Below are 68,678 nucleotides of genomic sequence, written 5' to 3' on the forward strand. Positions count from 1 at the left end.
CTCCCCTTCTAAGCAAACCTTGTAGCCATGTAATGGTCAAGGTGGTTTTTGAAGATCCCGCGAAACAGTAACACTTCATTTAAAGGCCTATATAACCCGTGTTAATATACTTTAAGTAAGTAATATTCACAGACTACACATTAATGTTTTCCTGTATTTAGAGTGGCTTAAGTGTTTCTAAATGAATTGAAATAGGTGTCTCTTGAGTGATGCAAGTTCTATCACGCTACAATATAGCTTATTTTTTATTTTTTATCATTTTCATTTTTCCTTTGCAAGTATAAAAGTTTCCACTGACACCTCTTTCTATTCTGCCTCTTAATGACCATGTGACCCCTACAGTGAACACATGCATTGTTGTCCTATTGCCTGCTTATATTTTCACTTACAGAAATAGTTTAAAATTAAAATTTATGCAATTTTCCACTTACCTCAAATGCAGTTGAACAGCCAAGAGATGTTTGGTGTTTGAAGTTTGCTTCCTTGGTTTGGCCCTGAAGCAATAAGACTGTTGTGGCTAACAAGTGATGGAATTTAATGTATACTAATAAGCATCATGCATTTTAAAAATTTAATTCAGTATTTGCTATGTTTTATCTGGACGCTGTATTCTGTACTTTACACAAACATTTTGCACTTTTTTTGCATGCATGCATGTTAGAACACGTCTGTGATCACATGAAGGGTAAACTGCTACTGTTACAAATTGTGAGCTTGCTATGCAACCAAAGACAAATTCCTTGTTTGTGCAAATTTACCTGGCCAGTAAATCCTGATCCTGATTCTTAATTATCACACACGCTTAGAAAACCTTGTTTAAAAAAATGGACGAATTGTATGCTTTAAGGTTGCATGAAAAGACAACAAGAGAGCCTGCTGGACGTTTATGCTGCTCTTTTTCCTTATTTTCATAGTAAGTACATTTTATTTCTATAGCACTTTTATAGATAACAATATGTCATACAGTGTCTAAACCACAGAAGCAAGTCTTGAAGCAAGTCTGTTTGATTAAGGCCTGCAGTTTGCATTATGCTAATTGGTGGGATATGAGCTTCCATTACTTGTCAGCTACACTAGCCTTACCATTCCAGCGCAAAACACTTTGATCACCAAACATGTCTAGACTGACTATATTTGAGGTAACGTGAGATATGCATATTTCATTTTTTTGCCATACTATTCATAGTAATATGAAAAATAATATAATGTAATGTAAAATAAATATAATGTGAAATACTTGTACTATCCATTATGGATTGTCTAATATTTATGCTTTGAACTCTCTGAACCCACATTTTATTCACCCTAATGACCAATAACTGCATTCACAAAGCTTCTTAGAGTAGGAGTGCTAATTTAGGATCAGATTCATATCTTATTTAGGATGACCTTACTAACAGGAACAGGAACAAGCCCAGGTTAGATATCCCCTTTGGTTGTAATATAACCTATAATCTCCAGAATCATAAATTCTCTAGAGCAAACTAGCAAAGGAGGATAATTTCCCCTTTTTCCTTAATCACATATTTGTCTTATTCTGTCTCGGACCATTTTCCCCACCGCTGTCACCTTTGCCTTGCTTGTTGGAAGATTGATTTAGACCTGGACTTCTCTTAGCTGCTTAGTTACAGCATATATTAAGAAAAACATCAGTAAAATGGAAATCAAATGGAATTTAGGTGATTGTGCCACTTATTCACTGGTGAAGACAGCTGGTGAATAGTTTTCTGTTCAGTGGTGAATGCTGAAGGAGACGCCTTCTACACTTGTTCCATGCTTCATGTTCCCACATTCTTGAAACCAGGTGTCACTTTCAGTCTGTTGGGGCAAGAAAAACATATAAAAGAATTCGAAATTACCTTATCAAGCCCTATATTTCTTGCATACGGTTTAAATGTAATATCTATTATGGTTTCTGGTTCTGTCCCATAAACATACATGAATATGTGACATAAAAACCTGATCTTGGCAGAAAGATGTGCAGAGAGCAGCTTGGCTGTTGCAGAACTAAAGAAGTCCAAGTGTAATCATAGGTAATTGAACTCTGCTACCAAGAAAAGCCTTTTTTTGTGGAAAAAAAGATTTTCTGTGGTCTGCTCACTGAGACAAGTAAATGAATAAAATGTGTCATTTAACACCCTCTGTGTTACCCCATTGACCACTGGCACTTGACCCTCTCAGCACTTGGACAAACTCTGATATGGCACCTGCACTGGATTTCTTCTATGCTACAAACCAGCTTTAAGTGAATGATATGTCACTTGAGAAAGAGACCAGGTTTGGTCGACCAAACCACCCAGCATGCCATCTTGCTGTGAAATTATTAAGACTGATGTCCCCAGCAAGGCCAATATTTTTTGTTCTACCGCTGAACGTCGGCAATTTATCATCCAAACATCCCACGGGTTTGTGTTGTGTAGGTACTTTTGGACCTCAGTTCGGTGGGTTTGATTCTGTGCCAGAGACAACATGGCCACCTCGCCAACAGACCGTTTAGAGCCCAAGCTGTGAATGCTTGTCTGAGAGTTACAGTAAATCCTTCTGCTAGCAACACTAAGAAGTTTGGAAACCTACAAGGCTGCTTCCCCCACCCTCCCCAAACCTCCCACCAGTTTTCTGCTGCTTGTGCCTGGCTTCTATGGGGCATCTATTTTTCACTTCACTGTGGACGCAAACATTACCAGTTAGCATTAACTGATGCCACCTTCTCCTTGTTCTCAGTTGTCTGTGGGTTTGCCAAATTCTTCTGCATGAAACCCAGTGAGTTAATTTTGTTTCTTGCTAGAAGTGATGCAGAATTGAGAAAGAAAGTAACTCTACGGCACATGAAATGTCACTCATTGAGATCCTTGTTCCTCCATAACTGGAGCATTAATGTGTTATAAACGCATAAACCCATAAACGCAATCACAAAAGTTTAATTACATGTATAGTTAATTTCCTAAGTGAAAGTTAATACATCCTCTACAGAGAACACATTTCTGCTCATTTTCATTCACAATTACTGTTGATTTGCTGAATTTAACATGTTTAACAACAATAAAATGTTCAATATGTTAAATTCAGCCAATAAATAAAGTGTGCATCTAAAATGAGAAGAAAATGCCCTATTTAAGTTTTTCCTTGTAAAGAATGTAAACTTATTTTCACTTAAAATAAACAAAATGTAATTTGACTGGGGGTGTTCAAACTTTTGCATATGACTGTATTTTACAGTCAGGACACAACCTTATATCTCTGTTTTTGTTGTTTACTTTTGTTATTATTTTCCATATATACATATTTTACATATTGTACATATTTTGAAAATGCCAGCTGCCCTTTGAATTTTGTGAAATTTCATTTACATTAACTTCCATTAAAATAAAAAAAAAATCCTTCTCTTTTTTTGAATGCTGACCATTATATAGTACAGTACTCCAACTATTACTTCTATAGTGGTTATTCTGCCTTTTACAGATTTCTCTAGGCCAGGTATCAAAATATGGCAAATATATAATGGTATCGCATTCGGCAAAAACTAGATTTTTACCACTTGTTTCAGAGATGAAGAGCAGGTGGCATCCTATGAGGTCTGTCAACGTTTCAGTGGTGAGCAAGCCGCATGCACAAACATGTCTTGATTTTATCTAATCGTCTGGAGGGAAAGTCCTTCCAGTAAACGGTCGGTTTGTTTAGCAACCCACCATCCAACCATACATAAACTACACAAATATTTACCGCATAATGGAGGTGGATAGAGTTATTTTCTAATGCCCCATCTATACTAAATCATTCTTCACAGCAGAGCAAGATACACCACAGCTAAGTGGATGAAGAAGCACTTTGTTAGCCGACCTACAATGGGATCTAAACTTCAGGGGTGAAAGGCAAGGGAGTTCAGCTAGGGTTTGGGGGCTCATACATCATGGGTGTTGCTGGCCCTCGACCCCAGTCCTCTGGTGCTGAGAGGGAGGCCTGAGGAGAAGTCTGGGAGACGGCACACCAGAGCTGTGTGCTGCCACACAGTAAGGCCTTTTGCTGGCTGCCATGGCGTTGGCGACCGCAGAATTGCAGTGTTTACTTTAAAGCTGGTGCATAAGAGAACAGCAGACCACCGGCAGCCGCCACCCGCTGGGCCCTGGGCAAGGCCTACGGCTCATCTTTGTTGAAAATGGCTCAGGAACCTGCCGCCTGCACAGGGCCAAGCTAAATTTAGCAACAAACTGAAAAACTTGCCTCATTCTTAAAAAGCTGTTTAAGTTTCCATTGAGTGAGGGGTTCAGCAAAGGATAGTAATAGTTTTTTTGTTTGTTTGTTTTCTGGTATCAGTATGTCTTGGAAGAGGTGAACAGTTCTGAGTATAATGATCAGTATTTACTTATATCTTTTGTTCCATAAGGCTTTTTGTTCCATTCAATAAAGCATCTAACAAAAGGCCAAATAAGCAATTTCTGTAGTTCCCCAGTCAGCTCTTTCTTTTCTTATATGTGCATATACCAGTCAGCCAACTTCTTTGTTTCTACACTCATTGTCCATTTTATCAGCTCCACTTACCATATAGGTGCACTTTGTAGTTCTTCAATACAGACTGTAGACCATCTGTTTCTCTGCATACTTTGTTTGCTCCCTTTTACACTGTTCTTTACAGTTCAGGACCACCACAGAGCAGGTATTATTTGGGTGGTGGATCATTTGCAGCACTGCAGTGAAACTGACATGGTGGTGGTGTTTTAGCATATGTTGCACTGGTACAAGAGGATCGGGCACAGCAGTGCTGCTGGAGTTTTTTAACACTCACTGTCCACTCTATTAGACACTCCTACCTTGTTGGTTCACCTTTTAGATGTAAAGTCAGAGACAGTAGCTCATCTGTTGCTACAAAGTTTGTGCTAGTCGCCCTCTAGTCCTTCATCAGTGGTCACAGGACGCTGCCCACAGGACCCTGTTGGCTGGATATTTTTGGTTGGTGGACTATTCTCAGTCCAGCAGTGACACTGAGGTGTTTAAAAACTCCAGCAGCACTGCTGTGTCTGATCCACTCAGAGCAGCGCAACACACACGAACACACCACCACCACGTCAGTGTTACTGCAGTGCTGAGAATGATCCACCACCCAAATAAAACCTGCTCTGTGGTGGTCCTGTGAGGGTTTTGACCACTGAAAAACAGGGTAAAAGTGGGCTATCAAAGTATGCAGAGAAACAGATGGACTACAGTCTGTAATTGTAGAACTATTTATAATATTATGGTTGATCAGTGTAGTATCAGAGAGTTCCAAAATCAAATTATAATAAAATTATAATACATTTCAAATGAATCTGATTCTGAAATGGTGTTGGTTTATTATGATGAAAAGATTTTCAACACTTCACTTGAACTCTACATAACATTGACATAACCAAAAACATGCTATGGCAGATGTGCTGTCATGAGTTGTCAGATGCCACAATGTTTGATGTCATGACATTTTAGTTAGCCATCATGATATCAAATATTATGTCATCTGTCATTATAATTAATAGTAATAGTAACATGATACTGTTATATTACAGAACAAAATCTGTCCTGATGACTCATGACAGTATATGACATATGCCATGACATGTTTATGGATGGTTATGTCGATGTTATTTAGCGGATTCAAATTAAGTATTACTGAAAAGTCTTAAATTTACTCTTACCATTATATTACATCAGCTGTGTGATAAGATAAAAGAAAAGATAAGAAAAAGTTAACTGATTGACTAAGTTAATGTTGAATAAATCTGTTAAATAGTATGTTTGATTATGGTGTTATTCATATAATGCGACTGCAAATTACCATGTCAGTCTCTCATAAACAGTTCAACTGCACTTAGATTAAATGTAGGCTAACAAATATTTTATTTATAGATACTACCACTCCACTATTAAGTCAGCAGCAGGAGCAAGAGAATATTGTGAACATTGCTACAGGTTAAAACGACACATGGTCTATGTAGGACGGTTCCCATAATCACGGCATGCTGAAGCAATCAGCCAAGCTCACTTTTTCAGAGTAACCTGTGTGGGCCAGACCTGTGCTTTGGGACAGTAGGCCTGTTCAGGTAATTGTACTTGGCATCATGAATGAACACTTTGTGCCAAGCTCTGCACATTAGATCCCCAATGTGGAATTCCTGCGATAACATGCGGAAGTCGCAAAAAAAAATGAATGTGGCCATAAGACATGACTAACTGAATGGATAAGGTCACTTGAAAATGGTAAGCCAACACAGTAGGTGGGCATAGGCGTGGGCTTGCACCTATTCAAGGTCTCCTAAAAACATCTGACAAAGTTCACGTTGCCTTTGAATGTGACCCAACATTGACATGAGTTGACCTTCATCAATATCTGCCAAACAAAATAGTGCAATGGCTCAAATAATAATTGGACAAATAAATGGAGAAGTTGCTTGGCATACGGATTCGTGAGGAAGGTGGGCTGCCAGGGTTCGGGAAGGGGCGTCTCACTTTCCCTGCAGTGAGAGATGTTGACATCAAGGTGTGTGTCCTATAAGTGCAGTTTGGACTGTCAACATGGGAAATATACTGTGCAAGGGCTACAGGATAGGTTTTTCCATGCCAGGACAAACCTATTCAACTCCTGTGAAAAGCTACCGTCTCAATCTGGCATGACACCAACAGCCTGATCTTAATTAGTTATGAATAACATCCTTTGAGGAGTTTGTTGCTGTAGGTTTGTCAAGGATAATGTCCTCACCTCTCATTTTGCACCGTAGTGGAGTACTCCTTAAGAGAATATTGAGTATCGCTGCCACCCTAGCTCCCGGGATCCAACTTGACCAACCTCAAAACAAGGAGGAGTTTCATGTCAAATCAGTAGCCATGAAATGATACACAGTCCAGGACTCTGTATATATTTCACAATTGAGTTCTATAAATAATCATTTAAGAATAACAAGCTATAGTTCAATGACAGCTCTTATTTCCTGAGAATGTTTCAGTATCATGTGGAGTGATTTTACTGCATATAAAATGAAACATTAGTCATACGACAGGACATGGTTACAGTGACATTTGGTAGCCTACAGTTCAGTTAACTACAGTCTAATCATCTGTGTGTGATTAACATGGTAATTTGCACAATATTGACAAAGTCCTTACTGGGGTTATGAGTTATACCCTTAAAAAATAAAGGTGCCAAATGCAACCAAAGTGATTCTTTCTTGGACTGATGCCAAGAAAGAATCACTTTTGGTTTCCCAAAAGAACCTTTCAATGGATGGTTATTTAAAGACTAATGTGCGAGTTTGAAAAACCTTTTAAATTTTAAAGAACTACAACATAATGTAAAGGTTCTATAGCAATGAAATGAATTTTTTTCTGTACTACTAAGCCAAGAACCATTTAGCAAGGAGGGGTTTTAAAGAGTGTGTTTGAGTGGCATCATAGTCATCAGTCTCCCCCTTCTTAAAACAGCTCCAAAGAATTTTGAACAAAAGCAAAGCTTATTATTTAACGTATTTGTATAAGAGTAGCTAAATAAATCATTCAGCTTGTTCTTATAACAGAGACTATGTAATATAACAGGGAGTTAAAGTATAGTTAATTTAATTGTTAAATCATCCAGAGTGGTCTGATGTGAGTGGTTTTCTAGACAAAAATTGCACAATCAGAATTTCACAGCGGTGGTGATAGGAATCAGACATCTGAGGAGTTTAATGCACCTTTAAAAAACCACCTCACAAATAGCTATTGGATGAAATGGATGTGGATATGCAGCCTGATGCCTAAAATATTTTTTTGGCTCAAAACATATTTTTCAAATCCAATCATATACCAGAGAGGTATATGCAGAATGCTCTAAGGCAAAATAGTACTGAAAGAATACTCATACTTTTCATATTTACCTCTATTTTACCAATATCAACATTACATAAGAACACTTAGGAGACACATGCAGTGTCAGTGGTTGTTTTGGATAGTAAATAATATATATATCTGTGTTGTAGACATCATGACACCTGGCTCCTATCATTACAGTTGCATAGAAATCTGACTTGGTAAGCTTCTGTGAATCTGTGAAATTCCCCTTTTTTTGGAGTACTTTTTATACTGTTACATTTATTGAAAATGCAGAAATGCAAAAAATGTACACTTTCACATTTCATCAAGTCTGTATAATTTACACCGCATTCCTTTTTTCAAAACCACACAAATGTTGATCATTATTTAGTGTTTCTCATATCCTTTTCCTGAGGGCACCACTGTTATGCTTTAGGAGACACTTTTTGTGATTTTTGGCCTATTGAGTGTTTTCTGTACAAATGAAATACAATGAAGGCTGAGGAGGTGATTCTTAAGAGTTCGACATTTTTAAAGCTTCACTCTCACCACTTTATTGGCAGACTCTTCTTTAAGAACCAAGTAAAGATTAAGCACTAAATCTTGTGTGGCTAGAGTAGAGTGTGGGCATCACTGCCATAAGCTTAGCTATATCCTAGAAATACAAATCAGGTCAGAGGGACGTGCCACCTCAAACCGCTCTCGCGATGGAAATGCCGAGCCGCTAACCACAGTGAACTGGAATGTAAAAAAGACCAGACAGTGGTCAGAACCAACACCCACACATACACACATACTCAGGACTCAAGTTCATTAAGCATGTGTATGCTGTGAAACTGAGCTGTAAGGAACCGGGCCCAGATAAGTGTAGTATTTGGTCAGAGGACAGCCAGTGGAGGAAAAAAAACCTGAACATGATCCAGTGACAACTCTACTCAGACCAACATTTACTCTTTCAATGTCATGTTTAAACAATATCATTATTTTTGTTAATTAGGCTGGATTTGTACAGCTGAATATTTCAAATACATCCACTGCTGGTTGGAACAGTTCACTCATTAACTCATTCACTATTCTGTACATGTGCTAAATAATGAACTGACTGGAGAACAAGCATAGAACAAGTTACTACGAGTATTTTTTACCCAATTACATCCCAATTACTCCTCAATTTAAGTAGCAGACCTATTATCAAAAATAATTTATGCAGCAGGGTGGAGGACTATAGGACTATATTGTAGTAACATGGACAATGCACATGCATGTTTTCTGTACTACATTTATTTTTGAATGAGGGGGTGCATTACATTACACTGTCAGTACAATTCCACCCGCTAGCAAGGTCTCCCCCAATAGCATGTGCTTCCTCTGACATACATAAAGCTAGCTACCGCATCTTTTTTTAACTGCTGCTAGAACAACATCATTGGACAGCTCAATATACTTGGAGGAGAATGTTAACTGCCAATTCTGTTACATTAGCTAACAGATCGTTGCGATGGCGAGTGAGTCCAATTATGCTCTCTTGCATTCCTGGCCAAAGATGGCTGTGGCAACAATGGGGATTGAACGTGATTACTGTTGAGTATTCTAAGAGCACTACCACACAGCTCAGACATTATATCGTGCGCTACTTTTCTAATAGGGAGTGATGCTGAATGCAGCTTATTACATCGCTTCATGGCTCATCAGCTCTTTTCAAATCTGACTACTAGAACGTTTCTGACAGCAATTTTTAAATCGTCTTGTTAGAATTTAAATTTTATGTTATTAAATTTAGTGTGCCACTCTGAATCCCTAATTAGTTCTCTTTAGTAATCTTTTATGAGACAGCTTAGTAATGCACTCCCTTATTAAAAAATGAATGCATTACAGAAAATATGCATATGCACTGTCCATGTTGTAACAATGTAGTCAACTACACCCTGCTGCATAAATTATTTTTGATAATAGGTCTTTTACTTAGATGGAAATATGTTATAGACAAATATAACTGTTACATTTGTCTATAACAGTTCTAAAATTCAGCCATTTTAACGCTGTTAATCACACATTTTGAAACCTACTGCACAACAGTTTTGATAGAACAGTGATGGAACTAGTGCCACAGTGGTGCTAGACATCTCTCCTCATTCAGTGAGGTATAGATATGAGGTGACATGCATGTCAGAGAATGCACAAATGAAATTAGACAAAACGTTGCTGGCCTTCATAAATTGGGCAGAGGCAAATTTAAAAAAAAAAAATAGCTTAAAAGTAACCATCTCCACTGTTAGAGCAGAAAGTAAGTTTCAAACAGCTGGAGCTGTAGTGAGACTTTAACTGAGATTTGAAAGATGCAATGGGACAGCAATCATGGGGAGAGACTGAGGGAGAGCATTCCAAAGATTGGGGCTATAGCGCTAAATGACTTCCATCCATGGAGGAAAGCCTATGTGGTACTGTTAACAGCACACTGCCAGAGGATATAAGAGTGCAAGGAGGGATGTAAAGTTCAGGCAAGACCATGAAGGACTTTAAATGTGAGAAATACAATTTTGTATTCATCACCATACACAGTGAGACGGATAAGAACAAAGAACAAAAGCCTCCTCTATCATCAGACAAGTACCTGGAGTTCACTGAGCAGCACTGGAACTTTAGAATTGGGTTGTATGATCAGGTAATACAAAAACAGAGCTTTGGTTTGCATTGAAAGGAATCAAGATCATGCAGAACTGAGCCTATGACTTTTGACTTTGACTAAACCTTACTGTGAAGTGTGCCGTGACACGGCGTGGTTGGTTTTCTAAATGCCTTGAGAATTGTTCTAGCTTGCATCATTCATGTCTCAAATATGAGATTTTACTTCAAAATCTCCAAAAAAAAACTTTTTCCAAAGAAATCCCTATTATACGCATATTATACAAAAAAGACTTAGAGAAGATTTTCTAGGAAGGGCAGGGTACACAAAGTATCAAATTTAGGGGTGCTAAAAATTCTGACACATTCTGTGTTTTTGAATCAAGTTGCCTCACAGAATTATCTGATATTGTAAGATTGTTGTAAGATAAAGAACAAATCCTTTTCACAGCCTAATTCCAACTAATTGTGCTTTAATCAAACTTGGCTTGAAAGTAAAACAGGGAGGCAGAGGCCCAAATCAAGCATGAGCCCACAATCGGCAGCACCAGCAGCCTGTATGGGGCTAGTGTGGTGGTTAAACACGGATAATGCCGCCATCTTGAGGAATCTTCGGTTTTCTTCAGACAGGCAGACCAACCCGAGACTGCGTCCTCATTAATGCAGACAAACAAATACACAAGTAAACAAATAGATAAAATAGTTATGTAAATAAATAAATAAATTGGCGCGGAGGAGGTCCAACTGACTGAACGTATATTTCTCTAATGGACACGAATTTAATACACGAAACGACCTGATTATCACCGTCCTGTAGTTTGTATTTGTCACATTTTTCCGTTTCTGCACTCGTGTCTTTTACGGTTACTATGGTGATATCAGGCTCTGAGTGTGTGAAATGCTGTGTGTTGCAGTCGGAGAGAGGGGTTCAAATTCAGACAGTGGCAGGTTTTTCTTGTAGCTCTTCTTCTTCTTCTCCCTGCTCCCTCCATCGCGCTCTTTGTTGTGGCGGAGGGCTGTCATTTGTCACCCACCAACGCACGAGCATCTTGTTAACGCGGGGCGACCAATAGCATGCGGTCTTACTGAACGGCGGCCGTGAGGGGCGCGCGCAGGCAAGCAGAGTAGCGGAGATCGAGCGAGCGGGACGTTTGTTCCCTGTTCTGAGTTAAAAAGTGAGGCGAAGTGCGCGTCCAAGACTCGTTTTTCGTAAAAGAGTGGATGCTCGGCGTCGGTGAGGAGCCGTATCTGGGAATAAACGCGAGCTGTTTTCGTCGCGTGAAGCGCGCGAGCACACATTCAAACGTGCCCGCCGGTTTGACGTCTGTCAACAACAACGGAGCAGCAGCGGAGCTGAGCCGAGCCGTGGAGAGGAGAGGAGAGTTAGGTTAACCGCCAGAGAAGAAGAGCCCGGTGCGGTGCTTTGCTTTCTCTCAAACCGAGCCGCCTTTCTGTCGGATATCAGCGCGCCGGTCTGCCTCGGCCTGCTCCTCAGCTAACTTAACTAGCTCACTGGCTAACACAGCATGGCGGAGTTCCTTGAAGACCCGTCGGTGCTCACCAAGGAGAAGCTGAAGAGTCAGCTGCTCGCCAACGATGTGCCTCTTCCCAGCGGAGAGCACAAGAAAGACGTCTACGTCCAGCTGTACCTGAAGAACCTGACCGTACTGAACAAGAGGAGGAACCCTCCAGCTGACACCTTCTCCAGCGATGAGGAGATAACGCCGGTGCTCTCCAACAGGAGTCGGTCAGGAAAGGTAACTTCTGTGAACACATTACTGTCCGTATCCGAATATTTTACATTTCCTTTTTTTCCAGATGTTCGCTCATCGTAAATCTGAAGCTCTTTCCCCGAATCATCTGCCTAAAAAGTGGGGTTTATCATTTAGCTAATTTAGCATTGACTCCTTTGGTCTATTATTTTGCTAGCTAAAAAGCAGTAGTCTCTACTTCATTTTAGTTAGCAAAATAATAGAGGATCTTAATTTCATTGCTAATAAAGGAATGGAAAGCAAATAACAAAAAAAAAATTAAATGTGCTTAGGTGTTCATCCAAGATGTAGCTATATGGAGTTTCATCACATTAAACCAGCCAGAACAAGTTCTGTGGTGTATTTTTCCTTATCATGCCAAAGTTCATTGTTGGACCTGAGTATGATTCGACTGTATGTGCAAAGCAATTGTTATAATGAATTTGCTCAGCTCAAAAACAATGAAACAAATCCCTAATGTCTGTGCTCAATCCACAGAAAGCTACAAGGAAGACAGATAAAGTTCAAAAAGAGGAGTTGGACGTTTCCAGTTTGACTGATGAAGGCTTGAAGGTTCAGCTCTTAAAGTATGGAATCAATCCAGGTCCCATCGTTGGTGAGTTTTCTGTTTCAGACTGATGGTGAAAAAATGTTAAAAAGTTGTGTGGTGAGATGTTGGACCTGTTCTCATTAAATGGAAACTGTATTGTCAGTTTCACTTTACCTAAGAAACAGCGACATGCTGGAATGCTTTCAGCGCAAGACAAGCACAGTCTGTCTCATTTGTATGTCTATAAATGTTACTTTATTAATGATGTATTTAAAGCGCTCACTTACGGCAAGACATATAGTGTTTGCAAAATGTCACAGCACAAGTGTTTTTTTGTGATTTTGCTGTTCCATGTATGATAGTTTCGACTCGTAAACTGTATGAGAAGAGACTTCAAAAGTTGTTAGATCAGCCTCCGTCGGAGACCAGGCCACCAGAACCCGAGACTGCCGTTCCAGAGACGGTTACCTTGAAGGCTGATGGAAATCAGAATGGCAACACGCACTCAGTGGAGGATCAGTACAGTGACAAAGAAGAAGGTAAGAATATTCTGAATGTGTTTACATTTTTATGTAATAACAACTAATTGCCTGTATAGGACCTCTGGCATTTAATAAAGCTGCTGTTAAATCACAAAAGGAATATCAATCGAGAGTGGCTGGTCCATGTTAATGGGATACAGTTCTTTTCTTGAAAAATAACAAAAAAGAGGAACTGTGATGGTGTTGTAATTAAACAGGAAGTGCCAACTTAGGTATTGTTTTTAACCTATATTTATAGAACAAGAACAAATGCTATTAAAATCTCTTTATGCACTAGCTTTAGTAATAGAATCTAAACAAGTATAGATGGATTCTTAACATTTTCAGAGCTGGTTGAAATTCTTGATTTATGGCTGTTATTTTTTGCCGTTTCTGTTTTTTTGCTTTGTAGATGTTGTTGAAGCAGATCCAGAACCAGAGCCAGTTCCCATAGCGAGCAAGCCAGTAAGAAGCAGAGGGAAAACTCCTGTTACCTCCAGGACAAGCAGCAGACAGCGCAGCAAGGTAAAGCCTAATGCAGCATTAATAGGTTAATAAGAACATTTGTTTCATTGACCAATGAGGCATACCTCTTCTGTCTGTTCTGAATGGTTAGAAAAGAGAGGTGTTGATATTGATTCTGTTAGCAGACACTTTTATCCAGAGTTTTTATTTTGATCTTGTCAGGATGATATAAGACTGAATGCAATGCAACTTGAGTTACTTAATTCTGATTCTGGTCTGTTCTGTCATACTGCAGTGTGATTTCCTTGGTACTTTAAATAAACAGAACCATTGCTTTACTTAACTACTTGTATCTTGTTAGCAGGTGGAGGACACAACGGCAGCTAATAAGCAAGCAGATTCTGTGGACGGTCATGATATTTTAAGAGACTTGTTCCCTAATGAGCCTGCTACACCAACAGGCATTACGTGAGTATATCTAAATCATCTAATTTTAACACAGCCACATCTGCAATTTAGTTTGCAAATAGGGGCCTTATCCAAAATTAATGAAATTATCCAGCGTTATGGCTGTTATGCTAATGATGCACAGATTTATATCAGTAGTCGCTGTGCTACAGTACATTCATTCATTACAGTACATTCAAAATTCTGCAGCTAGAGTGCTCACACACACCAAACTGAAATGTCTGTATCATCCTAATCTTCTATGACTTAGCCTGGTTACCAGTTACTGCACATATACAATACAAAATACTTATTTCAGTGTAGTGCCACCTAAAGTCTAGTGCAAAGTCCCATAGAGTTTTCATAGCATCTCCTCCATCTCAGCCTTCAGAAAGACTTTTTTTTTTTTCCCCCTCTGTCCTATCCGTCTCTTTCTGATGTTATCTAGCCAAATCATGTATATTGCTGTCTTCCCCTATTGTGTTCTGTTTTGTTTCATCATAGATTTGTTCTAATTTTATTGTCTGTTGTGTCTGCATTGTATTGTCCTTTTATCTCACCCTACATGTATTATTCTTGTTTTGTAAGACACTTGTGATCTTGTGAAAGGCACACGATATTATTATTATTATTATTATTATTATTATTATTGCATTATTAGCATTAGTATGTGGCAGTGTATATGCATCATTTTGTTAAGTGGCACAGCAATATCACCACCATGATTATTATCAGCACAAAACTTTATGTTCTATTAACCAGCATTTATACATACACATAATTACCTGTTATCTGCCTGTACAGTGCTACTTGTCGGAGGCCGATCCGTGGGGCAGCTGGCCGTCCGGTGAGGCCGCTGGATCTCTGGCCAGAGGAGTCCCTCTTGCAGCAGAGTGTGTACACAACCACCAAATCGTCCTTCACGGACAGTCGCAGTGTTCTGTCATCTAGCCCTCCTCCAGCTCGTCGCTCCTTCTCCATCTGGCTAAAACTGCTGGTGTTCCTCACGCTGGTCGGCTCTCTTTTCTACATCTTTCAGAACATGACCCCCGAGCAGATCGACCCCTACAAGCTCTTTGTACAGAACACTGTGGTCAATCCACTCCTCAGTGCTATTGGTGGTGTTGGTCAGGAAGAGAGTGGTGGTGATAAATAAGAGCCCCTCTGTCAGTGTGGGTCTACAGTGTGTGCATGAGATGTCTCTACAATGAGATTTTATTCTCAGCCCCATCTGTTTGGTTGGAGGGTCAACATGTTGACCGAGATTTTGTTGGTTGCAGTCCAACTTCGCAATCATGTCGGGAAAAACTTGTTTTACGTAGTCTTCAAACTGTGTGAATTGTGTTTTCATCTTGCTTTTTTATTTTTGCTGTTTTGTAGCAGATAATGTGACCGAATGAGAAATAGTATTTGTATAGCCTTGTATCATGGTGGAACAGTTGCCAGTATGTCTGTAGCACTTCAAGGACTACCACCCCCATTTGCTTTAAATATCAACAAACTGGTTTCCAAAAAGGTTAGTAAGTGTTAAACACAGGGGTAGTATCAGCCTAATGTGAGTTTAACATACTGGTGCATGCTGAAAAGTGATATTTTGTTTCTTTTGCATTGGATTTTTGTGAAAATTACTGTATGTACAAAAAAATGATACCTTTGCTGTTTTTGTTTATTTTAATCTGACATTATCAGGACAGGAGAAGTATGTCTTGTTTGGAAATACTGTCTCTACTTAAGCAGTTAGCTTCCATCTAAGTGTATTGTAGCATTGAAATGTGCCCAGACTACTAGAATACCAGGTCAGTTATGCAGTTTGCTTTTAGTGCCACATGTACTGGTCTTTAACAGAGCTTTGCCCACAGCTCTGCACTCTCAGGCAATAGATGGCATTGCAATGCCAGTGAAGTTTAACTGGTTTATTTTGTGGTAGATGACGACTCATTTAGTGTGTATGTAATCTAGTTGTCATGTGATGTGAAAGTATAGCTGTTGAAATGCTCAACTCTGTCATGACACTTTTGCAAAATCAAAACCACCCTGTTTTTGTTTCATTTTTCTCCCCTTGTCGAACACTGAGTATCTGGCCAAAATATAAATTGAGTTAATTTTCTGTAATTTAAAATTTTTTAAGATGGATGTATTTGCCAATCATGAAATGGCTAATTCCCTTTTATTAAGAGGAATACATATGTAATGATCTTTTATTCTGAAGTCTGCTGTTATTTTATTTTATTTTTTTTTTGTATTTTACTATTTGGAATTGAAATGTTTTTGCTTTTTTAACTGCAATATTTTTCTAATATTTTCTCTTCTAAAATTAACTTTTTAATGACAAATAAAGAGCATTCATTTAAGAAGTGCACATCAAAGTGCTGCAGTCAACATTTGTTTCTACCTGCTTTGTAAAAGGCAAAAAATGGTTTTGAAAATGGTAACAAACTTTGCACTTTGTCGGAGGGCAGCTAACAGTGAATTGATATAAGAAAAATTGGAACTTTTCTTTCTTAATGAATTTTGAGTGTTTTATCATTGGTGAAATAAAAAGATGAAAGTTGGCTCAACCATTTTGTTCTCTTTTAGTGAATCTATGTAAAGTAAATAAATATTTTGCGTCAGACAGTAATATGGCCCATATTAGTGAAACATCAAATATTCAGTTCCCTTCCATCACTTAAGATGAAAAAGAAAAAAAAAACCTTTTATAAATATGGGTCTTTATTTTCATTTATTCAAACTGTAGTTACACCTTTGACCTTCACCTGCAGTAAAGTGCAGCGACAAACGACCAGACTTAAATCTCATCTTATAAATAAATGAATATGATCTGGGCGAGTTTTACAACCGAATTATCTCAGCTAGGTAAATAATTTAAGCTGAAGTGAAATCAATAAAGCCTGTTTGAGAGAAGGTCATGGTTCTTTCTTCTAGGCAATCTTCACTCTTGGGTTTAGTTCTCCATCTTTACTGACAGATCCCTGCTTTGTGAAATACACCCCTGATTCGTGATGTTGGTGTTGCATGTTTTCAACTCGTACCTTGGTTTGGAAGTTACTCGATTACTCGTTTATTGACAGTAAGAAGGACGTTTGCTGCATTGGACTTTTACGTTATCGCAGTGTTAAGAAGCTCCGCCCACACTCTAACCTGATTGGTCGGCTGACCCGGTGACGCGGCGGCCTCCTCTCTCCGACATTAGTGAGCGCAGCGCTGATCTCGGTCTCTACGAACGGCCACCGGCAGCGGAGCAGCAGAGGCGCCATTTTGAGACTTCTTTCACATGTAAGGACTTTTTCTCCACATCACCTTCTCTCTCTTATCTTCCTTTGTAAATCACATTCCCGTGTTTGCATGCTAAACAGCCCGTCGCGCTGTCTGTGGAGAGCCAGGTTTCTTCGTTTGTCCTTGAACCGCGTTTTTTTGTCCTGCGGCTAACCGGGCCTTCATTTTCCCTCACTTCAGAGTGACCTGATAGCGTTAGCCAACCGCCGGTTAAGCTAAGCTAAATGGAGAGTATTTGTGATTGTGCACGCAAAGTAACGTTAACTTAGTCGCTGGTTGTCGCTACATTTTATTTTCTGTCATAGCGAAGGTGACTGCCGTGTAATACAGACTGTCGAAGTTCTTCCATATGGGCCAGTTTGTTTTACTGTACTAACGTTAATTCGAGACGTTATCTTCGCTCCTAGTTGCCACCAGGATGTACCCTACCACGCTAACGCAGCTGGCCCGGGCGAACCCCTTCAGCGCTCCTCTCTTCACCCTGCAGAAAGTAGAGGAGCCCTCACACACAGCCGGTGCTCAAGGACACCGCCGCAGACTCGCAGCCGCCTCTGTGGCCGGTAAGTTCACAGTAACTGATCTCGCGATCAGACACAGCTCTTATAAAATCGTGATGTTATTGGTCTTAAAGATTAAGCAACTTACTACGAGCATAACCATGTTAGAGATGTAGCGCCAGCTAACGCTAGTGATTCAAGTGAGTCTGGTAAAATGAATGAATGTTCATTGTTTTGTTTCTTACTTCTTTGACTACGTTCTGTCAAATCATTGCATTGTTGCTTGAATGGATGTGCAGGACACCGGAGGACTAACCCTGTTCGCAATAAAAAGGTCAGGAACATTAGCTAGCAAGCTAGCTAGGTTAGTTTCTGACCGGCTTGCTAGATCTGCCCCAGCTAGTGTAGCTAATTAGCTAGCTAACGTTAGCTAGGTGGTCTAGTTAGAACCGGAGCGCTCTTGTTGTTTCCCTTCATAAGCTAGTCTGCTGAGGAGTTATTTATGCGTGAGATTGCTTTGTTTTCCCTTCATGTCTAGGAAATCTGTCGTTTTTCACTTGCCAATAAGATCTTGGGCCTTGTTGCGGTTCCATGGAGGGCAGTGAAGGACGAAGTTGGGTCAACGGAGCGCGCAGTAAAGACTTGCGGGGGGAAGGTTCATTACGAACTTGCCCTCGTTGACCCGTAATATACTACTTAATATGCGAGTAAAATGTACTAAACGGTATTAAGAGAGGTGATGGACATGGTGTTCTTTTTAAAGCGTCCTAGGCACATGACCGTTATGTATACCGAGCATATTAACAACGCAGTATGCCATTGGCTCCTGTCTTGTCTCTGTATACATATCCAATATCATGTGTCCTGTAGTTGCCAACCTTCTGTAGCGTTAATAATTTTTGTGTATCCCAGGCTGTTATGTAGCAGCATTTCTTGCACATGCTACATTAATTAATTTTATTTTTATGATTTTTGTAGAAGGTTGCCATCTGGCGTGCCTTATTCCTGTCTAACGTTTCTTTTACTCAAAGAATGTTTATTGGAATCTGTTTTGCAACTTTGTTTGCTTGGTGCTTTTACACGTTTTATAGCAAAGCTATTTAAGGCTGTCCCTGTGTTCTGTTCATGTTACGCACATTTATGAAGTGTCTTGCCAGTGCTGTTAAATCATGCATATCAGACTGGGCTACTTGCTTTTTGTAGCGCTAAATGGAAAGTTTTAGATTGTTCTAGTTCAGTTTACTAGCACCCTTGATAACGTTTGACATTCAGCCCTAAAGGTCATCCTAATGACCTGCTGTTTTTAAACTCAGGAGTGTCCAATCTGATCTCCTAAAGGGCTAGTGTGGTTGCAGGTTTTTAATTCCAGTAAAGCATCATGTCTTGAGTTTGCAGCCGATTGATTAGGCAAGTAGTATCGGGAGAGCTTCTGCTTTGGAGTAAAAACCTGCCACCACACAGACCCTTTGGAGATAAGATTGGACACTCTTGCTCAAGCTTCTTTTAAAACATTCAGACAGGGGAAGTGTTGAATGAATACCATGCCTTGTTTCTCTTCAGAGGGAGACAGCTGTGAGTTTGGCTCACAGAAGTATTTCATCCTGTGTGGCTTCGGTGGAATTCTGAGCTGTGGTACCACACACACAGCGGTGGTGCCTCTTGATTTGGTCAAATGCAGGTTGCAGGTCTGTGTGTGTGTCTGCTGGAGTCCTGAGTGTATGACCCCAGCACCCCAAGCATGTTTGATATTGTCTTGTGATGCATGAGCATGTGTGTGTTGTGTTCCTCATGTAACAGACTCAGGTGATAGCTGTGAGTTTGGTTCTGGGAAATACTATGCCCTCTGTGGCTTTGGGGGCATCCTGAGCTGCGGTATCACACACACAGCTGTAGTGCCCCTGGACTTGGTCAAGTGTCGGCTCCAGGTCTGTACCCATACCCCGCTCATCAACAAATGTTACAGCCAGTTGCAGATAAATACTCACTTTTTAAGGGGGCATGATGAGGAACACTTAATTGTCCTAACACTAACACAGGCATATCATTTGTTTTGGAAAACCTTTGTGTGTTAATTGCTTTTATTGCGCTGTGTTAAATATTTCTCTTTAACTTGAAGCAGTATTTGAACTTTGACCCTTTTGGGGACTCTTTCCTGAGGTAGTGAGCAGCTGTTACTTGACCTTTGGGCAGGTGGTATTTTTAAAATGCACATAAGCAAAAATCAGTTGTCATAACAATAATGAAATTGATTATGTGACTAGCACTTGATCAGTGATGGTAAGTGAAATTAAATGTATTTTTCTCATGCCTTCTTAAATTGTGACTTACTTGTTCATTCATTTATTTTTTCTGCTTCTGGCAATATCCAGAAGAATAAATTGCTAACTATTAATGTTTGGTTTCTTTGCAACCCAGCATGTTAATACCATTTGTGAAGTAATAACATGAGTGTATTCACCATTACCAGCCAGTTCACAGAATTTCAGTGATATCACCGTGTTTTTAAGTACGTGTTCAATCAGCTGCTCTCTAACCAAATACTCTGTTTAGGTTGACCCAGCTAAGTACAAGAGCATCTTTACTGGATTCTCAGTCACAATCAGGGAGGATGGTGTGCGGGGTCTCGCTAAAGGTTGGGCACCCACCTTCATCGGCTACTCCATGCAGGGTCTCTGCAAGTTTGGCTTCTATGAGGTGTTCAAGATACTGTACAGTGACCTGCTTGGAGAGGTACGTTTGCATACATGGTAATAAGAAAACTAGTTCTCTGTTCTTAAACAATGTGTGCATCTTTTGTTGGTTGATAACTGCTTCAGTGGCACATTCTAAAAGTGACAGTACATAATGGTGTTCGTTTATCTTGAGAAATGGTTTATTTATTCTGTTAAACACCACTTCCCAAACGGAATCCCTGTGTGTGCTGAGGTGAGACCCTCAGAAGGTAGATTATGCTTGCAGACCAGATTATTAGTGCATTGTGGTTTTGTTAATGCTTAAGTTGGAAATGGCACTGTGAACATTTTCAGCTTGCTTGCAAGCAACAGGCTATCTGTAACATACCCAATCTTGGTAAGTCACAAGTTCCCAACTGTTTTCTTGGAATATCCCCTGTTTAGTGTTTTCCTGCTTGTCATTGAGCTGATTAGCTGTATCATAAGTGTTAGAAGCAGTTAAAACCCTAAAATATGCAGGGCAAGGAGTGCTCCAGCACAAGGTTGGGGAACTACAGTGTTAAGGCAAATGTAACATGCTGTATGAAAATGGCAGTATTGGATTGTTCAGATGTCTACTAATGGCCCTGAAACTGCTCCTATAGGAAAATGCCTACTTGTGGAGAACCTCTCTATACCTGGCAGCATCTGCAAGTGCTGAGTTCTTTGCTGATATAGCTCTGGCCCCTATGGAGGCGTGTAAAGTGCGCATCCAGACCCAGCCTGGTTATGCCAACACCCTGAGGGAGTGTGCCCCAAAGATGTATGCTGAGGAGGGTCTCTGGGCGTGAGTATCCTTTCCCTTCTTACCTCCCACCCCTACACGTTCCTTAGATCCACCTCTGGGGAGTCTTCCAACTCTGGTGCTGCTGCATCAGTCTGGTTGATCCCAGCAGCTTTTCTGGCTGTACAGTTGGAGGTGCTTGAGTCATTGGCGTGTAAGAGCAGTCTACCTGCTTCTCCAGCTCAATCACTGCCCTGGCACCCATGCTGGATTTCACCAGGGTAGACAAGCTGGAGTGCGGACAAGATAGCAAAACTCTGAGCAGATAAAATTGTCACTTTTTAGACAGTAATCCAAACATCGGGCTTTTTGAATAATAGCTGCAGAGATTAGTTTTTTTATTATTATTATTTTTAATTTTAAGTGCACTGATTATGATTCTTACTTACCTGACAACTGTGAAACAAATGCCTGTGCTTGTTTAATATTTTCTTGGCAGGTTCTACAAGGGTGTGGTTCCTCTGTGGATGAGGCAAATCCCCTACACTATGATGAAATTTGCCTGTTTCGAGCGCACAGTTGAAATGCTATACAAGTTTGTGGTGCCCAAACCCCGCAGCGAGTGCAGCAAATCTGAGCAGCTGTTGGTTACTTTTGTGGCTGGTTATATTGGTAAGTCTGACAAATCACAGTAGTGTTTGAGAGATGTTCACATCCCTTTTTTCTGTTCTGCTGGGGGGGGGGCACGAGACACACAGCTATTATCCTGCATCATTGTGTTGATGGACGGGAGACATGGAGTGTTGACTGCTTTGGTTTTACTCTTTCTGTGTAGCTGGTGTGTTCTGTGCCATTGTATCCCACCCTGCTGACTCTGTGGTGTCTGTGCTGAACAAAGAGAAGGGAAGCACAGCTGTTGAAGTACTGAAGAGGCTCGGACCCATGGGTGAGTATCTCCCTCACTTGTGCCAGCGTTAACATGGAGGAGTTAGTAAAAAGTGAATATACACATCAGAATGTCTGCCTTGGACAAGATGGGATGAGAGCCAGTTTTTTACTCTACACATTTCATGCACTAAATCTTCTCAACTTTGACCCTCATACCGGGGTGATAACATCATGGATAACACGTTCCTTAGATCCACCTCTGGGGGGTCTTCCAGCTCTGGTACTGTGCACTCTGTCTGGGTGCTGCAGTTTCAGTCTGGAGGCTCCCAGCAGCTTTTCTGGCTGTACAGTTGGGGGTGCTTGAGTCATTGGCGTGTGAGAGCAGTCTACCTGCTTCTCCAGCTCTATCACTGCCCTGGCACCCTCTTTGGACTTTACTAGGGCAGTCAAGCTGGAGGGCGGACAAGAACATTGTAGTTGACATGAAGACTAGACATTTTTCTGTGTCCCCTGGTTTATTTTGTAACTTGTTTTTCCAGGTGTGTGGAAGGGTCTGTTTGCCCGTATCATCATGATTGGTACGCTGACTGCCCTGCAGTGGTTCATCTATGACTCTGTCAAGGTCTACTTCCGCCTTCCCCGTCCCCCTCCCCCTGAGATGCCAGAGTCTCTGAAGAAGAAGCTGGGTCTCACCGAGTAGAGAGCGGCTTTTCCCTCCCATCCCTTAGTGTCCATCTTCCCTCCTGTTTTTTATATTTAAACACTCAACGGCTGCCCTGTTCCCTCCCAGGCTGCTGCTAGTCTCTTCCATCTGCGTGTTGAGGGAGAAACTTCCAGAGGAAGATTTCATTTAAACTATGACGTGAATGAATGCCATCTGGTTTTAAAGTATGTTTGTCAATAGTATGATTAAAAGAGTATCTGGAAATAATACATGTGAAGCTGTCTTTTTTTTCCTGTATAGATGTCTTTTTGCACATTCTCTCCTGACCTAAAAATGTATTTACTGGTGAGTGCCAGTGAAACTAATGGTCAGTGTAATAGTGTCAGTAGTATTATGCATTCGCACTCCACTCAGAGCACAATAGTGCATTGTCTAAATACCTGTTAATTTTAAAAGGGATGAAATAAAGAATTTAAAATTGTGCCGTCTTGAACTTTTATTTATGACTGTTATAGGGTGTGAAGGGGAAAAGAGTGGCTGTGATTTATGCGCAGTAGATGGCAGTGTTGTGTAATGACTTCTTTTTAGGTGTGGTTAATGGTGTTTAATTTTAAAGCCTAGATGCCACTGCCATCACTAACGAGGAAAAAACTAGGGAAACCTGTCCTCGCAGTTTATAATCTGTGCCACGTAAACTTGGTTATCAAAACTGTACCAACGGAAAAGCTTGTTAACGACAGGCTCAGAAATTGGTCTAGACCTGCTCTTACACTCTTCTTCAGACCAGCTGGGCTGCAGATCGAGAATTATTATAAAGTTGTGTTGTAATGTATTCATTTTCTTTTGCTTATGGTTTGAAGGTTGGCTCAAGGCTAGCATATTTTGCAGTTGGCTCATGATTTAGTTTGTGGTTAGCATGTTAGCTTGTGGCTGCAATTTAATGACGTCTGCTCCTCTGCACACATGCTCTGTCGGTCAGTGCAGGTAGTGGTACTAGAGGTGTTCTTGTAAAGGAGATTAAATTTGTTAAAATGTGTTAAGTCAGTCAGAAAATGCGTGTTTAGGCTCTAATAGGCACAAGACCCCGTCAATCACTACAACAACCCAAGTTTGCTGTAATAATGAAGGGTAAAAATAATCACTCAAGTTTGGTGAAATTGTCACAATGTCCTCCTGGTGCGAATGAGACTTGGGTCTTTATGTTTCAATCATCAGCCAATGAGCTGCTCCGCTCGCCAATCAATCATCACTCTAGCAGTAATGCCCGCCTTCTGCTGCTCAAAACTCGTTTGCTGTACAAAAAAGGAAATATATAGGTAAGATTTCTTTGTTTTTTTTTTTAGTGAAATACATCCGTCTACTTTCTAAAATACCACCAGAGACGGTTATTGAGGAGCCTGGCCACTTCCTATCCCCCCGTTATATCAAAAACAGGACTGCTAAACAGCAGAGGGCGCCCGCGAGTGAGTCTTCAATGAATGGGAATTAATGGCGCTCAACGGCTAAAAACGAAAAGTTAAAATAGTTTATCATCACTCGCCCAGAACGTTTCTTTAATTTTAGAAAGTAGAAGAAAGTAGCCCCATACATGAATCTATAGGTAGAATACTTTGTTAGCATGAATTTTCTTGTAAAAAAAATAATTACAACTATGAGGCTGAGATCAGCTTCCTATTCGCTAGCTTCTTGTTTGAATTTTCCCGTTCCACCTTAAATGGTGCAGCAGTTATTATTATAACACCTCAGGCACCAGACTGTATCTGCCACACCATTTAAGGTGGGACGGTATATTCAAACAAGAAGCTGCATAGTGAATGTCCTTATCAGAAAAATATGACCAGCTTTAAAGAAATAGTAGGATATTTTGATAGCCTCAATCAGCTTATCAGGGGGTAAGCAGTAATATTAAGCTGAATCTGTGCTGAATTAGCCTGAGTGCGGGTAAACTTGTATAGCTTGTCAAATGAAGCTATGAACAAAAGCTCTGTCATGTTTCAGTGAATATCAGATGAAAAACATATCAGCTTTGGAGCATTTAAGATCAACACAGGATGCGACAGAGACGATTTTCGAAAGCTTCATTCATTTTTCTCATAGAGAAACTCCTTTCACACCTGGAGTTCCTTATATGGGCATAAGAGCATGGTGCCGATTACAAAATGATGGCACGACTTCAGTGGTCTATGGCAGAGGTGCATATGCATGTGCCAGACTTTTTGTGAACTTAAATATATTCATAAACAAAGCCAACAAAGCTAGCACACAACTAAATTAAATCAGTGAAGTTTTACAGTTTTATGTGCAAGTGCGGGGGTGGAGAGTTGTTCCATCGTCCTCTTGAAGGCGCAAACACCCACCCCACAGCGAGGTGGAAGCCAATGACCCAGCAGAAATTCTGAAGTGACATCTGGGGTGCCCCATCAGACCTTGGTCACACTGGCCACCCCTTTAGAACCACACATGTAAGATGCAATGCTGACATATAAACAGTGGGGGCAGTATATCACAATGTGATGTGATGTGAGCGGCCAACCAAACAAACCGTGGCAACAGTTGCTCTTGCTGTCCGACAGACCGTTGCCTTATGGCGCTGCCCTTGTGCTGGACCTTGGTGACGTCCATTGTGCCATTGTATGCAGAATTTTTAACACACATGAATGTTTCTCAATACTAGAATATTTAATGGTGTGTTTTTAGTTGAATTTTGGGTTTGTTTAATATGTTGAATTGTTACGAGCCGAACAACGTCCATGTTTCTCTCAAAAACATTCTGTGGAACGACTATAAAATGCAGCATAATGCTTACATGTTGCCGTTAAAAAAATATGGAGTTAGTTTTGTGCCAAAATGTTTGAGAGAAGATCCTGATGTTTGAGAGAGGAATGTTCCGGTTTGAGAGGACAGCGGTGCTCTGAGCGCAGATAATGAACTTCAGCGCACTCTCAGAACTCCTATGTGCAAAACACTCCGGTTTTCACTGAAAACTGGAAAACCTGCTCAATCATGTTCTTCACCTTCAAAACTCACACGTGCGCCCAAATCATTTCTGCTCTCAGCTCCGCAGCGCGCGCTCAACTTTCACATCTGCTCGCTGTAAAATGTCTTAATGTTTGTGCCAAAACTCCAGCCGAGGGGCGGTTCCTGTCAGCGCACCAATCATGGCGTCTTTTCTTAAGCAGCTTTATGCCAATTGGTCAAGGCACGTTCGTGGCTGTGGTATTGAGTCGGCTGGTGTGCTTGTAGCCTCGACATTAGCTAGGTGGTTTCTATCTTTCTCGTAGCAAATGAATAGAAACGATTTGTCAGTAATACTCTGTCATAAATAATAACGTATTAATCTAACTAACATTGGTAGCTCGGCCATTTGTTTCCTACCAGAGGCTTAACTGTAGCTAACTTCAAATAGCTTAACATTAATCAACTAAGCTGACGTCAGCAAGGTTTCTTTGACTGTAGCTAACAGTGTCTAACAGTGTTCTACTGAAAAGTCTTAACTCTCCTATAGTGCTTGTCTTCATAGGCTCATCTTGTTAATCCTGTATATTTATCTTCTATAGTGGCGTCATCAAAAAACAATACTGATGCCGTGCAGCTTTATATCGCTGTCCTCTCAAACTGGAACATTCCTCTCTCAAACATCAGGATCTTCTCTCAAACATTTTGGCACAAAACCAACTCCATAAAAAGGTCCTCATTGCAGTCTAATATGTTGCCATGCTGGCAGGAGTACGGTTTCAGTAGTGCTGTTCTACCCACGTGTGGATGAAGGTCTTAACCACTATGCCATCCTATGATTTGTTTTGAACATGAAAGGTTTTGTTGTACATAATCGGGCACGTCTGGACTGAAGTATGAGTTGGATTGGCCTTGAGACTCTGGATTTCCACAATTATAAAAATTCAATCCTTACGATTTGTTTTAGTTAAACAACAAAAATCATGAAATACATTAAAGTCTATTTGTTTTCTTTGACAAGATTACTAATGTAAAGAGAAAATCAACACAGATAAAAAAACTCATGTGCTCGCAGCTCAAAATGCTCAATATTTTGCAAGCCAGAGCAAACCAGCTAGCTGCCTATTTCCGTGACCCAGGAATGATGGAGGAACTAAGGAGGAGCCTCACAGAAAGATTTTTCTGTAAGTTTAATGAAAAGTGCTACAAAGGGCAATCATTTCCGTGGTGTCACTTTAGCTCATAGATTGCTGTCAGAGGTCAATGCTAGACTTGGGGCAGCTACTACATCTAGTGGAGTCACGGTCACACATATTCAGCTCCCAAACCATGTTTAATTTAGCCCACTGAATTGTGCCAAATGCCCTCAGAACCTAACCAGGCCAGCTCTGCCCCTCATAACTTGGTACCGGTCGTTTTAGACAGGCCCTGGCAGACGCATACTAGAACTGTGGTGTAATGTCAATACCTGTATCCCTGAGCATCTTACTAGCTAATCAGACCCAAGTTGGAGACTACCCCGCAGGTGTGCACACAGCTTGAAAAGAGTTGCTCACTGCATGGTAGACAAATGCCTGGTCCACGTAAAGTTTTAGCCAATCTTCTGAATAGATTTTCACAGAAGTTATCCATCTCTATCCCATGTTTCACCACATGGCTCCTTGCGCCCCACACAAAATGCTACTAACAATTTAACTGTTATGTCAGATAAACAACAGAGGCATTTTTATTCAACCTTTACCAGTAGTGGCAAAAATTCTAGAAGGCATTGTATCCATCAAATTATATCTGTCTTTCTTTGTGGAAGTGTGGAAGTGTCCACTCCAGGAATTATGAGGACTTGACTGCTAGTCATACATAATACAACGTATTGGTTATATTATAGTAGTTCCTAAGAATTGATAAACAGTGTAAATAAGTGCAAATAAAATAGATAATATGAAAGCAAAGCCATCAATGGTGTCTTCATAAGATATTTTTCTGTCAATATCATGACACAAATGTTTGATATAAAATGGTTCATTATAGAGATACTTATTGGATTTTGAATTTCTTTGTAATGGTGGTGATGGGAACCAGGGGTCTTGATGTCTTGATGTCTACACTGCATATATATCAATTTTATTTATATGCAAAACCACCAGTGAACCTACATGAGTTTTTTATGTAATATTTGTAATAGTAGAATAGTTATCAATCTGAAAAAATATGTTTTTGGGCACTATTTTGACAACACCCTGCAGTTTTTTTAATAGATTAAAAAAAAAACATGAAACCAAAATCTATTGTAAAACTATGTCTCAGTCATCAAGCAGCGAATTCATCATCATTTCATGTAATCATTTTCTGAGTGGTAGCTTTTAGAGGCAGTAGACTCTACAGTCGTCTGGTTCCTATCACCGCCACTGCGAACAATTCTGGCTTGGTAAATTTCTCTAGAACGGAGCATTTCACACCAAACCACTTTACATGATTTTGTTTATGTCTTAATCACTTAATTATGCACAGTTTTTGAAAAATTGATGGAATTCCTCTTTAACCTATAAATATGGAGAACATTGATTTTCAATTAAATACTTAAATAGCCCCCCTTCCCAAAAGGGAAAAATAATGCCAATATTTTTCTCATTGTCATACACAACACCTTTTAGGTTACTTTTCCTCTGACCAATGAATTACACTGTTAGTCTTAATTGCTCCGTTAATCTTTTCAAGTCATGTGAGAAAGCAGGTCCAACAGATTGGAACTGTCATGGGATTACAGTAACACTATTAGCTGTCTGCAGACAGGGGTTGGCACCAGATTGAATCATCGCCGGAGGAGGAGCGGAGTCGCTGAGGCTCTGCCCTCCTCTCAGCTCTCACTTTCTCTGCTGCAGCTCTGAGGAAATTACTGGCTGGATGGCTCCGGGGGCACTGTGACACACTGCAACGCCACTGCCAAAAGACTGCAGTCACCTGTTTTTTTCTTGGCTCCACGGCCATGTTGACTTCATGGTGGTACTTATACCTGGGAGCTCAAAGCATCTACAGACAAGGCAAGTGTTTAATCAAAGCTTACGTTTGTGCCAATGCTTTCAGAATAGAACTGCAGTGCATATGAATATTTCAGTGTGCTGACCTGGATTGCCAGCGTGTGTGCTAGCAGAGGATCTGATTTTGCTTATGGAGAAAGAGAGAAGGAGAGACTGGTGCCTTCCATAGTGTGGGTGTGTCTTAGATGTGACCTTGATCTAAGGAGACTTGGATCAGATATTGAGCAGGTTGTTATTGCATTTGAGAGGATTTTCTGAACAAGGCCTGCTGCACATTTTACTTGCTGAGCATCTAGTCTGAGTGTCAGAGTTTTGTTAACAAGCTTTTGGTAAAAAATGTTACATTATCTGTATTCATGTAACGTTTCTTAAAATTTGGAATATGTGGATCCTCTATTGTAAATGATATGATATACTCACTCATCTAACCATACTTTTGTTTGGAATGGTTGGTTACTGTGCATATATCCTGTTCTATATATGTGTCAACTTAACTTTCATTGTATCTTTTTATGGATTGCCTTCAGCAATATACTGAATGTTGAGCAGTCTATGTCAGAGTGGACACCTGTGTATTTGTGTGCACTGACATGACTTTGATATGACTGGTTTTCTGTAGTGGTGAACATGGCATCTGTGCTGCAGAAGCTCATCACCCCCCTGTTCAGTGGGCCTGCTGAGCCACCTAGGAACAAAGTTACGGTGGTCGGAGTGGGACAGGTTGGCATGGCCTGTGCTGTCAGTATCCTGCTACGGGTAAGGTTACTACAACTCTGCACCAGTACAGTCTGCCATTCTGAAGTTGTATTTACTGTTGTCACTGTTTTTGCTGTATCTTTTTGTTGGTAGTGCTCAGTAAAGGTCACAAAAAGGATAAAAATAGATCAAATCTATCTTGACCATCACATCAGTACTTTATTAACAGCTGTTCTGCCTAGTCTATCAAATAAGGCCACCTAAACAATGCTTACTCAAAACGTCCAAAACTGAACTTTTCTACTCGTTGAATCAGTAGATGTTTGGGTGTGAAAGCAGACGTCTGCATCTCCAGACCACAATCTCATACTAAAGATTTAAAGCCTGTGATACTAAGAGAGTAATCTTCTTTAGCCAATTAACAGCAAATCACGGACATGCCACCACAATCCAGTCAAGAGCAGGCTTCTAACCCTGAGCTTGGTTTGAGAAGATAAATCAGGAATTACAGAAGAACCAGAAAAAAAAAAGACTACTGAAATTATACAGCTTAGTGTGTTTCTCACGACTTTGTAGGAACTCGCTGATGAGTTGGCCCTGGTTGATGTGATGGAAGATAAGCTGAAAGGAGAGATGATGGACCTGCAGCATGGAAGCCTTTTCCTTAAAACTCCTAAGATTGTCTCAGGAAAAGGTAAGCAGCTCGACAAATGAGCAGAATGACTCTATGGTTATAGATTCCAGGCCTGCATCTTTACATGGATTGTATGTATACCTTAGAGAGATGACTTGTTAAATGGTAAGTCGCTAGAGCATGTAAAAATATATGATTTGAAGGGAAACTGGCTATTATCTAATTCTCACTGTCTCTTATTGGTCCACAGATTACTCAGTGACAGCGAATTCGCGCATCGTGGTGGTGACAGCGGGTGTGCGTCAGCAAGAAGGCGAGAGCAGACTCAATCTGGTGCAGAGAAATGTCAACATCTTCAAGCACATCATCCCTCAGATTGTTAGATACAGTCCCAACTGTGTCCTCATTGTGGTGTCTAACCCAGGTACATAAACATGCTTTCTGACAAATACACCAACAGTCTCTTTAATTTATTGATACATGGATTAGATTTATGACTGACCTCCAGTACAGACACACATCACACACTCTAAGGCCGAGTTGTGTGTATGCAGTGGACATTTTGACCTACGTGACCTGGAAGCTGAGTGGTCTCCCCAAGCACCGTGTGATTGGCAGTGGCACTAACCTGGACTCAGCACGCTTCCGCTACCTAATGGCAGAACGCCTGGGCATCCACCCCACTAGCTTTAACGGATGGATCCTGGGAGAGCATGGTGACTCTAGCGGTAAGACAATGGACAATATCCCTCATTTCAAAGTTCTACAGCTCTGGTTGCTTTATAGAGCTGTGGTTTTGAGAAAATCACTATATACATGTAATTCATTACTTATATCATGAAATAGTAAGAATGCACCAATCATAAATGTTTATGTAAGTGTCTGATTTATTTACAGCTAAATGGGCTGATGGCTGATTTCTATTACCCTTATTTTTTATCTTGAAATAAACACATGAAACACTCCAGCACATTTCCAGTGCTTTCTGTCAGCCACAGTTACAATATAAATAACATTTCCTCTTTAATAGGCCAGATTGACATTCTGTATGACAAATTAATTTATTAAAAATCAGTTCCCTATTTAAATAACTTGAGTGCTACATAAAAAGTAAGAAGCAACTAGCTAATTAGCACAATGAGTCATGCATAACTATTCTACAACATTTATGTATAAGTGTAGCAGCAGCTTTAAAATACAGCACAAGTGCACTTCCTCGTGTTCTTAACGTCATAAAATTGCAATGCTAATCGGCCAAAATGAAAATAAATTAACAGATTGCTTTGAAAAAAACAGTTAAAAACAGATACAGTTACTGTTGCAATACTCATCTAATATTCACTGATAGGAATTATACCTACTGATAATACACTCTGATGCAAATGTGCCTAACAAGAAGCAATAGGTGTACAATTTGTGTTCTAGTCCCTGTTTGGAGCGGAGCAAATGTGGCAGGAGTGAACCTGCAGACACTGAACCCGGACATTGGCAAAGACAGTGACCGGGAGAACTGGAAAGAAACTCACAAGATGGTAGTTGACAGGTACATCCATCATCCATATACTTGTTATATTGTCCACCTTAGAAATCATAACTGGAGTGTTGTGTTAATTGTCTGCAGTGCCTATGAGGTGATCAGACTGAAAGGCTACACTAACTGGGCTATTGGACTGAGTGTAGCTGACCTGACCGAGAGTCTCATTAAAAATCTGTACAGAGTCCACCCCGTCTGCACAATGGTGAAGGTCAGTCAAATGATACAGCATTAAGACTCATATTTCTGCAACTGATTTGCTTATCTGTCTGTGCTGTTGAACTAAAACTAACAATCAGCATAGACCTTGCCTGACTGAAGCCACACAGATGAAAACGTCTAATTTTGTTCAACAGGGCATGTATGGAATCAGCGATGAGGTCTACCTCAGCCTGCCATGTGTGCTGAACAGCGGTGGAGTGAGCAGCGTGGTCAACATGACACTGACTCAGGACGAGGTGTCTCAGCTGAAGAAAAGCGCAGACACGCTGTGGAACATTCAGAAAAACCTGAAGGATCTGTAGGATGCTAAGAAAAGAGAACCCTCATACACAGAGTCACACTGGGCCAGCACCTGTACTCAAAGTAGCTTTAGGAATACTGATCCAAGATCACTTTTCCTCACGCTTCATGCTTAATGTTAATATGAGCAAATCAAAATAGATATAAATACAGCACCTTTAATCAATAATGACTTGAGAATGTGTTATGTTGACTGCTATGTGTAATCAACATGTAAATTTTATGTATAAAATGTATGTAAAAAGTAAGCTGAATGTTCACATCAATTTTTGATTAAGATATGACTGAAGTCTGAAAATAAAGACTTGGAAGACTGAATATTTACAGACACTGGAAAGTTTATTAAACTGTGGCTTTCTCCATGTAAAAATGTACAGTCTTATACATTGTTTAAAATACATTATTTACAAACTGTGGGCTTCACAAAGGCTACTAATTCTTCACCAAATGAGGAAAATGGAGTGACATGATGGTTGTGGCTCTTCAAGTATATACTGCTCTCATCACAGGTTCAACACAGCACACTTCAAAAAGCAGTTGGCACTTTAAGGCTCAACACAAAGATCCAGTAACACCTTCATACAGAACCTACAGAGATCTCTATGTAACAGTGTAGTCAGAAAAGCAAAGAGTGAAGTAGCAGTCCTTTCAGAAGCAGGTCAACGGGCATCAGCAACAGTCAATCAAAATATGCCCTTTGTTGGTTCAACAAGTCCGTGTTACCTCCTTGATGGAGGTATGCAACACCACTTTACTGGGCCCAATTTGGGCTGTGGATCAGTTCCCAAAAAAGTAATAGCTCTCCATTGGTAACATTGCTTCCAGAGCAGGCAACTACTTGTGCCGAACAAAAGCACCACCTCCTCTCAAAGATGAGAAGCTCTCATATTTGACATTCACTGGGAGTGTTACCACAAGGGCATCAAGTTAGGAGTGCAACTGAAGATTTTAAATAAGTGGTGACCACTCCTAGGATGAAAAATGTATAAGTCTGTTATACCATGGCGTTGCTCTCACCCACTTTATCCACCAACTGGAAGAAAAAAAAAAAGTAAAGATCATTACTTGTAAAAGCAAGTTGGTGCTATCACAGAAGTTTTCTGAGATTCAGATTTCCACACACGCTTATGAAAAAATAATCAAAAAGCTGGTGTATGTGCAGCTTTCCATGAGTGCAGATAACCAACTGTCTATTACTAGTAAATGGCACATATAAAGTACTTACCCCACTGATCCCAGGGAGATTGAGCAGTGATCCAAGAATTGGTATTCTTCTGATGAAGCCCACCGCTACTGGGAAGAAGCCCCTGAATAGCAAGAAGAGGATAAATTAATCCAGCTGCCCAAACAGGGGCTACAACGTGCCACTTTCTCCACCTTCATAGGATTTCCCTGATTTTAATGAGGCTTTGTAGTATTTGTACATAATCCACAATCTCAGCAAGACAATCAGCGTGTTTTGCATGTCTGCTAGTCGTGTACTTTTTGGCCACTATGTCCTTCTCTTCAATGTTGACGACCAAAACAGTAACGAAGTAACAATATTACTTGTGAAAAAGTGCTTAGAATTACTACACATGAATAAAAACCTAATAATATTAGATCATTTCTGATAGGTAAACAGTGGAAGCTGCACAAAACAGTTATGAATTAGTGCCCAAGAGCATGATTCTGATTCTCCTAAACTGGAAGGCCTGCAGAGTTTAGTTGTATTCACAAAGGTTCTCAGAGTAGAAATGCTGATATAGGATTTGTTCCAGTCAGAAAAGTCATAATAAATAAGAGGGAAGTCTTATTTTAGATCAGCAATTCTGTTCCAAGACGCTATGAGAATACTGGTCCAGATCCACCTAATTAACGAGTCCAGGAACATGCGCATATTAGAAGTAGGCACGTCAAGTTAGGGTTGGCGCTCCAGAGCTCTGTCTGAATACTTTCCTTGATTTTGCCTGATCTTGTAGCCATGCTGAGTCACATGCTAGTCAGTTCTCTCACTATTTTAATGAGAAGATGGGCTACAGATAAGGCTAAATCAAGGAATGCAGATAGAAAAAAAAAAGTTTCACAGAACCACTCGGACACCGAAAGAAGGGCTGGGCAGCCTTGTCCTGAACTCACCTAAAAAGCAGGAAGAACCCATAAACCTCCAAGACCACACCAATGATCGGCCACCCGATCAACACCACAAACACACCTCCTAAGAAGAAACCTGTAGCTTTCATTTTGTGCCGCTGGAAAAAGAATCTGAAGGTTCTTTCCAATCCAATAACGAAGGACAGGCCTGCAACAAACAAGATCTGGACAGACACACAAACGAACAGGGTCAAACTAAAGTGAAACATCATTTGGACATCCGCTAAATGAAGAGAGACAATCCTGGTCTGACTGACTGACTAAGGTGGGGTTCACAGGGTTCACTCTAAAGTCCCACCATCCCGCCATGATCAAAACATATAGCTAACTATCAAAGATCCACACACTCACATTTCCTATCGCCAGCAGCGCTTTATCGAAGAACAGGATCATCCCAAAGAAGAGGAAAAACACGCCGAAGCCTGTTAGTCCCATTCCGATCTCTGGAAGAACAAAGAGAGAAGAAGGGTTTTAGCATCGACCTCATTCTCAGGTCTGAGAAGATTCACACAGCAACATGAGCCAACTCGCTTCTGAGTAAATAACAATAACATGTAAAGAAGTGTCTTATACTGGGCTACATGTCTATCTAACAGTAGGAGCTCTGAGGATGTGTGAATTAGCTGTAAGGCTACAGGCCCCGTCGCCATGGAGCCTCTCATTCATTCAAACTACCGCCCACCAAACATTCCCACCCTTTAACCTCTTCGCTGTCTTCTCGAATAACGGCCACTGCCTGTCAGATAAGCAGAAACAGTCTCTCTCACTCACTCTGCGAGTCCGTTAGGGAGATCATCTTCACTCTATGGACTCTGCGTCCTCGTTATCTGTTTGCGGAGGGAAGAAGCGCCGCACTGACTGATTTCGGCAATCGCCACGTCTTCCGGAAACACGTAGAGACGTAACACTGCTGAGTGATACAGAATAAGAGTCCCTGAATATCTGATCAGTTATATATTTTAGAACATTTAATTATTAAAATACCATTCCGCTGTAAACTGATTGCATTATTTTATTATAAGGGAAAAGAAGACATTGAGAAAATGACCTAAGCTTATCAATTAACTATCTTTCCTTATGAAGAAAATAAAAAAGTATCAAAAGTTATTTTTTAAATGTTTTTGACAGATTTTCTTTGCTATTAACACTCTTCGATTAACATAAATGTCATTTTGTACAAATTAAAGATAAATAAAAATTTATTATCTTATTATACATATCAATACATTACATATTATATATATATATATATATATAATATATATATATATATATATATATATATTATATATATATATATATATATATATATATATATATATGTACTTATACAAGCAGCTCATAAATCATATTAATCTGCTGGGAGACTGTGAAATATTGTTTGGCACTCCGCGCACTCGTTTGCGAAGTTGACCGGCTGTGATAAAACCTCCTGGTCCCATGACGTGCTGCGCTTGTTGGAAATGTAGTTTTATTATTTTCGAGCGTTGTGGCTGTGGCTAGACAAACACGACGGTGAAGACTACAACACCCACATCACCCACGCACTGCGCCTACAGCGAAGCCGGGATACGTGTTCATTGAACAGTTTTGCCTTCATTGACAACCTGGCTAGTGTATTTATCAATATGCCGTCGCTCGGTTTAGTGTAGTTCGTGCAATATTATTGGTCTGTGTACACAAACAGTGTCTCCTGCCTGTGAAGATGAGCACTGTGTTCGCGGTGACTCTGGTTTTTGTTGGGTGCTGCAGTAACGTTGTGTTCCTAGAACTTTTGGTGAGGTGAGTGAGTGGAACTTGTCCAAACGAGCGAACGGCTCTGATTCGAGAATCGCAGTTTTGAGGTGATTTATTTCAGGTTAATGCGAAGTCTTAATAATAACTCCTGGTTCCAGACACAGCAGTGTGCACTGCAGTGTGTTCATAGCTAATAACAGGAGGTGTCTATTCTATACATGTTGTTCTGTGAAGTTCCTAAAACGGTTGAGGTTTCAGTTGTATTCTTTGTTATTTGAAACTCTGCAGAGATTTCCCAGGATGTGGAAATATTGTCACCTTTGCCCAGTTTGCTTTCATTGCCCTCGAGGGCTTCATCTTCGAAACGAATTTCGGACGCAAGAAACCAGCCATACCTATCAGGTATCAGCCACATGAGCGTGCCGGATTTGTAAATGTCAAAAAAAAAACCAGTCTCCTCTTTTGCACACATAGCAGATCCCTGTAGTGGAAGAGTCTGTGTTAAGCAGTCTGTGTGAGGGACATAGCTTAGTGATATTTGCAGGCAAATGTTTAATAACCCAATATATTGTAATACCCTGTAACCCTGTAATTTAATGTAAGCTCAGTTGATTCTGACACGTTTTATTGATACAATCTGGTAGTAGTCCAAACATGAAGTGACCGTTATATGCTTTCCCTCTACAGTAATTATGTGATAATGGTGACAATGTTCTTCACTGTAAGTGTGATAAACAACTACGCCCTCAACTTCAACATTGCAATGCCACTGCACATGATCTTCAGATCTGTGAGTCCCGTCTCTTTCGTATCTTTTGACTGAGCTATTGATTGTTAGTCATCTGTATGATTTGTATATTCTTTTGGTTTGTTAAATAAATTTCATAACTGATGTACATTTCTTCTTTTGCAGGGCTCTTTAATAGCCAATATGATACTGGGTATCATCATATTGAAAAAAAGGTGGGTTAGACGCTGCTGTCAATGCAGAGGCTGATACCTATAACTTGATTTTGAGACTGAGGCCCAAATATTTTTTTTTTTGCCAGTACCTTCTTTTAAATAACAAACTGGAAGTGGGTTTGGTTTAAATTAGGTATGATGTGTTGGAAGTGAGTATATTTACTGACTGCAATAGATTACAGGCTAATTGAGTAAAGTGCTCACATAAATATTATGTCTACAAAATGTAATTTATACAGCCTATCAGCAGTTTTGATTTTGGAACAGGCGTGGTTATCATGCTTACTCACTCTGATAAGGCTAGTTAGGTCACGGGTGTCCAGTATTATTAACAAAGGGCCGGTGTGGCTGCAGGTTTTCATTCCATCAGACAGGAGCACACGTGATTAATTGATTAAAGACTGAGAGCAACTGATTTATGGGTAGAATTAGGCATGATTTGGATTGTTTAGTATGAAAACATGCAGCTACACCGGCCCTTTTCTGGTAAGAGTGGATAAGTTTGATGCCTAGCCTTAGTTATACCATTGCTAATGTGCTACTAATGTAATGTTTTTCTCCCTGATAAAGGTATTCAGCAAGTAAATACCTTTCTATAGTTCTGGTATCACTTGGCATATTCATCTGCACCTTCATGTCTGCCAAACAAGTGGTAAGGTTTTTTTAGAGGCTTTTTTCCCTCAGTATTACAGTTTTTCTGAGCTAGGTGGTGTCCTAACCACTGCCTAACCTGTGTAGTTCTATACTTTATAAAACATTAATTGTTGTAAACTTGTATCACAGCACCTTCTAGTGGTTTGTCTCCATTCAAAAAGTCAGATCTGATTTGATGTTTAGTTATTTCTTTCCTAGAGTGTTGAAAAGGGTGCCACAGAAGAGGAAGGAGTTTATACCTTCTTGCACTGGCTTTTAGGTAGGCACATTGCGGTGAAGCCCACCAGTCTTGTCTCTGTTATTGGCATCTTGTACAGCAGATTTTCTTTCGTTTTTTACTTATTATAATCAATTTTGCCACAATATTGTGATGTAGTAAGGAAAGCTTCTGTTGTAAGATTACAGGAGAGTACACAGCTGAAAGTGCTATTTTTGTTTAAGGTATTGGCATGCTGACTTTTGCCCTACTAATGTCGGCACGTATGGGCATTTTCCAAGAGACTCTGTACAAGCAGTATGGCAAGCACTCTAAAGAGGCCCTCTTCTATAATGTGAGTGCTGTTCCATTTTACCTACTAGCCCAAAAACTCATTGTTAGATTTAATGCAAGTGTTTTTTTCTGTCACTTTTTGGTTCAAAACAATTATTCTGTTTCTTTCAGCATTGTCTGCCTTTGCCAGGGTTTCTGCTGCTCTCAACTAACATCTATAATCATGCTGTCTTCTTCAGTCAAAGCAGTGAGTCTGTTCTTAAGCACTTCACATTTAGTTTGTGAGCTTCTACATTGGGCTCTATCACTGAGTAGATTCCCAGCAGTGCCAGTGCTAGCTGGGAACCTTTGAGAGTACAATTAGCCATGTTTGCTTTGGCTGGGAAACACGTCATAGTTTCTTTTCTGCACTGATGCAGACCAGTAGGTCAGGTAATTGTCTCTTTGGTAGCCTCTGCTTAAAGTGTGTTGAACTACTATGTAGCATTTCAGCAGTCTACTTATTGTGCTATGGCTATGGCTGTGGAGAAGACTTACAGTGATGATGACAATTAACAATTTTAATGTCTCAGTACTAACAAACCTATGTGTCTCCAAAGTGGTAACTTTACAGAAGGAGGTAAACGTCCTTAACTTTAGTGTAAGTGAATGTACCAAAATTTTATGCCATGTAATTTTGGACCATTTCTATTGGTCCATTTATCATTAAATGTTCACACAATGTATAGCTGCTGTGCTCAAATGCTGTAGAAACATAAAAATTGAGAAAATTGAGCTCCCAGGACAAAAACGATTAAGCCACCCATTGCCTTAAAAACAGCAACAATCCTGTATGGTAAGTAACACCAGTCTCATTCCCCCTCTTTCACTAACCTTGTGCTTCCTATCCAAGCAGAATACAACATTGACACTCCCACATTCCAGGAAGACAGCTGTAGGGTGTCTATATGTGACAGGTTCAATAGACATGATAGAACACTTGGAACGTTTGACTGAGTGGCAAAATCAGCAGATCTCAATCCCTATTCTTGATTTGGAACAGCTGAAATAGGCACACTCAAACTATAAAGAGGGGGCTAGACTGGACAGGAGCTTTCTCAAGTGACTGGTGTAATCCTTACCTGACAGGATTATCACTGTTATTTATGCAACTGGATGCATAATCAAGTATGAGAAAAGAAACTATGCGTGCAACAACTGTCTGGTGAGCTTATGATGATGACAATATGGAAAAAAATGGAACATTTTACATTTTTGTTATTTGAATATAGTTCCCATTGCTGACACACATTTATTCTGGTTTCTGACACTTTCTCTTGAAGCTCCTGTGGAAGTCCCTGTGATTGGTCAACCTGTGCCAGTAATGTGGGTGTATTTACTGATGAATGTCATCACACAGTATCCTTTTGACAGAAATAAGACTGCTCTTTAGCTCGAGTGTGTGACCGCCTTCATGCAACTTTGCGCTTTGTCATTTTATAATATAGTGAACTTTGAACACCTTAACATGCCTGTTCAGATACGTGTGCATTCGGGGTGTGTTCATTCTGACCACAGAGTGCACGTCCCTAACTGTTACGCTGGTAGTGACACTCCGTAAATTCCTGAGCCTCATTATCTCCATCCTGTACTTTCAGAACCCTTTCACAGCTTGGCACTGGGTGGGCACAGCTGTGGTCTTTTTGGGTACATTGCTCTACACAGAGGTGTGGTCCAGCATCCAGACTGCAGTGAAAGGAGAGAAACTAGACAAGAAAGCAGAGTAAAAATGATGAACACAAATGGAATACCTCCTCTAGTATGTGTTTGTGTGCGTGTTTGTGTCTGCAGTGAAGTTTCACTGCTAAGAAAGTCTGCCTGTTACTGAGTAAATAGGTCAGGTCTTAAGAAAGCATAAAAGGTGTGTTTGGCCCTGTGTGCTGTGTCTCTGATTGATTGCTCACTCCATGGCCTTTTTTCCACTGCTAAAATGGGACCAAGGCCGTGTTTCAGAAGGAGGAAAGTAACTAAACATTGATCCTCTATTAACAACATCATAAGACAGCACTTAAATGTAAATTTGTTTTCCTGGTCCACTCCATTATTGATTTTCTTATATAAGACATATACAAAGTTTATAGTTCTTTTAGTCATGCTAGCTAGGTACAGTTGTTTTACAAGGTTAGTAGTTTGTCTCAAGCTCAGTGTTTTTTAGAGATTCTTATTAAAGAATACATATACAAGATGATGAATTGTTGATAGATTAAGGACGTACACAGGTAGCCTACATGATGCACACATTTCAGTTTTTTTGTAACTGATACTAACTGATAGAACAGTTTGGAAACCTAAGAAACTGTTTTTTTGAACGAACATTACTAGGATTAGTTTCTCTGTTTTACAACAAAGTACAGGACTATTACTTAACATTTTTTGTGAGTCATGATTTAAGAAGTCATGATTTTTGGATAATCACTTTGGAGACTTCATGTACTGTATATTTTTGTATTCGGTTCTCTCAGGATGTTGTCTTATACCCAGTAAGCTCTAAAAGGGAGTGGTGTCTCACATATTGCAGTGCCCCATAACTTGTGTTGTTACTCATTTTTCCACCGTTCTCTGTTATTAAAATAACTTAAAAACTGTGTTTCTTGATCTATATGGTATCTTGTTTTCTATGACTTTATGACTTTATGCCTCACAGGATATTATAAAAACTGCCGTTGGACAATAAAGGCTGCTTAGGTGAAGGATAAACTAGCTCAACCAGCCAATAAAATAATAAAACCTAATTTCAATTTATCAGTTACTGTGGTTGTGAGCAGTTAATTCAATACTTGTGCTTATTTCAAAAGACCTGTAAATGCTGTTCTTTCAGTTTGAAAAGGACCAAAATCACATACACTTCCAATAAATGTTACGTCAAAATAGTAGACTTAAAAATGTTGGTTCTTCAGGGGTTCTTTAGTCAAGAAAATGGTTCTACATAGAACCATGAACACTCAAAGAACCCTCTGCATGATTAAAGGGTTCTTTGCATCATGAAAGCGTTCTTCAGATTGATGGAGAATGCGTTCAGTATGTATAGCACCAAAAAGGGTTCTACTTAACGCGATGCTAGTCGGCGCAGGCGTCTGTTAGCTGACGTAACAGATCTGGCGGTTGGCGCTTTCCTCCGAGCGCGTTCAGCTGTCCAGTGACGTTGCGTGAGCGGCAGCTCGAAAAGATGCGGTGGCTGGTTTCACAGGTCTCGGAGGAAGCCTGTGTTAGCCTTCATCCCCCTAGCGTTGATGGTATCGTGTGATTGGGGGAGTCCTAACTAGCGGGTGGAATTGGAGACGAGAAAATTTGGGAGATAATTGGGTAAAAATAAAAAAATAAATAAAAAAGGGGGTTCTTCTATTGTTACGATGTCAAGCTTGTAACAGTAAAAGAACCCTTTTCAGAAAGACTCTATATAGAACCATATTGAACACACTCTCCATCAATCTGAAGAACTCTTTCATGATGCAAAGAACCCTTTAATCATGCAAAGAGTTCCTTGAGTGTTCATGGTTCTATATAGAACTATTTTCTTTACTAAAGAATTCTTGAAGAGCCATCATTTTTTTCAGTTTGTACCTGAGTATTGTACTCAAAAAATATTTTTGAAAGATTTGTATTCATTACTAAAAATGAATTCTTCACTCAGTTATATTTCCAAGAGAAAAAATACTCCTTTTTACTCCTTATATTTTCATTTAGAACTTCTGAGTACTTGCTAGAAATCTTAAAGCAGATTTTTCTCTCTTTTGTGAATCAGTCTACTTGCTAGATGTGTGAATTTATTGTTTTTATTAAAATATGAGTGTCGGTGTAAAATGATGTTGCCCACAACTACACAAATATATTTTTGTGCAAGGACGGGTACTGGCCGTTGATCAGTGCATCACACACCACCAAGAAAACAAAGGAAACATCATTTACATGAACATATTTCATATACTGTTATAAACTTGTATACACTTGAATATGTTTAAATGTCAATTTTTTTTTAATTTTCATTCAAGTATATATATATAGTATATTTTATATTAGTATATACTTCCACTTTTATTTGAATAAAACTTTCATGCTTAGAAGTCTGCCTTCAAATTATTGCTTGTTGTCACTGATATGATGAAACAATCATCTCTTTTGGTATTGTATCTATTTTTTCAGTTTTCTGGAGTGATTTTTGTTATTTTCGTAGAAGGTAAGTAACTTGTGACTTCAGCCTCACTCAGAAAATGAGTTTTTGGTGCATCCAGAAGAGAAAATAAGAACTTTGTTGAAAATATATTGTTATTTTTGGCTAAATTCTATATACATAAATATAAATTTGCAAAAAAGAACCCAAAAAATGTGTTTTCAAAAAAGATCTTGAATGTTTGTTGTACACCCTCATTCCATCATTCAAAGACCCTTTATCAGTCAGTGCTCTTGTACACTACACCACGTACACATTTTAAAAGCATTGGCTTCATTAGTGTATTGTATATAGTGTGGTGTGTGATTGTGGATGTAGTCGTACTCTTGCTATTTCAGTAAAGAGAGGGTAAGTGACTCCAGTCAGTGTCAGAGAGCAGATGCCCTCAGGCCCATTCCAAGTGGCAGCCAATGGAGAAAGTTGTTACAGGCGCTGTGTACGGTGGTCCAATGGAAAAATCTATTCTTGGGAGCGTTGGGGGGGCGGGGTAGGGGGGCAGGGCAGGTTTTGGGGCTCAACTCTGGGTGCAAAGACCTGGATGTGCACCAGCTCAAAATATTCTTTACTCCTCAGTTTTAATCCTGTGCCGAGCTGCAGAGAGGAGTGTGGATCTGCTCTGATACACATGGGGGGCAACAGCAGCTCAAGACTCGACCCGTTTGAGGCGAGCGATGGAGAAGGTGTCACAGTCGTGACGGGTATTCGGGTGAGTTTCTCACAGCAAAACTCGGTTAAAACAGTTTTGTTCTTCTCTTTCTGTCGCGGTACTGTGTTGTTTCTTTACACCAGCCTGTTGGAGATCGCATGACTGTAATTGTTCACGTGTCTGTGAACTTTTGTTCAGAAGGGAACAGAATGTTCTGTTTAGCTTAGTGAACAGATCATGCGTGTTAATATCGCCGCTGACAGCCAGGATAAGCATGAATGCATGACGCCCACCAACCTGCAGACTGAAGAACTGAACTGAGCTGAGCACTGCTGGGTCCTGCAGCTGCAGTCAGATTGGAAGCAGACCATTAAAATAAGCAGCAAAGCTGAAGTGAAGAGCACACTGAAAATGATTATTATTATCACTATTTTTCACAACTTCTGGGACTTATGCATAAAGTCTCTCTCTGTCTCGGCTGTGAAAATGCCATCATTAATAGACCAATAGAAATGCTTCAAAAATATCTTTACATTAACTCAAAAATTAAGAACATCTTTGCCTTTTGAAATGCTTATAAAAATATAAAACGTGATGTAACTTTTGCATGTTTTACGTTTCCACATTTTATGTTTATAATGTGTGTTCTCTGTTGAGAATGTGTACTTAAGTTTACGTACAAAATCAACATAACATCCAGGGGTGCCTAAACTTTTGCACACAATTGTAAAAGTGTTTACAATATGTTTTTTGGGCACAGACAATATTATACATACATTTCTTAAAAGAGAAGGCTTAATATGTGGAAAAATGCTTTTTCACCAATCTTAAGTTATGCTGCATTTCTCTGAATGTGATCTATGCAGTCATTTTTTAATGACCTTTTTATGAGTCATTTTTTAATGGGTTTCTTTCTAATTGACAGTTGACGGATCGAGTGATTGATCGCATGAAGGAATCTCCTCAAGCAGTGAATCAACGCCCTCAGTCAAAAAGGCAAGGACATCCACCTGTAGCTAAGCCTGCAGTCCCTTTGGGTCAGCCATGGATACCTGGTGAGCGCTTGGGGCCAATTTTGCCCCATCCTCCCTCTTATGCTAGTTCTTTGGTACCACCACCTCTCCAAGAGCCTGTGCCTCCTCCTGTGCCGCTTGCCTCTGTGACTCAAGAGACTCCGACACCTGGGGATTCATCTACACCTACTGTGGAAGCGATTCCACCACTCTCTCATACTGAGCCTGCAGCTCTGGAACATGTAACAACACCTCCGCCTACTGAGCCTGTCTCTGTAGCTCCATCTCCACCTACTGAATCATTAACAGCAACAGCTTCTCCTGTTGAAGCTGTAGACACATCTCCATCAAACCCCAGTGAACTCTCTGAGCCTGTGATCACAGCTCCTCCTCCATTTGCTGAAGTTGTAATTCCACCTGTGACAGCTGAGCCCATTGCTATATCTGTGGAGCCAACTACTACTGAACCCTTGGCTGCAAGTACTTCTGCTGAACAAGGCGAGATGCTCACAACCACCTCGTCTTCAGCTGAACCAGCCAGTGTAGCCATACCTACAGTGGCTGACACTGAAGCGTCACCTTCATCTGATTCTCCACTCACTGTGCCAGTGTCCCTAGTTGAGGAGCCAGTCACTGTTGAACCCTCAGAGATTCAATTAGACGCTCTAGCTGGCCATGATGAACCCACTGAGATGCCCAGGTCTCCACCTGGTGAGCCTGTCCCCTCACCGTCACCTCTTTCCATTCCTGTGCCTCCTTCTGCTTCTCTAGAGGAGCTAGTGCCCCCTCAGTCCTCTTCTGCTCTGGCTGTACCTTCTGAACTCCCCTCACTTGGGCAGATGGGACCACCTCCTACTGAGGAGACCCCAGCTCCACCATCTTCTGCCTATATCGCAGAGTCTGCTGTTGCTCCAGGACTGCCTCCACTTGCTGAAACAAGCAGCCCACTAACCTGTCCGCCCAAATCACAAGCTGCAGGTAAGACTGGATTCCTGGAATCGATCAGTGTGCATCAATTTTGAGAGAATACTTATGAATACATAGTGTGGTTTTATTAGAAATAGTATTTCAGCCTTAGTTGCATCTCCACTAGGGGTCACCACTTTTGGAGTCTCCACTAGGGGTCACCACTTTTGGAGTCTCCACTAGGGTTCACCACTTTTGGAGAGTCCAGGTGAATGTCCTGCTCTAACACACCAGCTAAACCTAATAACAAATAGGCCTGTCACAATTATTACACAGTCACCTGATCACGGTTATTTGACAATTATTTTCCTCAGTTGTTAGCTTTCACAATCATATGTTTACTTTGCATTAAACAGAGTTGGGTTGAGACAAATGCACATTATTAAAAGAAAAGAAAACATGTTTATTAAAAATATATCATGGATCTTACTGGTACTAGTCTTAATAGTTGCATACAATAAACAAAAAGACAATTAATTTGTCAGTCATGATTATTTATTTGGAAATAGGAAACAGGCCTAGTAAGTACCAGATGGGTTGAATCAGCAATGTTTGAGCAGAGAAACCACCAAACTGTGCTGGACTCTCCAGGACCAGAATAGACTAGCCCTGGTGTACAGAAACAACCACTTTGCTGTCTCTATTATTTAGTTAATGAGGAAGAACTGAGGAAGCAGATCAGAGATGAACTGCAGAAGCAGCAGCAAGAAGAGATGAAGATGGCAGAGCTAAAGATTCAGCAACAGTAAGAGGAACAGTGTCATACAAAAGATGTCAATATCAAATCAGTTTTATCTGCATGCATTTACTTTAGACATTTACTTTTGTTGTTTATGGTTTGTTTATCAAGAAGTAGACCAAAATCTAGCCCTTATGTGTTTGTATATGTTTGTGTTGTTTTAGGTTGAAGGATGAGAAAGTAAAGGCTGAGGCAGAGGCTCAGGCCAAAGCTCGGTTGCAGATCCAGGCAGAGGTTCAGAAGGTTCTAGAAAGAGAGCAGATAGCCCTTCAGCAGTCTCTGAAAGATGCTGTTATGAAGGAGCGTATGAACACTGAGGATGAGCGGCTTGTAGCCCAGTATTATGTAAGGCATACTGAGGTCACAATACATGCATGTGTGGGTGTCTGTGAGCACTTCTGTGTTCTCTTCTATTTGTGTTCTCATGCATATATTGTCCATTTTCACAGTTCACAACTCATAGCCTTCCCTGAGTTAGAACGCAGGGTTAACCTTTAATACCATCAAATCTTATCTAACCAACATCATCTCTTTAATAGCATCTCTAATACAGCAACCTGCTTATGTAATTAAGCTTTGCAAAGCTTGCAGTGCATTGCTGAAAAAGGTGAATTTTAGGGCATTTGTTTTATACATACTCTACTCCTGCTTACACCAAAGCATCATTGATAACACTTTGTAATAACAGGCTATTAAATAGCAACTTATTATTATGTAATAGCCTATTAATAGCTGTTAATTATCTTGTAATTGTTAGATATGCATAAATAAATGCATCCTTTTAAATTATTTACCATTTACTGAGCAGCATATGAATAGTCAGTAATTATTCTGAATTGTAGAAACCCATTCTTGGTGATAATATTTTAAGCAATATTAAAGATTTACTTGCATTAAAAATGTAGTATTTAATAATTGCCCGTATCCTGGTTTAAATGATTAAGTAGTTGTTTTTTGTGATGCACAGATTTTTCCTTAATGCTTAGTTAATCATTATTAAGTGGTTAATATAAAATGTATTAAATGTTAATTGGACTCTGTTAAAAAGTTGTGACTTAATTTTATAATGTATTTATAAACATTGATCATATTATGTATTACACATAAATATCAGATGTTTAAGAAAAGCATTTTGTTATATGTCCCTAAGTCAATGGTTAATAATTAAAATGGTAGCATTTATTATGTTATTAAGGTATAACATCTCTGTCCAAAAAAACCCAAAAACAACAAGCATCCCCAAAATATATTTTCGGACCATTTTGTTGGTCCATTCAGGATAGAAGTTTCACACAATGTAAAGGGCCGCTGCTCTGTTCAAATGATGTAAGTAAACATTGAAACAAATGGTCCAAAATTACTTAGAATAAAGTCTCTTTACATTTACTTACATCAAAAGTAAAGCATGTTTTTGCCATGACTAAAAAGGTACTATTTTGGACATTTTTGGACAGCAAAATATGTAATAGTTCTATAATCATTAACTATCGTTAACATAATTATAAAGTTGCAATTTATATGGACCACAGTGTGTTACCACAACATTTTATGATGCCAAACTTCAAGCTAATCAATTTTACACAATTAACCAGCAAGCTTTGTTTAGCTCATAGAAAACATGATTGTTTTAATTTACAGTAACACCTTTTGTTCATTTTACTTTATTAGTGTCTTGGAAACTGGCTTTTAATTTTCTTATTTCCTCTTTATGTATCCCTTGTTCTTTATTCTTTCTTTTTTCTTCTTTCTGGCTCTGCTACTGCGTTTCAGTGGATGGAGAGGAAGGTGAGCATGGTGCAGCTCTGTCCTGCCTACTGCATGCTCCTACACTCTTTCATTCCCAGCTCTTCCTTAAATGTTATGAAATTCTGTTAAGCCCAGGTTTTCTATAGCTCATATGTAAAATAACAGCTTTACATGTCAATTAACTGTATTTATGAGTTGGTGTAATGCTCAGTTTTAATGCTGCACAGCTCTCAGTATTATTACTTGTGTATTTATTGAGGATGGCAGTAGTTGTATAATGTAGAGTCACAGCTGATTTGTGTTCTGCATACAGCAAGCCTCTTTGTGTTCCTGAAACAGATCCAGAAGCTGGAGGAGAAGAAGAGAGACCTGGCAAAGCAGGACTCGCTGTATAAGGAGCAGATTACCAAGCTGGAGGAGAAAGTAAGAAATAACACTGCTCTAGCACACATGACAGCTTTATTTTCAGGTCAGGCAAATAGGGCCTCGGTAGGTTTGAAAAATTGACATAATTTCAAATGTTTTTCACTTGGTGGCTCTCCTGTCCATGTTAAAACACTGTCCTGGTCTTTCTCTCTTATCATAGACTGCACAGTTCACCAGAGTCACAGCAGAAAGCTTCAAAAAGGGTTTGGATGACACTCACAACCGCTTCAAGTAAGTGGCCTACTGCATGTGCTCTGTGCTTAAAATAGCATATTCCCTTGGAAAGCCACTTCAGTGTTACTCAGATCTGAATTTTAGTTAATTACGAAGCTGCAGAACTGGTGGTGAAAATTACACTGAAGCAAACCTAGTGTTACTTTAGAGTGAACCTTGAACAGAAGTGAAAGCATTCCTAACAGATTTAAAGTGCTCCTTTTAAATAAGGTCTTCTTATGACATGTGTGTGGTTTTATGTACCAGAATCAGTTGTAATTCACTTGTACATGGGCATTTTCCAACATTTGTTTATCTCTTAGAATTAACAGGCTGTGCCTTTAGGAATTTGTGTAAACAACCTCTGTCCTGTATTGTGCCTCTTTCAAAAAGAAGTACAGGCTAAAACACTCCTTATACACTTTAGTGATATGAATGGATGTGCTGACCTCCTGTAGGTGGATATATGTAAATGCTTTGGTGACTGTGACATCACAAAAATGGTGTAAACTAGATTTTTTTGCATTTTAATTTCCATGTATGTCCTGTGAGGACTGATGAATGATTGGTACGTTTAGAAACTTGAACAGTCTTTACATCCTACATGAAACAAAAGAAATCAAAATGAAAAAAAAGTTATTTTCAGTGATATGAGTCCTTTAATGCCCATTATCTCTGACTCGTAAATGTATCAATAAATAGAGTTAAAGGACTTCTGCGTTACACTTTTCCTGGCCAGCTGCACATTGATTTTGTGTGCAGAACCTAAATTGTATTTGCTGTATCCGTAGGGAGACTGCAAATTGCAAAACTGATTCTCTCTCTCTCTCTCATTCTAACCCTGCCTCTCTCTTCCTCACTCTGTCACTCCAGGAGGTACCAGATAAAGCCAGTTTGCTCAGAGCTGCAGAGTGAGATTTTGAAATGTTACAAGGAAAATACAGGCCAGACTCTGACTTGCTCCAACATTGCCTCGCTCTATATGCAGTGTGTGGACAACGCTAAACAGGTATACCCCAATTTTCTGCTCTGCTTTTTAAAGGGATGGCTTGGGAGCGATATTTTTCCCTTTGGCCTACTTTTCCATTTGTGCTAACACCTGAGTGCTTTAGAGTTCAGCAAAGAATTCTAATGAAGAGATTGTGATAGTTTTTCTATACTTTGGCACAAAACAGGCTCAGATACATCAGTGTACGAGTGGGTTTAGAAAAAGGCAAAGGTATTTGCTGAAATGATTCACATTCTCAACCTCTTCTGTCTTTCAGAACAAGAAGGTGAGCACAGGTGGTTAATCCTGCTCCCTGGATCAACAGAACTCTTTCTGACTTTCATAAACTCACTGCCTGGAGGAGAAGAGCAATACAACCAAGTTGATACAACCACATCTTATCAGTCTATCTGTTTCTTACTGCAGAGTGGTGTTGAGTGTGGGGTTCAGACATTATCTGATTTAGAAACACTACAAACTGTTTTCATACAGGTGATTCAATGTAATGCAAGTAAGGCACATTGTTCACACACCACTCTGAGGAAAGGGTTTTTGGCACTAAAAGTACATTTACAGTTACAGGAAACAAAGAAGTGCTGTGCCATTTCTCTTTTTTTGTCACGGCTGAAAGAACTGAGCTGGAAGCCTGTTTTTTAAGATAGCTTGAGATAGCGCGTGCCAAGGAGGAAAATGAAATACCTTCATTAAAGAGAGTCAAAATGCCATCTTTTCTGCCTGTGAAATTGTGAGGATTTGTGTCATTTGCAATTTAAAGTAAGTGTGCGAGAGAGTGTGGATGACCTATATTTTGGAGAGAGACTTGGTGTGCCAAGAATCATAAGCGTCCTGCAACGTTTCTCCACAAGGCTGCGCTGTGGCTTAAAGAGTTTCCTTAGCAACCATTCTGAAAAGCCCTCCAGAGTATTCAAGCTTATCAAGGTACTTAATCACTTCGGAATTACTTGACCAGCTTCTTGTTTGCATCTGGAATCAGCGCTGTAGCCGAAGCCATCCGTCGCAGTCATAGAATATGCAATGGAGTATTGAGTTTTCCAAGGAAAGGCTGATAAATCCGATAATCCGGCTGTGGTAGTGAGACCGAGCTGGTATAGAGAGATAGAGTGATGTTTCCTCTCTGCCCTGTGAGATGCACAGAGCTACAGGGCATTGTCCCACTCTGCTCCCTCTATGTGACATGCTATCACACTCTGATAAAGCTGTCGCACATACAATCATACATAAAACAATCACACGATCATGTTCTTGCTCTCACTCTTTTGCACTCTACTTTACATGCATGCACTCACTTATGCAAGCCAAGAGCACTGAAATATGCTTCATCTCTTTTTGTCTTTCCCCTCTTTAGCTGAAAGTGGCAGGAGTGGAACTGCGTCTGACATTTAAGCACTGAGCCTGGTAAACATTAGGTAGGGGGCTTGCTTTGTGTTAATGACCTTTTTTGATTGCTCTGAAAAACAAAAGCTTATGAAAGTCAACAGAGGCCATGTTGCGCAGATTGAATGCCTTATTATGTTTTTTTTCCAAGTGCTGTCAAAATAGGAATGACCTTGATCAGACGAAGAGCTGTGGCATTTTATTGGGCGTGCAGTACACCAGTGCACAAAACAGCTGCGCTCCAAATAGGAAATGGCCCCCTGCGGTAGAGAGAAAAAGATTCTCATCTGCATTTGTCTGGGTGTCTGCATCTTTGTGTGCACGTGTGTGTGTGGTTGTGTGTGTGTGTGTGTGTGTGTGCACTAAACTGACATTGAAGAATCTTGGACAGAGCTTGTTGTGTCTGTTGAAGGGAATTGATTATTGAATTTTTCCCCCCGTAATCCATGCTCCTGTGGGTTAGACAGTGCCAACAGTGAGCCTCCACCTCCTATTCAGCATTGATATTCTCTGTGTGACGCAATACCAGTGTCCCTTGGAGCAAATGCAGGACAGGCCAGTGCCATGTGGCTTACTGTAATATTGATGTGGAGGGTTATCCTAAATTAGACTTTTTTCAATGGGCTCTGAATGCCCTTCATCACTAAAATGAAAACACAAATTTTATGTATTGGATACAGCAATGTCTTTGAATGGAAGAGCTAGCTGGCTGCATATCTGTGGAGACAAAGGGGGTAACTGAGCCTCAAGCCTTTTCTTATGTCCCGCAGTGTTGAAGTGAACCAGACATTTCTCTTGTTTACAGAGGTCAAGTAGCTTTAGACATCATGCCAATTTGCTAATCTTCAAGCAGCATCTGCTGTAAGTTTCTTGGCTACCCGTAACTCTGCTCTATTATGAATTTCGTAGTCCCATAGCATGTTGACCTCTTGGCTCACGCTGCTGTATAATGGCTCGACAGGAGGAAAGGCGGGATGTGAAATAAAACATCGGCTAGGGTCAAAGGTGGGCTGCTTTCCGGTGGACAGAGAAGCAAATTTATCCGTGTTGTAACTCCCAAGACGTTTCCTTTGGCCTAATTTATTACAAATACATGTATATTCAGCCTATAGATTCTAATATCGGTACATAGAGTATTTCATATAGAGTATATATACATCTCCAATATTGACTTATTTACAGTATTACAAAAACATGCAGTGTTTTCTTTTCAGCACAGTGAATGTCATCCTATTGTACTAAATCTGAAGTCCATATAAATAGTAATAAATGAATATTGAACGTCATACGCACATTTAATACACTTCTGTCTACATCACAACCTTGAAGTAGGCTCTTCCCTCTACGAAAGACTGGAGACTTGTTGAGTTTTTGAGGCTACAAGTATATGTCATTGTCTACGCTTTATAATAAGTTCCTAGTCAACATCTTCAGAAGACAAACACTTTTGTCTGGCCTCCTGATCCTCGAACGTCACTTTTTTGTTCCTCTTCGGATCGATCCATGAATTCTTTATGACTGAATTGGTGGGTAGTGGCTCTGCCTCGATGATGGACACCACCCGCTTCTTCATCTTGCTCTTGAGGACCTTCTGGAACTTCTGCCGCGTGAAGGCATAGAGCAGCGGGTGGAAGACTGTGGTGCCATAGGCCATGACCAGAAGGCCCAGGCGCAGCTTGACGGTGAGGTCGCTGGGCCCCGTGCTCAGGATGATGCTGTTCAGCACGGTGATGGGCGTCCAGCACAGCAGGAAGGTGGAGATGATGAGCAGGGACATACGGAAGACGCGCTTCTGCCGCTCGCGCCGCTCCCGGTGCCGCTTGACCGCGCGTCTAAGGGCAATGATTACAGACACTGATGTGCGCATGCCCAATGGCGCCGTAGCCCGGGTTCCAGCACTGCTCTGTGATCCGTCCGCCGTTTCGGGCAGCTGCTGCGGAGAGGCAGCCATTAGTGACATGTCCTTTTTCCACCGTGTCGATGCGTTCGTCTTCTTTTTCTTCCTCTTTTTCTTCTGTGAGCCATGGTGGAAGCGTGTGCCAATGCGGATGTTGAGCGCCTGCAGGATCTTGGAGTAGGTGACCAACATGACCACGGCTGTGAAGCAGAAGATGGGGATTTGGGCCACCAGGTGGTAATAGAGGCCCAGCTCTGTGTAATATTCATTCACGTGCGCCACAGCTGTCTGGTTGGCTACAGTGGGCTCTGGCCCTAGGAAACCTACCTCCACAAAAGGAACGAGGAAGCTGAGAAAGGAGAGGACCCAGATAGCCCCCAGCAACGCGGCAGCACGGCCCATGGTCAGCACACGGTTGGCTGGCTTGACAGAGATGTCGTAGCGATCCAGTGTGATGGCCAGCACATTGGCAGCCGTGGCCACGCTGGCAAAGGACACACAGGCCTCGTGGAAGCAGCAGACAAGCACAGTGTCGCCCTGCAGTGAGAGCAGCAGCACCACGATGGTCAGCGGGATGCAGCACACGCAAACCAGCACGTCCAACACGTGCAGGTTCATGGTGACCAGGTTGCTGACTGAGCTGACCAGGTTCGACTTGGTGCAGTAGAGCGCCAGGACTGTCAGGTTACTGCTCAGGCCTAGCACAATCTCCAGCATGAGGAAGCCGGTGAGTGACACCTGGAAGCTGAGGGGATACGGGTGCGGCTCATCCGCTGCCATGCCTGGGCTTGCGGACTCTGTGATGTCCAAGACTGTGACGTTGCTCATGGTGCCTTCTTCCTCCTGTGCCGAGGGGATAGGCTTGTGCATTATCCTGCACAAAGTGAGGGGAACGGAGGCAGAGTTAGAATGAAAACCAGGAAACAATGGTAGAATACATGGATTCATGCTAAAGGGTGATACTGCTAACCACAGGAGACTATGACAAAGGCTATTGCTACCATGAAGAATAACTTCTAGAAATAATTCTGTTACAAAAATGTCCATGCATGTAGAAGGTTGTATGTGTTGAAGGTGTAGGATGCAAGAAAACTGCAAAGGGCATTGCATGCTCCCTTCATGAAACAGGATATTTCTGATATTTCAAATGTTTCAGGCTCATTAGGAAATGGTACAGAGAAAGCATAAAGACAAAGAAAAATCAAAGAACAACATTAAATTTAGGGCAAAAGAAACAGAGCTAGAGAAACAAATGCTGGTCAATGACTTTAATGTAATAACTCCAGATGAATGTTTAATGACCTTTCAATGCTTTTGAGCGTATAAATCTTGCTCCCTGCACCTTAACATGTAAAGCATTTTCCGAGTATGTCACTCGTGTAGTATAGTCCGAAGATCAGTGCATAACTCAACTTCATTAGATACCTCAAACCACCCACTGCTGTAATGTTGGTTTTATCACAGTATATTTTAAGTTATGTAGTATATATATGCTTTGTGCTGCTTTTGTATTTGACTGCTTGCAGCAATATGTCCGGCATTAGCTCTGTCATACAAAGAGGAAGACTGATAGCAGAGAGATGGTTATGGGGGGGTGGGGCATAAGGATAGCATGTATGATGAAAAGCAGCTTCAAGGTCGCTGCATGAACAATGATGGCCATATACCACTCCAGGTGACATTAAAACTGATGAGGTGTAGTGAGAAGATATAAGACATGTAGTAAAGCCAAGGCAGGATATGCCTGTAGTGTGCCTGTAGTATCCTGTCTGCATGCAGACAATATAGAAGTGCCATCCTCAGAACAACACATTGTCAGAATGTAAGTGGGACTTACCCCTCTCCTGAGCTTTGTCTTCTCTCAGTCTCCACAGTCTGTGGTTGGCCCAGAAGATTCTGGGTGGAGTCCAAGTCGACCATCAAACCCAAGCATGGCTTTTCAAGGAAGTGTTGGGCACCTTGTAATCCTTGTAATCCACCAGAGAAGTCACACCTCCTGGTCTCCAAAACAGCTTCAGCAGGAGTTCTCTTTTAGTTTCTCAAAGTTAGGGTAGCCCTTGGGTTTAGCAGGGAAGAAACCAGTGTCCACCTACCCATCTCACTTTGTTTGCTTAGGTAAGAGTGGAATGGGTGGATGGTAACAGGATGAATGGATTGTGGATAAAACCAGCCTAGTTCTTCTAAACCTACTCCTATCTCACTTCTATAGGGTTGGGCAAAGCAGAGAACTAACAGAGGAATTCGGACAAGAGAGAAAATTTTCAATGTACAGTGTAATCTTACAAATTCGATGTTTATTTTTACATCCACACTACGGCACAAAAATAGCAGCCTCCATTAAAGCCTCAGCTCTTCTTTCATAGACTTTGAAAAGCCCTGCTCCATTTCAAGGTGCCTTCCTGTTGGCTGCGCTGTATTCCCATAATTAAGATTTTATAGACCAACCTTGGTGATAAATGCTCATTGATTTGCTGTTGTTGATTTACATAAGCCTCCACCAAGTGAACCAAGGTCAAAGAACTGGCGAGGTCAGCAGTTGTGTGAGTGTGGAAGGGTCATTTCCAAGACCCCTTGTTAACAGTGACCTTTCGATCCTTTTATACCATTGCTATAATGAATTGTAAATCCATGGCACTCTAGGGATCAGTGATCGAAAATAAGCGTATAGTCATTTGTTACTGTGAATCCGTTCTGTTTGTGCATGAAAATAGTGGTGTGTTCCAGTGTATGAGTAGATTCGGTAGCTCTGTTCAAAGGCTGGTTGACCTATTCAGTGGGTAAATGATGAGTCCTTTAGCCATGGCTCCTGGCTTGGCGATTGTCCATTGAAGGATTGGACCAGAGCTTGTGTGGACCATGCAGTGCCTCAAAAGCAAAATCCCCCTCAGCTCCATTCCCCCCAGCACCCTGCCAAAAGAAGACAGAGCAGAAGAACCTAGATGAAGAAAACAGCCTGCGTTAAGCCTGTCGCCAGACCTCGACATGTAAGCGCTGCCGTGCATTAGCTGAACATGCTCGTACCGCAGGCTGATGAAGTGCATTGCCTCTGGATTTGATTATAGTCCGTGTTAAGGTAAGGGAAGGGACAGCTGCAGAAGATAAGGACCAGAAGCTTGCATTTACTGTACATGCTGCACAGCTTCCAAATCAAGACCCAAGTCCTTTTTAGGGAAGGCGTATGTGCTCCAAAACTGTGGAACAATATCTGTCTCACTGAGTGTTGTTTTCATTTTGCACTCTTGGTTTTCAGAATGTGACATTGTCAATTTTCAAATTGTGATGTAAGGTGGATTAGGTTCGAGGTTGATTTAGGGATTTCTAATTTTGGATTAGATGTGAGGGTTTTTTCCCATCTCAGAGATGATGGTGCTGTTAAATAGAAAAGGGGAGTGTGAACAGACAGTTTGCCCCAAATACTACAGCCTTTGATCAGAGCAAACACAATTGGAAGCTGAGCACAAGCAATCCAATTTAGAGCTGAAGATTGGTTAGCTGAAAATGTGGATTGCTGTATTAGGGAGCTGATGAAGACTTGCTTTTTAGTGTACTACAAGAGGCTTAGCAGTCAACTGCAAAATCATATAAGACTCAGGCAAACAGCTTGCTGCTAGAAATGACTTCTGTTGCATCTGTGACTTCTTTTTCTCCCCCCTGTATCTTGGAAAGAGGAGATGGTGTATCCATGGGAACCCAAACTCATGTGCTGTGCTTACGGCTAAATATATCAGTTCTCAGCAAAGTGACTTTCTAAGATATGACTAATTATCAACACAAATGTCCGTTATGAAGAACAGCCAAGGTTGTTGATGTCACCAACTTACCTCTGTGGACGGAGACTTGCAGCAGGTACCTGCTCTCCCAGCCGCCTCACCGATTCCCAGATGATCTACGGATACTTGTGTCAGAGACTACATATTGATAAGCTCCTTGAGGGTCCGGTTCGGTAAAATCCCAGAATTCCCTGAGGTGTCCAGAGTTGCCCCTGGAGAGGAGCATTAAACAGAGGAGGTGTAAACATTCAAAGTCTCTTTTCCTCATCCACGTGAACTGTCAAGAGTGCCAAGAAAATGAGAATGCACAGGCAAATAGAAACAGTCCTCCCACTTTCATTCACTGTCCTTCTTTTTCTGCTTTCTATCTCTATCCCCTCTTCTCTCACACATATACACATAATCAAACACACACTCTCCTTTCTCTGTCTCTCTCTCTCTCCCTCTCTCTCTCTTCACTCTGTGGTGTGTGTCAGTGGATATGTGAGCTTGGCTCATCTACCCCAGCACGCTGTTGCACTCTCTCATCCTCACTCCTACTCTCTCTCTCTCTCTCTCTCTCTCTCTCTCTCTCTCTCTCTCTCTCTCTCTCTCTTTTTCTCCCTCTCACTGCGGAGGTTTTGCAGTGCTACTCTCCGTCCTGATTGGTTTGTTGTAATGGGGTTAACCCTTTTGTCTCCGGTGAGTGGAAGGCACTCTTGCTTTTGTTTTTTTTTTTTCCTTTTGCCATTCTCGCCGTGCTTTAATGGATGTGCGGTGAGATGTGGATGCGTGTAAAGCTTGCAGTATTGAGCACATGATATTGCATTTTGCTGATATTTTTTGCGTCTTTACTTCATCAGCAAAATGAATAGGTGTCCTCAGGGGTAAAGGGGACGAAAGGGAGTGCTGATGACTGATGAAGAGATTACTTTTAGTGAGTGTGTTTGTACACACGTGTGTGCATCTGTATGTGTTTGCGTGATTGTATATGATGTGTGCGTGCACTAATACCAAGAGGGTATCTGATTGATAGCTTCAATTACGTTGGCCTGTCAGTTGGCAGAGGGACCAGTCAACCTCAATTCATTTTGTTTGGCTCATTTGCCAGGTGAGATAAAAGCTACGGGGGTGGATCCCATAGCTAAAGAGACAGTTACAGCACGCTTGTGTGTGTGAGAGTGTTCAGAGTTTGATTTAAAGCTCTGCTAGCTGTAAACCCACGTTGTTCTTCCACCCACTCTTGGCTTTCTCCAACAGGAGTTCCGTGCCTTAAAGTAGGCGTGCAAAGATCTCACCATGAACAGCACCAGCACTGCTGTTGATCAGCATTAGATAGAGCTATACTCGGTACTCAGCAAATACATGATATCTTAGCAAGTGAAATCTAGTCAATACATCTAATATTTCTTATTGTAGGATTGTTCAGCTGAGAATATTAGAATTTTATGAGATCATTCTAGACATTTTAGCTTTATTCATTTTTATCTAATGAAATGATCTTATTTCATTTAGAGATAATTCTGCTTGTTTCAAGAAATAACACCTGAAACCAAGCAAATTATCTGCTGAGATAACATTCTTGTGTAAAACAAGTAAAATATGTCCAGAAATAGATTAAAAAATCTTATTATAATATTCTCACAACCATCTCATAATGAAAAATATTATCTATTCTTATCTATTTAAATCTTTCGACTATATCGGTTTTCAGTTTTTGACATAATTCAACAATGCCTGTTGCCCTTTACATTGTGTCAAAATTTCAAGATGAACAGACCAAAAAAAAGGTCTGGTTCTATTGACTTACATTAAAGGTAAAGTATGTTTTTTCCTTCTCCTGTAAAGTTACCATTTTGGAGATACGAGGTTTTGTTCCAGCAACAGCGATATATATATCTAGATTTCTTCTTATAGGTTATCATTTTTAGATTGTTTCCTTTTTTGTCCATGTGCACACAAGTGCTGTTATGTATTAGTTGTTCATTGATCTAAGTATATCAGCGTGTGTGTATATTTATATACTGTGCGTGTTTATGCACGGTACACGTGTGTTTCAACAGTGGTAAGAAACAGCTTTTAGGGTCTCTCAGGACCTTTCTGGAGTGCAGGTGGTGTATTATTAAGTGGCAAACATTCTTGTATAGAAAGGCCAATGCACTCTCCCAAACTTTTCACTAAAGAGAGACTCAATATTTCATTCTCACATTAATATTTCAGCTGGATTTTTCCTGCAGTCCCCAGACACTCCTGACTGATATTCTGTTATTCTGAGTCATTTTTCTTGCCTTTGCTGTTCCGCAATGAGTGTTGGTGAGTGAGAGAAAGAGGGAGAGAGAGAGAAAGAGAAAGAGAGAGTGAGAGAGAGCACTAGGGGACAGCAGCAATATTCTTACTGTATATGTTCCATCACGTGCAGTAAGTGGTGAATGAATGAAGCTGATTGTCCAGGTTGGAGAATGAGAGAAGACAATGATGCACATTCCTCAATAAGCACTCCTAAAAATAAAGCTGCCAGTGAGAGTTCTTTGGAGTAATGCCACAGGATAACCACGTTTGGTTCCCTAAGAGCCTTTTGAATGGTTGATTCTTTAAATGAGTGAATGAGTGTGAGAAAATGGTTTTAAATTTTAACGAACCTGCACTTAATAAATACATTTTATTGCAGTTTATTGCATGTTTCTCTTATTAATGTACATTGACTCTAAGAACCATTTATAAACCTTATGAAACCACATAATTGAAAGGTTCTTCAAGGAACAAAGTGTTTTTCTTTCTCTTTCTTTCTTTCTTTCTTTCTTTCTTTTTTTGTCGGTATAATAAAACCTTCTTAGTACCCATACTTTTAAGAATAAAAGTTTTCTATAACAGAAATAAAAATGTTTTTTTTTCCCGAGCAGTATTTTCTTTTTCGTGGTGTTTTAAGCAGTTCTTAATTCAAAAATGTAAATTTTGTGTCTTACTTTTCATTCCACTTTTTATTCTACACACTGCCTGGCTATGCTTTTACGAGTAAAGGTTCCTAAATGGTTTCCAAACTTAACTTGCAAAATCCTTACAAGTCTCACCTCCCTTAGTTACTGTTGTTATGTCTGTCAAACAAAAAAGTAGAACAAATGTATAGAAGCACACAGAGGAGTATATTTAAAAACATTACTCGTTATTATATTTATATGATTATTATTCAGAAACTAAGCTGGCTTTGCAAGATGTTCAGCGCAGACAAATATTTGAGAACTGTCAATATGAATGTAGGCCAATACAAAGCAAAAAAAAGGGTTCTGAAAACCATATTTACATTAATCAAACCAGGGAAATCTTAGCCTGTGGTTGGTCTAATAAGGAGAAGGTTTGAGCTGCGACTTCAGATAAGGTAATGCTAAAGCGAGCACTAAAGCTAACACTGGGGCTAGTCGGTGCTTTGTTGAGGAGAATTCTGTCTTGTGCACAAGATCTGTTATCAAACATGCAAAACAATACAAATGATGGCATGTGTTGTTAATATTTATCTTTCTACAGAGTGACTTTAATCACAAATGTGAGCACTCGTGTGTAATCTGCCTAACAACCTAATTGTCAGCAGCTCAGTTATGAAAAGCTATCTGATCTGAACATTATGACATTATCATTCATCATTTTAACATCATATTAAAAGGAGTATTAACAAAAACAGCACCCCAGATAAAGTTAGCTGACCTTAGATCCAATATAAGTGTGCCTGTAAATAGTTTTGAATTACAGGCTTCTCAAATGACATTTTTGCATCTCTTATTCTAATCATTATAACCAATTTATTGCTACTGTCGTTCTCACCGCAGGTTTGTTCTGAGAAGTTTTGTCGAAGTTTTCCTTAACAGCAGACGTAGCACTTAGATAAGGCTGTAATTGGCTGAAAGGCATTTAAATCATTATCTTGTGAGCAGTCTATTGGTGTAGAATCTATACATCATGCAGACTTTAGAGAGGGTCTTTACATTCAATCATCGCCTTTACAGAATGCTTTAGAAAGGTTCTCTAGTGGCATTACTCCAAAGAACTCTTTTTGGCACTGTTATTTGTAGTCACATTTCATGACTCATAGAAATTCTACACATCCTGAGCATTATTACTGTTCATGAACACACATGTAGCTCAGATTGTATTTGGTAGCCTTCCAGTAAGAACCTGGATAGCATGTTAAATGAGGAAATAATAACATGTTTCCTTGAATATTTTAAAAGAAACTTCTTCTTAGATCTTAGATCCTGAAATTTTTTGTCAATCCCTGTTGAAAGCAGGGCAATTTATTTCTTCACAGTTTAAGCCTGTGGTCCATCCACAGCCACACTGGACATGCCGACAAGTCGAGTTTTTACATTCCCAGGAAACTAGTTAGCGATTCTGCTGCAGTCGAGAATTTGTTCGACCTTGCTTTTGATTTTGTCAGATCCACAGCCTGCTGGAGTTCTTGTTGCAGAATGTGAGAAGAACTGGAGAAGTTCATGTGCATGTTTTATCAGTGGGTCTGTGATGAGTCAGCTACAGAGCGAGGCAGGGAGGCCAGCAGTGGGCCTTTTATCTCTTCCCTGCAGTGGCTCTCCTGTGCTCTGAAGCCTGGGCCTGCGCGATCCCCAGTAGATTAGCCGCCCGCTAATAGAGCTGCCTGCCTTTTGTATTAGTGAAGAGGCCGACTGTGTTTTAATCAGCGGGCACTTAATACCCGCTGTAAATCTGACTGTACTATCTGAAAGAGCCAGCCCTGGAGTGAGGGGGGCTGAGACAAGAGAGGAATGACATTTTAAACGCGGGAGAGTGGGACTCGGGAAATATTTTATTCCACTAGAAGTGTTTTTGTTACGGTATTCATTTGGTTCTTTTTTTATTAGTGGATCTGAGTGAGCGTTGTCGAGTCTAAAATGACATAAACCCTCTGCTTGTTTCTCAAGAACAAAATAAAAAGTCCTAGAGCTGAACATCACTTACACAATTTCATTAATATGCTCTTTGAGCATATTAGCACCTAAACCTGTCGGTGATTTGAATGATTACTTTTTATTGTTTTTACTCTACTTTCTCTCTCTTTTTCTCTCTCACTCTCACTCTCTCTCTCTCTCTGATACATGATTCATTCGACACTCAACATCCTGTCGTTCCTGTTGTTCGTTGTGACATTTAATAGTGCTTCCTCTTTCTCTCCGCTAAAAGCCAAACATGAGTACTAATATGACTGGGAATTGAAAAGGTTCATAGCTGGAGGGGAAAACAAGATAAACAAAAAGGAAATCACCAAACAAGAGTTGTAATCCTTTCTTGGATCTAAAAAGAAACATTCCTTATAAGTTTTAACCTCCTAAATTGGCTAAATTGGAGTGAATCCATTGCTGAGAGGCTGAGAGATTGGCTTTCGGGAAGTGCAGCACGTCCTGCTTCAGTAAGCTGTGTTTGTGTTGGGGTGTGAGGGAGCAGGGGAAGGCGTGGGAAAGGTCCGGCTGCTCCTAGCGCTGCAGCGCCTGCTGCAGGGGGCATGCTCACAAGGTCATCAACACAACCCCCCCCCCTCCAGCCTCATCTTCCTGGGCCAAATGCACAGTCATGCCTGCAAAAAAAAAAAAAAACCTGAAGTCATCATTCCAGGACCAAAGACACTATCCCAGTCAATATGCATCCAGCAAAGGTCAAGATTGCGGTACTGATGATTTGCAAAGTAACAGTTTAATGAATGTACTAAACACCGTACTCATTTCTCCCCACAGGTCTTGATACTGATGGGGACCAAGTATGTCCACTGAGTCGCTGCGTATCTCAACTTCTACATGAGAGTCAGTGCTGTTTGTTCTGGCCATTTCAAATGTTTGGCCTTTTAATCCCCAGATCCCCCTGAAACAACAACATTATGAAGCATGGGATCATGGGAGCTTACAGCAGTGTGTCAAAAGAAGTTATAAGTGGTAACTAAAATGAAGTTGATGGGACGTGGGTTCATCAATCATTATGTCAAATATAGAGAGCCACGTGTGGTCGGGCTACTGTAATCTCCCGCAAAGTCACGTGAAGGTCTGCTTGTTTTTCCGCTCTGGGGACAGAGGAGGTCTTTGTTGGGAATCATGAGGGGAATCACGGGAATATCATTACAAACATCTGACACATGAACATCAACCAAGGGGGTCCTGAGTGAGGATAAGTCCCTGTAGCTTTCTCACACTAAAAAAGACAAATGAACCCTGTGGGGAAAGAACAGGGGGCTGCTCAAATGCTTGTCAGACATGAACAGGCCTTATGAACAGGTCTTCTTTTAGACAGCGGTGTTGCCAGACCTGAGGGATGAGTCTCTGAGGCTGCTTTCTTGCTTTTACTAGTTGCTATTATATTTTTTTCACAGGTGATTTATGTTTGTGATCATACCACTTTGGGCCGGGTCGATATGGCTGAAAATAGAATTCTCTGTAACGTGATTCTTGCACCTCCCATACAAACAGATGGCGAACATTTCGTCAGGCGTGCTGTTGCCTCATAGTGCCAAAGGTGCAGCTACTTTAGAGTGGGGTGTTAAAATTTTATAGCTCCACGCTGCAAACAGTGATGTATGAGTGTTGCCCACACAGTGTGTGTTATGTAACTTAAAGTATCAGGACTCGTTTGTCCACAGTACCATTCATCCAGCCTTGCTGATTGCATCCTCGAAGACATCTCCTTGGCTTCCCTTCAAAGAACCCTTGTTAATATTCAATGAGAACTATCTGCCACACGGAGAGAGAAAGAATAAGCCAAGTCATGCATAAACATACAACTGGACGTAATTATATTCCTTGGCGAGAGCAATTGAAATTGCCATATGCATGATGTGCAGGAGCAAAGGGGAAATTAGATTTTGGAAGCACCTGGAATTTAATGCTTTTGTGGGGGGATTTTGTGAGCATTAGGATTAGGACGCTCAAGCTGGCCAGCTTTCACAAACATGAGGCACGTTAAGGTCAGCGTCTTTCTGCAGAATCAGGAAAACGAAGGTGTGGTATTGGGAAAGGTCAGAAAAGGGAGCAAAAATGTTTGCCAGATTCACCTTTTTCTTAAATAAAGGAGGGTCAAGGTGGGATAAAAGAAGAGAAAAAAGCAGAGCACAAAAGGTGCCTTGAATCCTGCTCAGTGTGTGTATGTGAGCAGCAGGCAGCCCTGTAGCGTTTCCCTACAACAAGCAGAGCGGCGTGGGAGCATGGTCAGAATGTGTGATGACTGGTGGAGTGGAGCAGCAACAGCAGCATCAAGGCTTTAGTATTGCACATAGATGGAGGTTGCCTATCTGAACCTAGGGCCCAAAATCCAGTTCTCTAAATAGCAACTAAATTAGCCCTGCCTGGCTGTCCAGCTGAGAGCAGGAAACTGCTCTCTCCTCTCCCTGTGTAAAAATTGAGATTTTTTTTCTTTTTTGCTAAAGAAAGTCTCCCTTCATTCTAGTTTGGAGAGAGATGTGTGTCCTAGCAGGTAAGTAGAACTTGGCTTTTTATCGTTCTGTTGAAGTGTTGTCCTGGACTTGGTTGAACCCATCTCCCTTCACATATACAGCTCTTATCAATCATCTGAAAGGTCACTATCAGATTTCCTTCTCACCAGGCACCCCTTCCTCATTTTTACCCAGCAGGACCTTATTTCCTAATTCTTCTTCTTTCTTCTTTCTCTTTATTAGCCGAGGTGCATAACCTTTACTTTAGACCTTTGCTCCGAACAAGAAAAAGAAAGAAAGAGTGTAAGCATAACGGCAGCCTACCAAAGGTTCCAGACATCCAAAAGGACCGGTTTATTTTTCTGATGTCCTTGTGGATTTCAGTTCAAACATGACAGTTTGTCCTGTACATTTCATCCCTGCTTTTCAGTGTCTCGTTTCACTGTGAACAGAGCTCATTTACATATATCAGTCTTAAAGGCACAGTGACATAGGAGCTTGTTTAATTATAAGGACAAAATCTTGTTAAAATTATGAGTGTTTTTGATATTTAAAACTACTCATACATTAGAAGTGAACTTCAGGAAAAAAGAAATGCAAGAGAAATGCTGAATATCGGCCCAAAAAACTGTCGTAATGTATTTGTAACCAACAGTTTCTTCACCATCTCTTTTTTCCATCTCAATTTTTCAGTAATTACTCCTAACTGGGAATGCCAACTCAGCCCTGCAAAATGCCTGGACACTTAGTCAGTGGCTTGATTTTTTTCTAAATTCAGTGGATGACTATGCTTACGATGCAGTTTAAATTTTAACACTGCTGTAGAGCCTGTTCTTCTCAGTTATCACTGCCTAGTGCCTCCAGCAGTGCACATTTTGGAAACAACTGTCCCTAAACCTATCAAACCCGTTCTTTATATACAAATTGTTAAAATTAAGCTATTTGAACTTCAGAAGAAAGGCTAACATATGAAAATGCTTAGATTCTGAGACTTTTTGTGTCCAGGATTGTAATAACTGTTTTTTTCAAATCCTGCAGTTGGCAACTCTAACACTATTCAGGTTTCTTATTAACCTGCAATTTTAATTCTTACATTTGATTGTAAAAATCAATTAATAACATATATATGTTAAAATGCTGGTGGAGGCATAAGCTAGTGTTTTGGTATAGGAGATGGTGACTAAGAATCTGCAAAAAGAGAAAAACAATCATGACAGTATGCAACTCACAGCAACCTAAAATAGTTCATTGTCATGGTTACTGTTCAGTACTTGCACAAAATGTCTTATTGTAAGAGTGTTCGATATGTGTGTGTGCCCTCGCACGCATGTGGTTGTGTATATGCGCTCACACATGCATACACTTCATTAATACCTTTTGCCTCTGTGGTTTGGCTTTCAGCTCTTGTGAGCGTTTATCAGTGCAGGCTCTCGAAGCGTGACAGTTGTAATGAACCTATTAGCCATGAAATTGAGTTTTCTGATCTAGAGAGGGAGGAGAAAGGGTGGGAGTGTACATACTCTTCATATCCTGCACTTTTTGTTCACAAAACGTAATTATATTGGGCTTTTTTTAGAGACTTCTCATTAACAGAAGCAGGAGTTCTGTACTATGTTTAAACAAAAACTTTATCAGTATTTGACAGCTTGCGTCAATGTAATAGTTATTTCAAATAATACACACTTCATTCTTTACAGTTAAAGAGACAGTTTGTCTTGAATTGCAGCCCTACATTAGTACTCTGTATCCCGTTTGATCTCCAGATTCATACCTGCCATATGGGCATCATGAAGGTATAGTGCATGTGTCTCTAATAGATTTTCTCTTTCACTGTTCAAATTTCTCTGTTTCACCCACAGAATCATATTCCAGAGTAGAGCCATGTGTGTTTACACCCAAGCCTAGCAGTGTTCTCCACATTACATACTGATGAAACACAGCTCCCCTAAGAGGTAATTTTATTTTCAGTGTTCAAAGTTACAAGGAAGTGCAGGTCCATATGGCAGAAATGTGACATATGCCATACAGTGAATAAACCACACTATTAAATATGAGCACTACACAAAGTGCTAATTTCTGATCTCGTTTATGTTTTTCACCATTACTCCCTTTTTTACCCATATATAATGTTTACATACATATTTATTTTGTTTCCCTGCATTCTTCTATGAATTATTACTCTTCCATAAACTTCATTGACTCCTGTTAGATGTATAATTTGGTTTAGTTTTAGTCATTTTTCTATTGAATTTTTTATTTACCTTTTTCAGCTGGAAATACATTTTGAAGCTAATATAGTACGTCAGCTGATAGTTTCACTTTGTTTTTGATCAGCATAGTTTTAATCTATTGTTAATAAAAATAAATAGAATGTTTTAAAAAAAAACTTTTTTGTTGTTGTTCAAGCAAATTAAATTACTTTATATTTGAGCAGTAGAATAATCAGGACTTTGAGATTGTGATAGCAGCGGCATTCCTGCTTGAATGAGGTGAAGTTCTCCACTATGTTATGTAATTGTAATCCTGCAAAGGAGACCAGATAAATCTGCATTATCTGTTTTTTTTCTATTAATTTCTTAATCCTGACATTCTGCATGCACTGCTGTGTCATGAATGAATCCACAAAAAAACAGATTTATTTAGCTATTGTTAAATTAGAATAAGCATAGCTCCGCATAGAGCTCAGCGTAGTGACTAGTAAGTCTATGGGAGAACCACTGCTGCTCTGGGATTAGTGGAGAATCAGTCATGTTACTGGTGATTGGGTGGTCTTTGAGTGTAAGCAACACTGGTCACTTTACCACAACATTGGTGTTTCCACATTGAATCTCATAATGTGGGGAAAAAAACACCCTCCAAAAAAAACAAACCTTCGGAAACTACAGAGGTCCAGACTAAGGTGTTCTTATACCCAGTTACAGCCATGATTAATTTTCTGGTAATTATGCTGTATGATACTTGTACACACACTGGTTAACTTGCTAGTGTACAATTACTGACTAACTCAAGTTGTAGCTTGCTGCCATTGTAACAAAACCTCATATCCACACACATACATTTTCTAAGCCGCTTATCCTTCTGGGTCGCAGAGGGAGATGGAGCCTATCCCAGCGGTTACTGGGTGGAAGGCACCCTCGTATCCAGTGGTGGAAAAAAAATATCACACACAAGCAAATTGAAGCAAACCAATCATGGTCCACCTTTAACTAAACTCCTCCCTAGTGATCATCTAATCGTAGCTTAGCAACTGTAACCAGGCAATGGCACCTCTGACAAGTTGTGAAAATGTAGTGAAATGCTGTAACACTGTGCCAGAGGGATTTTTAAATCAGATTCCCGATGAAGAGTTTGGAGAGAGGAGTGAAATTTTACCCATTTACTGAACAGAAGACACAAGAGGAGACATGCAGGATGTGGATTAGAAAACGTTATCCCTCAAAAATCACTCAGAATAGACACATCTGCTCTAAATCACATCTACTTGGCTAAATTAGCTAATTGCTATATCATGAGGTTTTTCTCTTTTGTGTGTTTAGCCACTTCCCTTAGCCTTCAGGCACTGTTAGGCTCTGCCATAATGTTTAGATGTAGTCTTCAAATGCAGACTGGAGTCCTTTTTTGTTTACTCTTTTCTGTACATTTGGATGTATTGATCCAAAATACTATGAATTTCATGGTCAAAATCTTCAACTATTGAGTTTTCAGTGCCATTGTTGTCATGGCACACTCATTAGCTTGTTAAACATAGCAACAGTAAGAAAGAAGTTAGAAGAAGTTTGTCAGCTGGATGATTCGTTTGACCTATTGAATCCATTTACAAGCTACAAAATGAGAAAGCTCTAGCTGCACAGCTCTGAAAAAATGGGAATAACACTGTATTGCCTGTGCAGGTTGTAGCACTGTGGTGTATGTCTGCCCTTTTCTATTGAGTTGTGCCTGAGTTGTGTTGCCTGGACAGCACATTGTGGTGAACTGGACTATTGGTCTTCACCAGCATGCATGAGCAATGTTTGCTTATTTTTAAGTCTGTTTTTTTACATCTGCAGCCACACAGGTCTTGAATTTGTTCATCAAAATCACATATCAACTATAATAAAACAGAATAACTCACGGTGAATTTTACTTTTCATACTTAATTACACGTGAAAGCAAGTACATTTGTACATTTACTCAAGTAGAAAAATAAGTAGAGGACTCTACTTTTACTTGAGTAATATTTTACTCTACTTTCTGTACTTTCATTCAAGTATATGAAATGTGTACTTTGTCCACCACTGCTCATATCTCAGCAACAGCAATTTTACAGGCCAACAAAACATTTTTTAACTTTTAATCTAATGTTAATGTTACTGGACATTATTTTAAGTAATTTTAGACCATCACAATTGGTCTATTCAGCATGAAATCAAAAATACTGTTTAAGTCTCTTGTAAGCATGGTATAAATTTTTACTGTTTTCACAGCTTTTCCTAACACAATATATTAATATGTTTTTGCATAGTTAATTTTTGTTGATGCTGCATCCTCAGAATGGTTAGGCTATTATCTATTGTTAGGCTGAAAGATGAATCGTTTTTATAGTGATACTGACATATTGATATTTATATAGCCTGTTGTCTTAAGCCCTGCGACCCAGAAGGATAAGCGCCATAGATAGTGTGTTTGTGTGCGTGTATGTGTGTGTGCGTGTGTGTGTGCGTGCATGTGTGTCTGTGTGTGTTGTCATAAGGTTTAAGTGCAGAAGTTTAACCCAGTAACACAGGGCTTATAAATTGCCTGTAGATGAGTTAGACCAGTCAGAAGCAACATAACAGCAATGCTGTGTACAGTTTAACCACAACTAACTGGCTGTCTGGCGTGCAACATTCAGTTCAAGTCTCAAGCCAGAAAAAGTGGATTTTCTGATCTTCATGGCCAAAAAACACCAGCTTGGACAGAAAATAATCACAGCCACAATATTGTTCAGAAAAATTGCAATTATATATTTTCCCCAAATGATTC

General features: G+C 40.3%; 7 protein-coding genes and 2 non-coding genes across 15 annotated transcripts; 7 read left to right on the top strand and 2 right to left on the bottom strand.

Annotated features, from left to right (window-relative positions):
- The first annotated feature begins 11,503 nt into the window (after positions 1-11,503).
- On the top strand, positions 11,504-16,723 carry tmpob (thymopoietin b). 2 transcript variants are annotated; one of them, XM_036575938.1, is made up of 6 exons: positions 11,504-12,188; positions 12,681-12,798; positions 13,095-13,271; positions 13,666-13,778; positions 14,080-14,186; positions 14,970-16,723. In XM_036575938.1, the coding sequence occupies exons 1-6, from the start codon at positions 11,958-11,960 to the stop codon at positions 15,319-15,321; spliced, it is 1,098 nt and encodes a 365-aa protein (XP_036431831.1). In that variant the 5' UTR covers positions 11,504-11,957; the 3' UTR covers positions 15,322-16,723. The 2 variants fall into 2 exon arrangements, with proteins under 2 accessions (XP_036431831.1, XP_036431832.1); XM_036575939.1 differs by having other exon boundaries at positions 14,083-14,186.
- A 588-nt stretch (positions 16,724-17,311) lies between these two features.
- Positions 17,312-23,192, top strand: slc25a3b (solute carrier family 25 member 3b). 2 transcript variants are annotated; one of them, XM_036575941.1, is made up of 8 exons: positions 17,312-17,441; positions 17,849-18,001; positions 19,499-19,623; positions 20,489-20,668; positions 21,255-21,436; positions 21,873-22,045; positions 22,209-22,319; positions 22,801-23,181. In XM_036575941.1, the coding sequence occupies exons 2-8, from the start codon at positions 17,860-17,862 to the stop codon at positions 22,959-22,961; spliced, it is 1,074 nt and encodes a 357-aa protein (XP_036431834.1). In that variant the 5' UTR covers positions 17,312-17,441; positions 17,849-17,859; the 3' UTR covers positions 22,962-23,181. The 2 variants fall into 2 exon arrangements, with proteins under 2 accessions (XP_036431834.1, XP_036431833.1); XM_036575940.1 differs by lacking the exon at positions 19,499-19,623 and adding an exon at positions 19,736-19,863 and having other exon boundaries at positions 17,313-17,441; positions 22,801-23,192.
- Positions 21,470-21,679, top strand: LOC118812840. Its single transcript, XR_005007582.1, has one exon. It is a non-coding gene; the product is annotated as a small nucleolar RNA SNORA53 (small nucleolar RNA).
- LOC118812838 lies at positions 22,499-22,728 on the top strand. The gene has a single exon (XR_005007581.1). It is a non-coding gene; the product is annotated as a small nucleolar RNA SNORA53 (small nucleolar RNA).
- A 5,537-nt stretch (positions 23,193-28,729) lies between the features above and the next one.
- ldhbb (lactate dehydrogenase Bb) lies at positions 28,730-32,619 on the top strand. 2 transcript variants are annotated; one of them, XM_036575942.1, is made up of 8 exons: positions 28,730-28,918; positions 29,535-29,671; positions 30,188-30,305; positions 30,496-30,669; positions 30,800-30,973; positions 31,671-31,788; positions 31,867-31,990; positions 32,136-32,619. In XM_036575942.1, exons 1-8 carry the CDS (start codon positions 28,864-28,866, stop codon positions 32,301-32,303), a joined length of 1,068 nt encoding a protein of 355 aa, XP_036431835.1. In that variant the 5' UTR covers positions 28,730-28,863; the 3' UTR covers positions 32,304-32,619. The 2 variants fall into 2 exon arrangements, with proteins under 2 accessions (XP_036431835.1, XP_036431837.1); XM_036575944.1 differs by lacking the exon at positions 28,730-28,918 and adding an exon at positions 29,145-29,244.
- Positions 32,620-35,319, bottom strand: golt1bb (golgi transport 1Bb). Its single transcript, XM_036575946.1, has 5 exons — positions 35,206-35,319; positions 34,786-34,877; positions 34,420-34,598; positions 33,527-33,608; positions 32,620-33,334 (listed from the first exon to the last, which is right to left on the bottom strand). Exons 1-5 carry the CDS (start codon positions 35,228-35,230, stop codon positions 33,296-33,298), a joined length of 417 nt encoding a protein of 138 aa, XP_036431839.1. The 5' UTR covers positions 35,231-35,319; the 3' UTR covers positions 32,620-33,295.
- A 753-nt stretch (positions 35,320-36,072) lies between these two features.
- On the top strand, positions 36,073-40,902 carry slc35b4 (solute carrier family 35 member B4). Its single transcript, XM_036575945.1, has 10 exons — positions 36,073-36,216; positions 36,460-36,573; positions 36,859-36,961; positions 37,085-37,134; positions 37,705-37,786; positions 37,987-38,047; positions 38,230-38,339; positions 38,450-38,525; positions 39,601-39,676; positions 39,798-40,902. The coding sequence occupies exons 1-10, from the start codon at positions 36,140-36,142 to the stop codon at positions 40,042-40,044; spliced, it is 996 nt and encodes a 331-aa protein (XP_036431838.1). The 5' UTR covers positions 36,073-36,139; the 3' UTR covers positions 40,045-40,902.
- Positions 40,903-42,971: 2,069 nt separating this feature from the next.
- On the top strand, positions 42,972-51,093 carry chchd3b (coiled-coil-helix-coiled-coil-helix domain containing 3b). Of its 3 annotated transcripts, XM_036575947.1 has the most exons (11): positions 42,972-43,191; positions 44,057-45,122; positions 45,762-45,855; positions 46,014-46,194; positions 47,620-47,634; positions 47,935-48,018; positions 48,182-48,252; positions 49,108-49,243; positions 49,500-49,508; positions 50,589-50,649; positions 50,769-51,093. In XM_036575947.1, exons 1-10 carry the CDS (start codon positions 43,024-43,026, stop codon positions 50,631-50,633), a joined length of 1,869 nt encoding a protein of 622 aa, XP_036431840.1. In that variant the 5' UTR covers positions 42,972-43,023; the 3' UTR covers positions 50,634-50,649; positions 50,769-51,093. The 3 variants fall into 3 exon arrangements, with proteins under 3 accessions (XP_036431840.1, XP_036431841.1, XP_036431842.1); XM_036575948.1 differs by lacking the exon at positions 47,620-47,634; XM_036575949.1 differs by lacking the exons at positions 50,589-50,649; positions 50,769-51,093 and having other exon boundaries at positions 49,500-49,947.
- A 593-nt stretch (positions 51,094-51,686) lies between these two features.
- gpr22b (G protein-coupled receptor 22b) lies at positions 51,687-56,841 on the bottom strand. 2 transcript variants are annotated; one of them, XM_036575950.1, is made up of 3 exons: positions 56,336-56,841; positions 54,352-55,421; positions 51,687-53,388 (listed from the first exon to the last, which is right to left on the bottom strand). In XM_036575950.1, exons 2-3 carry the CDS (start codon positions 54,432-54,434, stop codon positions 52,035-52,037), a joined length of 1,437 nt encoding a protein of 478 aa, XP_036431843.1. In that variant the 5' UTR covers positions 54,435-55,421; positions 56,336-56,841; the 3' UTR covers positions 51,687-52,034. The 2 variants fall into 2 exon arrangements, with proteins under 2 accessions (XP_036431843.1, XP_036431844.1); XM_036575951.1 differs by having other exon boundaries at positions 54,352-55,449.
- Between the last annotated feature and the right edge of the window lie 11,837 nt (positions 56,842-68,678).

This window comes from Colossoma macropomum, unplaced genomic scaffold, assembly GCF_904425465.1.
Source record: "Colossoma macropomum unplaced genomic scaffold, Colossoma_macropomum, whole genome shotgun sequence".
Taxonomy (NCBI): domain Eukaryota; kingdom Metazoa; phylum Chordata; class Actinopteri; order Characiformes; family Serrasalmidae; genus Colossoma; species Colossoma macropomum.

Bases quoted from the DNA above. Each gene is read 5' to 3' on its own strand.
- tmpob (XM_036575938.1), top strand. From the start codon at position 11,958: ATGGCGGAGTTCCTTGAAGACCCGTCGGTGCTCACCAAGGAGAAGCTG. The intron at 12,189-12,680 runs GTAACTTCTGTG...CTCAATCCACAG, and splicing joins ACAGGAGTCGGTCAGGAAAG to AAAGCTACAAGGAAGACAGA. The intron at 13,272-13,665 runs GTAAGAATATTC...TTTGCTTTGTAG, and splicing joins GTACAGTGACAAAGAAGAAG to ATGTTGTTGAAGCAGATCCA.
- slc25a3b (XM_036575940.1), top strand. From the start codon at position 17,860: ATGTACCCTACCACGCTAACGCAGCTGGCCCGGGCGAACCCCTTCAGC. The intron at 19,864-20,488 runs GTCTGTACCCAT...TACTCTGTTTAG, and splicing joins TGGTCAAGTGTCGGCTCCAG to GTTGACCCAGCTAAGTACAA. The intron at 21,437-21,872 runs GTGAGTATCCTT...TTTTCTTGGCAG, and splicing joins GCTGAGGAGGGTCTCTGGGC to GTTCTACAAGGGTGTGGTTC.
- ldhbb (XM_036575942.1), top strand. From the start codon at position 28,864: ATGTTGACTTCATGGTGGTACTTATACCTGGGAGCTCAAAGCATCTAC. The intron at 30,306-30,495 runs GTAAGCAGCTCG...ATTGGTCCACAG, and splicing joins TAAGATTGTCTCAGGAAAAG to ATTACTCAGTGACAGCGAAT. The intron at 31,789-31,866 runs GTACATCCATCA...AATTGTCTGCAG, and splicing joins CACAAGATGGTAGTTGACAG to TGCCTATGAGGTGATCAGAC.
- golt1bb (XM_036575946.1), bottom strand. From the start codon at position 35,230: ATGATCTCCCTAACGGACTCGCAGA. The intron at 34,878-35,205 runs GTGAGTGAGAGA...TTGTTCTTCCAG, and splicing joins CTCCCTAACGGACTCGCAGA to AGATCGGAATGGGACTAACA. The intron at 33,609-34,419 runs GTGAGTTCAGGA...CTTGCTATTCAG, and splicing joins GGGTTCTTCCTGCTTTTTAG to GGGCTTCTTCCCAGTAGCGG.
- slc35b4 (XM_036575945.1), top strand. From the start codon at position 36,140: ATGAGCACTGTGTTCGCGGTGACTCTGGTTTTTGTTGGGTGCTGCAGT. The intron at 36,217-36,459 runs GTGAGTGAGTGG...GAAACTCTGCAG, and splicing joins TTCCTAGAACTTTTGGTGAG to AGATTTCCCAGGATGTGGAA. The intron at 37,787-37,986 runs GTAAGGTTTTTT...TTTCTTTCCTAG, and splicing joins TCATGTCTGCCAAACAAGTG to AGTGTTGAAAAGGGTGCCAC.
- chchd3b (XM_036575947.1), top strand. From the start codon at position 43,024: ATGTGCACCAGCTCAAAATATTCTTTACTCCTCAGTTTTAATCCTGTG. The intron at 43,192-44,056 runs GTGAGTTTCTCA...TCTAATTGACAG, and splicing joins CAGTCGTGACGGGTATTCGG to TTGACGGATCGAGTGATTGA. The intron at 48,253-49,107 runs GTAAGTGGCCTA...CTGTCACTCCAG, and splicing joins GACACTCACAACCGCTTCAA to GAGGTACCAGATAAAGCCAG.
- gpr22b (XM_036575950.1), bottom strand. From the start codon at position 54,434: ATGGTCGACTTGGACTCCACCCAGAATCTTCTGGGCCAACCACAGACT. The intron at 53,389-54,351 runs GTAAGTCCCACT...CACTTTGTGCAG, and splicing joins AGACAAAGCTCAGGAGAGGG to GATAATGCACAAGCCTATCC.